The sequence below is a fragment of the Cavia porcellus genome, unplaced genomic scaffold (assembly GCF_034190915.1).
Source record: "Cavia porcellus strain 051 isolate PalLab524CR breed Dunkin Hartley unplaced genomic scaffold, mCavPor4.1 scaffold_2, whole genome shotgun sequence".
NCBI classification, from domain to species: Eukaryota; Metazoa; Chordata; class Mammalia; order Rodentia; family Caviidae; genus Cavia; species Cavia porcellus.
In genome coordinates this window covers 109,860,945-109,918,442 of record NW_026947485.1, presented here as the reverse complement: position 1 = coordinate 109,918,442, position 57,498 = coordinate 109,860,945, and the positions used below count along the sequence as shown (strand labels likewise).

The window sequence follows — 57,498 nt, the reverse complement described above, 5'->3', positions numbered from 1 at the left end:
TATATATATAATATATATATAAACAGCCATGCATGCAGTGTTACACACTTTATACTTTGCATGACATCAGCACCATTCAAGTTACTGCACTGTGAAAACATTTTCCATTGTTATGTAAATTTCCACTACGTGCTTCTAATTGTTTAAATTTCTTTAACCCTGCTGTGTGCCTAATTTCACCCTTGTAAATAAATGTGTGACTAACATATTTGCCCATAAAACTTTTCCATATTTATGATTCTTAGACCGTAGTCACAGGAGTAGAATTGTAGGTCAAGGGATATAGATATTTTCAGGTATAAATATATGAAAAATAAATTAATTTCCAATAATTAGGTAACATATTATTGTGTGAGCAGACATGCATTGCACCTTCACTAGAATTTGAGTGTTGAAAAAAAAACTTTTTGCTAATTTCGTAGATGAAATTATATCTTCTTTCATTTTCCATATTTTTTATTTTAGAGTTTTCTACATGCTTCTTAACTGACTTTACTTTGTTCTTGGTAAATTGAGCATGTTTTACTACAAAAAGAATGGGGTTTTGTGGTTTGGGACACTTTCTTGTTTTTTTTTGTTGTTGTTGTTGTTGTTTTTGGTCTTTTTGAGACAGGATTTCTCTGTGCAGTTCAGGCTGGCCTTGAGCTCACTTTGTAGCCCAGGCTGGTCTCAAACTCAAAAGATCCTCTTACCTCAGCCTCCCAAGTGCTGGGATTACAGGCGTGAGCCACCACGCCCGGCTTCTTGTTTTGTTTTGAGAGTCTCATAATGTAATGTAGTCCAGTCTGGCCTTAAACTTAAGATCCTCCTGCATCAACCTCCTGAGTGCTGGAATTACGAACTTGTGCCACCAACACCTGGTCCCCCCCCCCAGGAAAACTTAACAAATTTTAATGCAATTAAATCTATAAAATTCTTTTGAGGAAGAAAAAAAAGGGGGCTGAGGATGTAGCTCAGCAACTTAAGCACCTGCCAGCAAGTGCAAGGTTATGAGTTTGATCCCTGGTACCAAAAAAAAAAAAAAAAAAAGGGAGACTTCTAAAAAAAGCTAAATTTAGAGTCTCACTGCCTCCAGGAAGTTATTAAATACTCAGTTGTATTTTCTTTAGGTTTTTCTAATGCCTTGATTTTTTTTTTTCAAATCTGTCGGATTAATGTTGTTCCATGGTGCAAGGAGATGAGATGAAATTTTAAAACATTTTGTTCCAGAGAGCATGCTGGCCATCCCTAGGACAGAGGTGTGGGGGTAGTGTACACAGATGTTCTGGCTTATGAGTTCCCAGTTTCTGGTTAAACTAGTGGTTTCGAGGATTGGGTGGGGCTGCGAATATTTCAGTCATCTCAGAGTCACAAGCACCCTGAGCGGGTTGTACAAAGACTAGATTCAAATTTTCTTTCTGCTACATACTGGGTGTGGGACTCCTGGCAAATCACTTTACAAGTGTTTTCACTTGTTAAATGGAGAAAGTAAGCCCAGCCCTGCCTCCCCCGGAGAATTGTTTTCAGGATCAGATGAGATGATGGGAACAGGTTTTGTCAGGCATTACACAAACGTCCTGTGGGATTAGGGCCAATGGTTTACTAACACGGGCTTGGCTGGCTCCTGGGGATGTGCCCTCCCCCAACACTGCTACTAATGAATGATGAAGGCTCCCCCTGTAACCTGCCAGGCCGAAGATACCTTAAAGCCCTTACTTCCTTGCACCACACAGATCTGGGCCCTTGAATTTTGCCTCCTTCGCCCTGACCTGCCACTGTTTAGACTGGCAGAATGTAGACCAGGGGCTCCCAGTGCAGGGTACAGCGCCACAGCTAGTTCTGCAGGTTTGGGTGATGGAACCTCTCCCAGCTGCCGCTCCCTCCTACTTCTCTGTGGAGGGCTCTTTATACACTTTACAGATGAGGATTGGAAGCCATTTGCTCCAGAGAGTGCAGCTCATTTTCATTCCAACGGTACTTACTGGAAAATTTCAAGGGAATGAAAATTAGAGGAAGGTTTATGGATTTCAGTAGAGTTAAAATGGTTTTTTTTTTTTCTTCTCTTTGTAAGACGATGCCTGGCTGTAAGTAGAGAAAAGCAGTTTTATGCTCCATTGATTTTAAACATTAATGGTTCTGGTGAACTATTGTCTCTAACCCAGCATCCCTGGAAGTTATTTTGTCTTCCTGTCAGGGTAATTCCAATAGTGTTCTTACTACTACTGTGCAGGAAATGGAGCTTTGAGATGGAATTCTTTTTTTAAAAAAATCTTCCCTTTGTAATGTTGCTTTTGTGTGCAGATTGCCATGTAAACATGCCTAGATGGAGATATTACACTATTCATTATAGACTAATGCGTAGGAGAGACCTGCTCCATATTTGGGGGTGCTTCTCTAGAGAGCTTTGAGAATGGGAAGTATGCACTATGACAGTGGGAGGCAAAGAAATGCCCTGGATTTGGAAGCAAAATACAATATGCCAGAGAGTCTCAGATGCAATTAAAAGTAATGAAAAGGTATCAAAAGGGAAGCAGTGAGAGCTTGTGTGCCTGGCACACACTGGCTGCCTGCCTGGAAGGAGACACAGAGAGCATTCACAAATACCCAGGGAAGAACACCAGATGCAGCAGTGCAGACTGCATGGGATTCCTGACCAAGGAGTCATCTGCAATATGGCCCTCCTTTTAGGTTATCTGCACTCAGACACATCAGGCAGGAAAACACGGCCTGATACTAGGCTTGGAATTGCACCTGGGTGTGGTCATGTCATCCTCTGTGCCTTTAGTTCTTAATCTGTAAAACAGGCAAACTTCTCAAAAAAAAAAAAAAAAAAAAAAAAAAAAAAAAAAAGATTGGGGCTGGGGATTTAGCTCAGCAGCATAAGCGCCTGCCTTGCAAGCAGGCAGTTTGATCGCTGGTACCGATAAAAAAGAAAAAGACACACACAAAAAAAAACAGGCAAACTTCTGAAAGGCCCACCCTGCGAATGAGGGTGGTAGTGGAGGGAGTTGAATGAGATGCTGGGAAGCAGAAATAACTTAGGGGATATTCAAGTTCAAAAACCACATGTTTTAATCTAGCATTGTTATAGGCAACTGAGTTAGAGGAGATCATTGAGATAACAATGATCAGATGTTAGGCCGATGAGTTGGCCTAACAAATGCTAGGCCAATGGTGAAACACTGAGCTACTAATTATGTTTTTAAATTTTATTTTAAAGAGAAAAAAGATAAAACAAAATTTCAAAACAAGATAATAGAAGAATAACAATGATTAATACACTATATTACTATTTTTAAATTACTCAGAGTACAAGATATTGGCATTTAATTATCCAAACAATATTAGCACAAATCTTGCTTTTCAATGAACTAAGAGAAATTAGTAGTGTAAGTATCTTGACTATCATATATAGATAAATAGACAGATTTTACTTTTCCTTTCCTTCTTTTCTCCATTCCCCAACCCGTTTCTCTTTCCTTTTGAAGCTGCTTCCCATTTCACAGTATCTACTGTACTTTTGGATCTTATTTACTCTTTCAGATTCTCGCACTAGGGAGACAATACAATGTTTACACATATGTGATTGGTTTATTTCACTTATGAGTATGGTTTTAAGTTGCACCCATTTACCTATAAAAAGACTACATGTTTTAGTCATTCCTCAATTGATGAGAATTTAGGTTGTTTCCAAATTATGTTGCTATAAATGTGGATGCACATATATCACTGTGGCACGATGTTTTTAATTTTTCTGGGAAGATAACCTAAAGTGGAATAGCTGGATCAAATGGGACCTGCAATTCTAGTTTTTTGGAGAATCTCTGCACTGATTTCCAGGGTGGTTGTACCAATCTGCACTCCCACAACAGTAGAGGAGGATTTGTTTTTCCCCTTAGTCCCTACAGCATTTGTTATTGGTTGATTTCTAAATTCTAGCCATTCTTTCTGCAGTGAGATGGAATCTCAGTGTTGTTTTTAATTTGCATCTCTCAAATGACTAGTGATACTGAACAACATCCCTAGTCTGAAATGACTAATTTTATGTTACATGAATTTCAGCTCAGGCAAGGCATGGTGGCACATGCCTGTAATCCCAGCACTAGGGAGGCTGAAGCAGGAGGATCACTGTGTTATAAAGGCCAGCCTGAACTATATGGCAAGAACGTGTCTCAAAAAAAAAAAAAAAAAAAAAAAAAAAAAAAAAAAGACTCTCACTCCAATAAAAAAGTTTTATTTGGACTGGGGTATTACTCAGCTCTCCTGTCACTAGGACAGAATACCTGACACCCAGCTGGGTATTTTGCCACACATCTGTGATCCCAGCTCTTGGGAATGTGAGGCAGTATTGTGCAGTTATAGAGAGTAAGTTCAAGACCAACCTGAATGACATAATGACATAGCAACACCCTGTCTCAAAACAACCAGCCAGGTAGATAGATGGCTGCCTTGACACCCAAAATTGAAGGAAGGAGACGTCTATTTTGGCTCATGGTTCCAGTGGGTTCAGTCTGTGACTGGTAGGCGGTAAGGTGGGAACAGCATGGAAGAAGGGTATGGCTAAGAGAAGCTGCTCACTCACAGTGGCCAGAAAGCAGGAAAAGAGGGGAGAGGAGCCAGGACAAGAATACACCCTCGCTGGGGATTTAGCTCAGAGGCATAAGTGCCTGCCTTGCAAGCAGGTGGTCCTGAGTTCGATCCCTTGTACTGATAAAAAAAAAAAAAAAGAATACACCCTTCCAGGTCATGTCCCCAGTGACTCCCCTCTTCCTACCAGGCCCCACTTTCTCAGCACGGACAGCTGTGGACTCGTAAATGGATAATCTGATAAGGACGGTGCCACCACGATTTAGTCACCTTCCAAAAACCCCATCTCTGATCACAGTAAAGCTTTGGGGGAACATTTTAGCCACAAACCATGCCAGGTATGTAGTTCAGAGATAAGAGTACTTGCCTAGCATGTACAAAGCCCTGTGTTAGACCCCCAGCACTGCAACAAACCAACTAAAAAGAGTAGGTAACCTAACCACAGTCTATTTGTCGTCTATTTTACTTTTTTTTTTTGTCTTTTTATTGGTACTGGGGATTAAACTCACGACCACCTGCTTGCAAGTCAGGTGCTTATGCCACTGAGCTAAATCCCCAGCCCCTATTTGTTGTCTATTTGCTGATATTAAATAAACACACCTTCACCTTCACCACTGTCTTCGTTACTTTCTCATTGCTAAGACACAATACCCAACATCCATAGTGTACAGGAGGAAAGGTTTATTTTGGCTCATGGTTTGTAGAGGTTTCAGTCCACAGTCACTGGCTCTAAAGTAGGACGCTACGGTAGAGGGCCACAGAGAAGGGGTGCTTATGGCACGGCAAACAGGATGCAGAAAGCAATCAAGGAAGGAGGGAGGGAGATAAGCTCTGCCAGCCCATGTACCCAGTGACCACCTCCTCCAACCTGTCTTCACCTCCCAGCATCACATCGCACCATAAACCATCAATGGACGAATCCACTTACATGCATCACACACCCATGATCCAATTAGCTCTCCAAACCCCACCTATGAGCACATGAGACTGGAGGCACAGCATGGCTGTTAGATGATAACAACCATGTTTCCAGTGTAGGCCTAGTCCCTAGTGTCTCTCTCTCTCTCTCTCTCTCTCTCTCTCTCTCTCTCTTCTTTCTTTGAGATGAGGTCTCTCTATATAATGCAGACTGGCCTTGAACCTGCTTATGTAGCCCAGGCTGGCCTTAAAATCACATCAATCCTCCTGCCTCAGTCACTCAAGTACTGGGATTACATGCATGTGCCATAGGTCTAACTTTTTTTGACTTTTAGGTCGCATTAAAAATGCTTCATTGGGGACTGGGGGTTTAGCTCAGCAGCATAAACACCTGCCTTGCAAGCAGGTGGTCGTGAGTTCGATCCCCGGTACCGATAAAAAGGAAAAAGACAAAAAAAAAAAAAATGCTTCATTGCCTGACTAGCTCACTCCAGTTATACATTTCTTCTGGCAACTGTGAACTGGATTGTTGTCTTCCCAAAGCACAGAAGATAATGCTGATTCAGAGTCATCTGGGGGACTACATAGTTTGACAAAGACCTTCAGTAATGCTTCCCATCCCAAAGCCCTCTTTGGGTAACCAGACTCTCTCATTTGTTCTAAGGCTGTAGGTTGGGGAGGAAGGTACCATAGGATGGATGGAGAAAGAGATTTCTTTTTCAGTACTGAGACTGAACCCAGAGCCTTGAGAATGCTAAGCAAGTGCTCTATCAGTGGGCTATAACTCTAGCAGAAAGAATTGTTTTTAAGACAAGTACTGTTTTAGTAATTATGATTAAATTTTACCTTGAACTCTAGGGCTCAATCTCCAACACAAGAAAATACAATTTCCTTGAATAAAACTGTAGGTTCAGGGGCTGGGGATTTAGCTCAGCGGCATAAGAACCTGCCTTGCAAGCAGGTGGTCGTGAGTTTGATCCCCGGTACTGATTAAAAACAAAAACAAAAACAAAAAAAAAACTCTAGGTTCAAATAACAGAGCAATGATTGTCAAAGTTAAAGATCAGGGAGGCAGGAACAACACAGAGGAGGATGGGACACTTGGGAAGTTATGAACCACTCAGTATTCATATTGAGGGGATGTATCCTTACCTGGGTGTTGAAATTCAGGGTTTTGGCCAGGAGTGGCGGCATATACCTGTAATCCCAGCACTCCAAAGTCTGGCTCAGGAGGATTGCCCGAAGTTCTAGCTTGGGCTACAGAGTGAGTTCAAATTACTCTGGACTACATAGCGACACTCTGTCTCAAAAAAAACAAAAACAAAAACAAAAAAACCTGGAAAAACTGCATAACCATCAAAACTCAGAATTTAGCCAGGCATGCTGGCACATGCCATAGTAGCAAGCACTCAGAAGGCTGAAGTGAGTCCAGGAGTTTGAGATCATCCTAGGCAACACAGCAAGACCTCATCTCAAAAAGACCCCACCTCAAAAACAAACAGCTTGGGCTGGGGATTTAGCTCAGTGGCATAAGCACCTGCTTGGCAAGTGCAAGATCATGAGTTTGATCCCCAGTACCAAAAAAACCCAACCAACCAAACAAAAAAAAACTTCAGAACATTTCTGAAATGATGAACTATAGACACACGTACCATGTAGTGATTATGCTAGTGACTGCATGGAGCATACCTTTGTCAAGAATACTTAAAATGGGTGAATTCATTATATGTAACTATACCTCAGGAAAGTGGAATCTTAAGAACTGTAATCCTAGCACTTGGGAGGCAGGAAGGAGGATTCCAGTGAGTTTTGGGCCAGCCAGGTTCAAGTTCACGTTCAGGTTCAGCCTGAACTATATAGCAAGTTCAGCCTGAACTATATAGCAAGACCCTCAGGGAGAGGGATAATCCCTAATAAATCACATTATCTGGGGAAGTAAAAGAGATGAACGAGTAGACTAAGTAGAATGCTGGCTGTGTGCTAGACCAGGCCCTATGCTGCAGGGCCACCATGTCCTACAGCTCACTGTGGAAGGCTGTCACCCCACCTGTTCCAGCACTGAAGCACACCTGCACCGTCACAGGCTCTTTGCCAGATTCCTAGGCCACAGCAACAGGCAGGGTCTAACGCTGCAGCCTGTGAGTGTGTGACTACATGATAATAGGGCCTCTTTGAAGGTGATGGAGGGAAGGACCTCTTCAGGGGAGCTGAGCCTGCTGGGCCCAAGTGATCATGAGAGTCCTTATCACAGGGAGGCAGAAGGGTCAGCATTTGAGAAGAATGACAGAAGCAGAGGTCATAGTGGTGCAGTGCTGACTTTAACCATGGAAGGGGCCCTGAGCCAAAGGATGAGGAAGTCTTCAAACCCCAGAAACTGAAGAAACGTTATTCCCCTAAAGACTTTGGGGGAAAACACATGCCTGCCTACACACTGATTAAATTCAGTGACACCCACTTCAGGTTTTGGGCCACCAGAATTTTAGGATAATAATATGTAGGGTTTTGTTTTGTTTTTGTTTTTCTGAGACAGGGTCTCACTATGTAGTCTAGGCTGAATTTGAACTCACTGTGTAGCCCAAGCTGGCCTCAAATTCATGGTGATCCTCCTACCTCGGCCTCTGGAGTGCTGGGATACAGGCATGTGCCACCACACCCGGCCTAATTTGTGGAGTTTTGGTTTTTTTTTTTTATTGTACTGGGAATTGAACTCAGGACCTTGCACTTGTTAGGCGGGTGCTTAAACCACTGAGCTATATTCCTGGCCCCAATTTGTGTTATTTGAAGTCACTAATTTCTGGAAATTTGTTACAGCAGCAATGAAACAAATATACAATCTAACAGGAATATATGTAAACCGTTATTGTAAACTACCTTAATCATAGGTTATAAAATGAGATCAGAACGGAGCTGGGGATTTAGCTCAGTGGCATCAGCACCTGCCTTGCATGCAGGCGGTCGTGAGTTCGATCCCCAGTACCAATAAAAAGGAAAAAGACAAAAAAAAAAAAAAAAATGAGGTCAGAACAACTTGACCCAGCATCATCAGGCAAGAAATTCTTCTGAGAAAGCGACCCAGCTGGCATCTCAAGGATGGTGTGACAAAGTGTCTGTGAAAACTCTCTCTCGTTCTCAGAGGCACAGCTACAACATGCTGCCCAGCCTTCTTTACAGTTAAATGTAGCCGAGCAACAGTCCCAGCCAGGGAAATGTGACCCACAAATGTGCCAACAGAGCATCAATACTCAGGAGCTAAAAAAAAAAAAAAAAAATACTCAGGAGCTTTCTGAAGGTGACAGAGACCCCCCCCACACACACCCACACCCCCGCCATGCAGCCACAAGGAACAACAAGGCATCGTACTTTCCTCCTTTTTTTTTTTTTTTTTGTTTGAGACAGGGTCTTGCTTTGTAGTTCAGGCTGGCTTTGAACTCACTGCAGTCTTGCCTCAGCCTCCCGAGTGCTGCAATCACAGATATGCACCACCTCACCCAGCTTGCTCTTACTTACTTTAAGTCATCCCTAGATCACTAATAATACTAATAATACCTAAAACTATATAAATGCTATGTAAATAGTTGTTGTAGGCTGCTGTTTAGAGAATAATAACAAGAAAAAAGTCTGTGCATGTTTGGCACAGACTTGGCTTTTTCTCTTTCTTTCTTTTCTTTTGGCCATATTGGGCACTGGACCCAGGTCTTCCTGTTAAGTTCAGTCTTACCTTTGAGCGTGTCCCCAGGCTGTGGGAACTGTGGGACCCACGTCTCTGTCAGTCATCCTGACCAACATTAGAAGGGAGACAGGGCTGGGTAGGAGGCAGCAACCCAGGTCCCAGTCCTGATTTCTCTAGCACTCAGGGTGTCTTCATGTGCTGCTTCTTCTGGGTCCCCTGTAAAGATGGGCACATATAGTTCAGGAGATGTTCTAACGGAGGAAAAGAACCTGCTGCCTTCCAGCTCAAGGAAACTATGGCACTCCCTTTTAATGTAGGCCTATGGAAGCTCACTGTTTGTTTGTTTGTTGGTTGGTTTGTTTGTGACAGAGTTTTGCTAAATTTCCCAGGCTTGTCTTGAACTTACGACCCTCTTGCCTCAGCCTCCTGAGTAGTTGAGATTATAGGAGTGGGCCATATCACACCCAGCTTGAACTACAGTACATGAAACTAAGTACATCAAAACTATCATCTCCTAGAAAGAATGAAAACAACTAACAAGGTTAAATTAGATAAGAATTTATATAATAAGGCCTAATGTTTCATTATGTGCCATGTACCAAACTTATATATATGTTTCACTTATTCACATGTATTATTAATTAGACATAATTACCTCTGAGGAAACTGAGAGATTAGTCCATGCTTGCACAACAAGTGAGAAGAGGGATAGATTTAGAGTGACCACCCATCCCAATTTGCCCGCAACTCTCCTGGTTTTAGCATTGAAAGCCCTTTTCTTGGGAAATTTCTGTGTGATACTTGGTCATCCTAACCTAGTGGTTCTCAGTGGGGAGCAATTTTGAGAATGGACTTATTATTATTATAATGGTGGTTATTATTTATATTACTACCATGTAATATTTTTTAACCTCTCACTCTACCTTTTTTGCACCATTAGGATGTCCCTAACTGTCTTAATACATTTTCTGGTGTTGTAACAAAATACCTGAGACCAGGTAATTTATAAAGAATAGAGGTTTATTTCCCCTCACGGTTCTGGAGTCTGGGAAGTTCAAAAGCATGACACTGCCATCTGCGCATCCTCCTGTGAGGGCCTTATTGTTGCCTCCTACCATGGTGGAGGGCATGCCATGGCGATACCAAACAAGTGGGAGCATAACTAATGGGGATGGGCATTCCTTGTGGCATTATTACTCAGGCATTAAAAAAAAAAAAAGAATTACTGATCATGCTTGTGTCAAACTGGATGTATGATGCTAGGTGGAAGAAACCAGACACACAAGACCACACACATGGTTCCATTTTACATGAAAAGTCCATGAGAAAGCCCACAGAAACGCACAGAAAGGAAGCTCACTTTTTCACGGCAAAGCTATTCTCTTGACTACCCATTCATCATTTGTAGATTAACCATTCATGAGAGCAGAGGCCTCTCCTGTTCCAGTCTCAGCCCTCAACACTGCAGTCCTGGAAAGCAAGTTTCCAACGCGGGACTGTGTGGGGACTCATTCAAACCTCAGCGCTGATAAAGTCGTATCTGCCCTGCCAGAGCACTTCCAGGCACAAGGAGGAAAGGTGTCATTTGGCAGTACCCGGGTGAGGAGGGGACCTAAGCTGTCCTTTCCACCAGCACTCACTGGTTTGGCTCTGCCAGTGCCTGAGCCACAGCCCACGCTGCCAATCCCAAAGCCCAGCAGCACAGAAAGAAGGTTAGAGACAGTCAGTGAGTGCTGAGTACCACTGATCAGCTCTGCAGGGGCTTCAGGCTCCCTTAAACCTCCATCTTCTTCAGTGGGGCTTTCTCTTCTTCGAATAATGAAAGTTCATTGCAAATAAGTCTCTTTTTTTTTGAGACAGAATCTCACTTATGTAGCCCAGACTGGCCTCGAACTCACTGAGCACAATCCTGGGGAGCTAGGATTACCAGCATGTACCATCTCACTCAGTGGCAAATAAAATTTAAACTGAACTGGGTATGTTGGCGCAGTCCTGTAATTCCTGGCACTCGGGAAGCCAATGCAAGAGGATCGCAAGGGGATCCTTGAGAGTAGGAGACCAGCCTGGGCTACAAAGTGAGCTCAAGGCCAACCTGTACTGCATAGAGAGACCATGTCTCAAAAAAAGATTAAACAAACAAACAAAAAACTTAAACTACGATTGCTCGGTGGTTTTGCATGAAGGAAAAATCCTGTAAAACAGGAATTTGGAACCAAGTGTCTTTATGTACTGGGAATTGTGACCCTAGAAGTGGCTAGAAGCCCCCCCGCCAAAGTGAAATAGAATTCCCATCTGATACAAGGTGTCTACTGCTGGGTATCTGCCTAGGAGAGCTGGACGCAGGGGGGTAAGCAGGTATCTGCACAGCATTCTTCACAATAGCCACAAAGTAGGAGCAACCCGAAGTCCACCCACAGATGAATGCATAAACAATAGTATTCCATACAGCCAATTATTATTACTTAGCACTAAAAATGAATGAGGCACTGGTCATGCTTATAGCAAACCTGAAACATTATGCTTTGTGGAAGAAACCAGACATCCAAAACCACATCTCTGATTCCTTTTTTGTTTTGTTCCAGAAATTGAACTCAGGGCCTTGTGCTTGCCAGGCAGGAACTGTGCTGCTGAGCCAGATCTCTGGTCCTATGATTCCATTTTTTTGTGGGTATTTGGAATCAAACTCAGGACTTTGTACTTGCCAGGCAGGCGCCACACCACTGAGCTATATCCCTTGCCCCTATGATACCATTTTTACATGAAATGTCCACAATGTTCCACAGAAAGAAAAGTAGACTACTGATTGCCAGGAGCTGCAGGGGAAAGAGAGGATGACTGCTTACTGGTGGGGATCTTTCAGGATGATAGAAATGTTCTAGAATGGTGTAGTGGTAATCATTGCACAATACAGTTAATATATTAGGAATCAGCAAATTGCGCTATGAAAGGATGAGTTTTAAGGTATGTAATTTGTATTTCAATAAATCCAGGATTAAAAATGATACCAAGGGTTGGATATGGTGGCACATGCCTATCATTCCAGCGTTTGGGAGGTTGAGGTAGGAGAATCTCCATGAATTAGAGCCAGCCTAGGCTATATAGTGAGTTCAAGGAAGCCTGGGCTGCATAGTAAGACTCTATCCCAAGACAAAAGCAAAAACCAGTAAGGAAATAAAGTAGGGGATGGGGATGGGGATTTAACTCAGTGGCATAAGCAACCGCTTTGCAAGCACACAGTTGTGAGTTTGATCCGTGGTACCGATTAAAAAACAAAGAAAGAAAGAAAGAAAGCAGGGGAGCCTGGTGTGGTGGCTCATGCCTGTAATCCCAGCACTTGGGAGGCTGAGACAGGAGGCTTATTGTGAGTTTGAGACCAGCCTGGACTACAAAGTAAGTTCAAGTCCAGCCTGAACTGCATAGAGAGACCCTATCTTGAAAAAAAAAAGGCCAAGCAGTGCATGATGGTGTACACCTGTAATCCCAGCACAATGGGAGGCTGAGACAGGGGCATCCGAAGTTCAAGCCCAGCCTAGCAACTTAATGATTGAATGTGTCCCTCTCAAAATTAAAAATAAAAAGGTACCAACTCCCCACAACAAATGTACTCATTATGTACCTATGTATATACTACTAACATGAATTAATAATTTTAAAAAAAAACTTTTTTTAAAGGGCTATGCATGTAGTTCAGTATGGAGGCCCTATACTAAAAAAAAGGGAAAAAAAGACATTGTTATGACTGTATCTCAATGTCCCCGAGAGCCACATGTGGTCATAGATCAGGCTTTTCAGAGATGGCTGGATCTAGGGTGGGTGGTGCTGAGATCAAGAGCGTGTGATTACTGAATTAGTCCACTGATTGGTTTGGCACAATGCTGAGTGTGGAAGTGGGAAGGTTCACTCTGGGTATGAGTGCTACCCCTGAGGGTGGGCAGCCTGGATAGAACAGAAGGGACAGAAGGATGTGTCGCTTGCTGCTGCTTCCCTACCTCACTGCTTGGGGCCTTCTGCCTGCTGTGAACTGTTTCCCTTCTGTGGTGCCTGTCTGCCTTGCAGCCAGCTGTGAACCGAAATCTCCACACACTGTGAGCCAAATAAACTTTTCTTCCTTTAACTTTTTCTTGTTTCAGCAACATGAAAAATAAGACAGGAAAGGATAAGAAGAAATGGGAGCTGGGTGTGGTGGCTCACGCCTGTAATCCCAGCACCCGGGAGGCTGAGGCAGGAGGATTGTTGCGAGTTCAAGACCAGCCCAGGCTACAAAGTGAGCTCAAGGCCAGCCTGAACTGCACAGTGCGACCCTGTCTCAAAAAGACAAAAAAAAAAAAAAAAAAAAAAAGAAATGGAAAAGGGCCAGGGATTTAGCTCAGCAGCATAAGCACCTGTCTTGCAAGCACATGGTCACATGGTCATGAATTTGATCCCTGGTACCAAAAAAAAAAAAAAAAGAAAAAGAAAGAAAGAAAAAAATAACCCTAAACAAGAAGAAATGGGAGCCCTTAAACAATGCTGGCAGAAGTATAAATGGTGCAGTACTTTTTTTGAGACAGGGTCTTAATATGTTGAATTTGCCGCAATCCTACTGTCTCAGTCTTCAGAGTACTGAGATTACAGGCTTGTGCCACAACACCCAGCTTGTGTGTGTGTGTGTGTGTGTGTGTGTGTGTGTGTGTGTGTGTACTGGGTAACTATTTCATTTATTTATTTTTAATCTTCCTAGGGGTAGTAATTCATGCATGTAATCCTGGCACCCTGGAAAGCAGGGGTAGGACTAAAAATTCCCTGATTTGTAAAGATCAAGCGTGTGTGTGTGTGTGTGTGTGTGTGTGTGTGTGTGTGTGTGTATGACATTAGGATCTGAACCCAGGGCCTTCACACTGAACTGCATCCTCAGCCCTTTCTATTTTTACTTTTTGGAGTCGGGCTTTCACTACATTTCCCAAGCAGGAATGAAACTTGCAATCTTTCTGCCTTAGCCTCCTGTGGTGCTGCCATTATAGGCATGTGCCACCATGCCTGGCTTCTTACTTTTGGAATATCCCAACACCCCAAGCTTTTGGGGTGTTCTCTGTGTATGTCACTCATCTGTTATTATTCCAGACTATTTGTCCCCCCACCACCACACACACACAGAGAAGCCTGGAGCTATCCCTGGGGTCATGTCCTGAGATCTAGTACAGCCTGTCCTGGTACAGCCAGCAGCTCTGTCTCTACTTGGTCACCTCCAGTGCAAACTGCCTAACACTCAGCTCCTGAAACTCCTGCCCACAAGTGCTCCGCTGCAGTCTCCCTGTCTGGGGTTCCCTTCATGATTCTTGGTGTCATCTTATATTCCTCTTCCTCTCACATCCTGCATACAATCCACCTTTAAGACTCTTACTGGTGCTTTTTACCAGAATAGCACCAAAGGCCAAGAAGGAAGGTCCTGCCCTTCCCAAAGCCAAAGCCAAAGCCAAAGCTCTGAAGGCTGAGGAAGCCATGCTGAAAGGCATCCACAGCCACAAAAAGAAGATCCACGTTCACCCACCTTCCACGGTCCTAAGGCCTGAGACACCACGGCTCCAGAAGCAGCCCAGACATCCTCAGAAGAGCACTCCCAGGAGGAACAAGCTTGACCATCATCAGAGCCCCCAACCACAGAGACGGCATGAAGAAGACACAGAACCACAGCACACTTGGGTTCACTGTGGACGCCAAGGCCAACTAACACCTGCTCACACAGGCTGTGAAGAAGCTCTGTGACACTGACGTGCCCAGGTCCACAGCCTCCTCAGGCCTGCTGCAGAGAAGGGTTCAGCTGGCTCCCGATTCTGATGCTTTGGATATGCCAGCAAAACTGGGATCATCAAAAATGAGTCCAGCTGGCTAATTCTAAAGACATGTTTTTTTCACCATTAAAAACAAACAAAAAAGAATCTGTTACCATAAGTTCAAGGACCAGCTCTGCCCTCCCCTGCATGTCAATAAAGCCAACCCTGACAGTACTCTGCCCTCCCTTCACCCAGTCAGAGACCTGTTCCTTGCTGGCTTTCACCTGAGATTCAGAGCTTTGGGAGCAGAGCCTGCGAGGCGTCCCAACCTCACTGGATATTTGGGAATTCAGTCAGCCCCACTCACAACCTCTGTCGGCAAGTTGGCCACGAAGCTCCAAGACTGAGACGCTGCCCCATGTTACCTGCATAGCTCTCCCCAAGCTATGCATCCTCTCTGCCTCTGGGTTCTCAGTTACGAAGTGGGGATCATGATGATAACTACAATGATCCAGAGAGATGGGGTACAAATGGCACTGTAAATCAAAAGCTGTCCAAGCTCAGATTATACTTCCCACTGTACCTGCACAGGAGATCTGGATCATGTGCTGTGGTTCAGGTATAACCAGGCATGTAGCAGATGCCAGGACCCCAAGGAAAGGGATGCATCATTTTCTTTAGAATACTGGATGTCAGCTTTGCTACTTAAATATGAGTAGTTGCTTTGGAGATGCATCATACCGCTTCATGAGAAGGTGGACTTGCTGCTGAAATGATTAAGAAGGCAGATTGACTGATTGATTAATTGATTTGGTACTGGGGATGGAACTTGGAACCTTGCACTTGCCAGGCAGGTGCTTATGCTGCTGAGCTAAATCTCCGGCCCAAGAAGGCATTTTTAGACAAGAATTATCTGACAATGATCCAATCAGCATATATGGCTGTGTAAAATCTGCTCGGGGTAATGTGCCAATGCCATTTTTATGAGCCTATTTACAACCAGGGTTGTTTTTGGGTAATGTTACTCAGGCTCTGTGGACTCACATCCAGATCTATGTTGTAGCAACACTTTTTTTTTTTTTTTTATCTTTTTCGTTTTTATTGGTACCAGGGATCAAACTCATGACTGCCTGCTTCCAAGGCAGGCGCTTATTCCGCTGAGCTAAATCCCCAGCCCCTAGCAACATTTCTTTAAAACCCATAGTGCTGTTGTTGCTGTGCCGTACTGGGGATTTAACCCATAACCTTTCCACTGAGCTATATCCCCAGGGCTTTTCTTTCTTTCTTCTTCTTCTTTTTTTTAATCTTAAAACAGGGTCTCACCAATTTGCTAAACTCAGCTCAAATTTGGAATCCTCCTGCTTCAGCTTCCCACAGTGCTAGGAAGAGGCATGAGCCACTACAGCTAGCTAAACTCAAGCTTTCCTTTTGTTTAGTGACCTTGACCTTGCTATCAAGAATGGCTTGGCTCATTCTTGAGCTTGTTATCCTCCTACCTCAGTCTGCCAACTGCTGGATTACAGGCCAGCTGTATCTGGCCCCAGCAGCAAGAATCTGGTTTGCAGGGCTTGTTGAATAGATATAAGGACTGCACAGCCTATTCCTGGCATTGCTCACAAGTCCATCTGCCAGCCAGCCAGAATCTGGAAGTCAGGCTGCCCCATGGAAGTGAAAACCTTCCAATCCACACATGCTGGGCGGGTTTAGCTATTTGTACAAGGACGCAGAGGTAGACACCCCATCTACCCCTTGAGAGCAGAAGAGCAAGACTTGGAAATTCAATCCAGGTGTGCTGCGTGTGAAGCAAGCAGGAGCCTAATTAATCTCAGCAAAATTTAGCAATGGAAAGGAACGCTGGAGAAGGCTCTGTCCCGGCTTTGGAGTGCTCATCATACAGGAGAGTGGTCCTCACCCTCCTGCAGGCGAATCTCCCACCACCGAGATAAGGTTGTCCCTCAGTCAGGTTACTAAGGTGTCCTACCCTGAGTTCCCTCAGTTGCTTTATGCTATCAGTCTTGATGTCAGATCAAAGCAGTGTCTGTCCTCGGAGGTCATGAATCTCTTAGGCAGTGATATTTCTCATTATAACTTAATAAATTCTAATTTCAACCAGACCCCTTCTGAGGCTCTCTCTCCAAATCCAATTGCTCCTAACCTCACACTTGCAGAGCTCCAGAACCTGCTTCTACAATGATCATGCAGCACCCCAGCCACTTTATACTTCTGGCTGGAAGGCTGACCACGGCCTCAAAGGCCTGTTTTGTGCATTTCCATGACTTGCCATGGCACTTGGAACGGAAGCAGGAACCTGGAGCGGCAGCCCTGGCCTGGGATGACTCAGCAGCCATCTAACAGCTTGGTGTTTCTAATGGTGGGAGCTGCATTAAGCATAATTTCAGGAAGTGGCAAAGCAGCTTTCATTGTCCCAAATCAGGGTTATTTTCTGGAATAGTCATCATCTGTTCGTAATAATGTACATCAAAAATAGAACAAGGGGTATTCATCACATCATTTTCTAAATACTGCTTCGCACACAGCCTAGCATCCACTGATGGTCTTAAATTCCTGATAAGCAAGAAGCAACAGACTCAGGGACTCACAGGTTCATTAGAAATAAATGGAGTTGAGCCGGGTGCGGTGGCTCACGCCTGTAATCCCAGCACTCAGGAGGCTGAGACAGGAGGATGTTGCGAGTTCGAGACCAGCCTGGGCTACAAAGTGAGCTTGAGGCCAGCCTGAACTGCATGTGAGACCCTGTCTCAAAAGGACAATAAATAAATAAATAAATAAATAAATAAACGGAGTTGCATTCACTGGGCAGATGACTTAGATTGGGCCCCTGAAAGTTTTCCTGATGTGTTTATATAGTTATGGTAAAAATTGTTACAGTGAAGTGCAAATTTAGAATGAAGTTGTTTTGGGGGCTGGGGATTTAGCTCAGTGGCATAAGCACCTGCCTAGCAAGCAGGCAGGTCATGAGTTCGATTTCCGGTACTGATTTAAAAAAAAAAAGAAAAAGTTGGTTTTTAAAAAACTATTTTTATATTAAAAAAAAACAGGTTGTGTAAGGGAAAAAAAAAGTGGGAATATCCTATGGTTGAGAGTTTGGTGGAGAGTCTAGCTCCTGCTTTTACTTTTCTGTTTTCCAAAGTCTGTGAATCTTTACTATTTTTAAGTGAAATACAGGATATATTTTAATTTTTTGGATTACTCTTTGAAGAAATATAAACAACCTTAAAAAAAAATCTGAGGAAAGGACCCCCTAAGACTGAAAACAGGTTAACAGAACATCATAAGTAACTTTTTCCGATGTTGTAAACACAGAAAAAAACTCTTTCTTTCTAGTCATGGTGGTTCCTGTCTAATCCTAACACTCTAAGAGGCTAAGGCAGGAGGATAACAAGTTTGAGTCTAATCCTGGCAATTTATTTTTTTTCTTTTTTGTATTTTTGTATTTTTACCGGTACCAGGGATCGAACTCACAACCACACGCTTGCAAGGCAGGTGCTTACTTATGCCACTGAGCTAAATCCCCAGCCCCTAATCCTGGCAATTTAATGACTTACTGAGGCCCAGTCTCAAAAAAAAAGAGGTGGGAAATAGCTCAGTGTGAAGTCGCTGGGTACTGACAAAGTACTGACAAAAGAAAATAGACACAGAAATAAGAAGACAAGAAATAAGACAAAACAGACAAGAAATAAGAAGGAAGGAGAAGAAAAGAAGCCCTTCCTGGGGTGGATGTGGCCTCGAGAGGCTGCAGGCCTAGTGAGATGGCCACTGCCAGTCATCAGAAGGTGAACAGGGGAGGGCAGGGCTGGCCTAACCTGGCTCATCCGTGTCCCTAAGCATCACGACACTGGACTCTGGGCAGATTCCAGCACCTGACCACCTTGGCAGCAAAAGAGCTGCTATTTTAGTATCAAAAGGGATGTGATTTCCATTTCTGAGGGTGAATGAGCACAGGATAAACCCAGAAAAGTCTGCAAAGTTTCAAACTCCACCATTACCAAAAGTAATGGTCTTGGTAACTTCTTGATTTTTATATTTGTCCCGAAACTGAATGAATCTGTGTGGATGAACTCTCTTAAGACTTCTCTACCTTCTCTGTTGACACAAAAGCAGCACTGACTTTCACGTCTTAAATATCTGAAATTTCTGGAGCATAAAATTAGTTCTTGTCTCTGCACCAAGATAATTTGCATTTGAAGTCCACCTCCCAAAGAATATGGGCATATCACTAATGCCAACCTTTCTGGGTCATCTGCCTCTCCCTCCTTTGAAAAAAGTGGAGGATAGTGGCATACACCTGTAATCACAGCACCCAGGAGGCTGAGGCAGGAGAATTGTCCTTGAGTTGAAGGCCAGCCTTGAACTACATACCAAGACCCTGTTTAAAAAAAAACCAACACCAAAACAAAACAAAAAATAATGAAAACAAAGCTTCACGGGGAACACACTTAACAAACAGGCTCACTTCAAACGTCTTTTAAGACATAAATCCTGGGCAATTGGCTCAAACTTCTCCCCACTTTCTATGAGGCTTCCAGGTGCACGTGGTTATACTGCCTGAGAAAGCAGAAAGGGAAGGATTGGAACTCACTTTAACACATCTTCTCTCTGCAGGGTAACAATCAGGTCGTGGGTACATTACCTTTATGAATCTTAAAAGCCACTTCTGAGGGGGTGGGGATTTAGCTCAGTGGTATAAGCACCTGCCTTGCAAGCAGGCGGTCTTGAGTTCGATCCCCGGTACCGAGAAAAAAAAAAAGCCACTTCTGGCCAACTTTCTTGCTTGTTTTCCCACTGCATTTATCTGTGAAAAGGGCTAGGGTTCACAAATGGTGCCACCCTGGATGAAGTTATGATTCCTCAGAGACTTAGCCAAAAATCATTAGGAGGAAATGACCAAATTTTGGCAGCACTGAATCCGGTGGACTTGGGTCCTCTTCAAAGAATAGAATAGCATGAGGGACAGGGCCTCCTGGGAACATTACTAGAGAACGAAACCAGGATGGAAAGCCTTGGTGTGCATGTGTGTGCCAACCAGGGTGGACCAGTGGGAATCATGTACATTCCACTGGGTCTGGAAAGAATGGGTAGTGACAGGGACATGGATAAATCAGGGTGTGGCGGGGCTCAGCATACCATCACTGGACAAAGACACTGGGAAAGCCTTGCGCTGAGCTTTGCCAGCTCTGGGCCAGCCGCCTCCACTTTCTCTTCCAAATTCCAAGTGCTCAGACCCAGCTATGGAGAGGAGCACTGGAGCACTGAGCTCCATTCCTGCCTCCTAAGAGTCCCTTTCCAACTGAGATCACAAAGTGAAGCCAGGGCACCCTGCTGACCCTTTGAGCACAGCGAAAGGCTTGACTTTAGGCAAAACGTGCTATGCCCTTAACTGGGTGCTGAGAGTCAGACAGGAAGGACTCAGGCCACTGGGGCCAACAAGAGAGGACAGGTGATGAAACAGTGTTTCTAGGGCTAACACACAGTGATACGCATTTATTATACACCTGGTCACAGCAAATCCCACACCCACCAGACTGCAGCCTGAGGGCGGCACATGGCCATGCTCGCTGCTCACGGCCTCTAGGCAGAAAGCACATTCACTTCACAGGGCCTACTCAGAGGAAACGAGGCCAGTCTCATCCTCAGGAAGGTCTCAAATGGGATGTCCCAATCAGAGCACCCCAAATCCTGGGCGTCTCTCAGAGTCCAGTTCCAGTTTCAACAAGTCACTGAGTGCAGGCTCTGCCAATCTTGAGCACTTGGTGCTAGCTGAGCAGCCCCGGGGCCCTCAGCTTCAGGAACGGCGACCCTTCCTGAGGAGTTTGTGGCCCACCTGGGAACCCCGCTGGGCAGCTTTCACCAGTCCTTTGAACTGTCCCTGCAGTTTTACCTTCTTCCTGCAAGGTAAGAACCAGAGAGGTCATATCACACTGAGAAGAGTGTTCCCTCTTTAATGTCACATGGCAGCCCTTAGCCACAGGGACAGGGAGAATTGAACTACAGGAGGTAGCCTGGATGGGGCAGACCACAGGCAGCTCTGGCTGCCACACTGGATGAGTCCAGCCTTAGCTTCTCCATTCTGACACACTCTCCAACCCCAAAGGCAGCCTTCCTGCCACTCCTCCCCAATGCACATGCAGAGGTCACAGCTTACTCTAGCTGCCTGTCCTTCCTTCTAAGGGTAACTTCGACCCCACAGAAACCTTTATGCAACTAAAGTTTAAAACACTACTTCCCTAGTGATAATCAGTTGCAAACCACTCCCAGCACAACCCTGCATGTAGCTCTGACCTAGGCCTAAGAACCCTATGTAACATTCAACATGGAAACAAGTCAGAGTTCTCATTAACAAGATGATTAGAAAAATCAAATTATACAAAGCTAATAAAAATGATGAGTGTTTTATTCATATAAAAATACATGAATACCTCTACATGACACTGAGGCAGGAAGCCTGTGGGTTTGAACCCAGTTTGGGCATCTTACTGACTTAGCAAAACCCTGTCCCGTGAGCACCATACCTTCGATTAAGCTTGGTCCTGTTGAGAGGGATGTAGGCATAGGGATCAAGGCGGCCCTTCTTCTTCATATCACCTTTTGCTTTCTGTTCATCCAGAGAAAGAGAGTCAGTGAGGAGTGTGAGGTTCCCTCTGCCCCTTCCCCTGAAACTGTGGCCCTCTGTCCTCCTTCATTCTCTGATTAGGATGATACCAAAGAGATTCTGTGATCCTGGGAGGTCATTTGCTAAGGACCCCAACCTCAGAGGCCAGTGAGAGCTGAGTCTGTGCCTTCTTCTTCCCTGACTGCGTGGCTCCTTTAAGTGCCTCTTGAGTACAGTGACTGGTGTAGCTCCTAATTCCCTGGCAGGAATTCAAGGACCAGGCGAGCCTATGCCCCCACCCTCAGTTCTTACCTTGGCCTTGTATTCGGCCCCAGGTGTGGCCTTCTTGGCCAATGGACGATGGATGCCAGAGCCTCCAGCTATGGGGAGAATAGAGAGATCGTGCATGAGCAGAGCCAGGGAAGCCTATTCCAGGAAGACAAGAGCATTTTCCTGCAGCGGGCCGCTCCCCAGCATATGAATAGTGGTCAGAAAACCTGGCTCTGGGGCTGCGGATTTAGCTCAGCAGCATAAGCACCTGCCTTGCAAGCAGGCAGTTGTGAGTTTGATCCCCAGTACCGATAAAAAAAGAAAAAGACAAAATAAATAAATAAATAAGGACCAAGATGTATAATAAATATTGAGTTGGGGGGGGGTTTTGTTACCTGGCTCTGTCCTGTACTGAGCAAGGACAAACTCAACCCTCTGCCCCCCCCCCCCCACTGACAGAGGAAAAACTATAGCTCAGAGAAATCAGCATCCTTGCCCAAGGCAACTGTCACCTCCAGCCTCGAATTCCACACTTATGGGTGGAATCCTCCAGTACTGACACAGGAGGATTCAGAGAGAGACCAATATGAATCTCTCTTACAGATGAGAAATTAGAAGCTCAAGAAAGGCAGTTTGGAGGCAGACTGAGGTCACACAGCTAAGCAGCAGCTGAACCAGTTGTCCAGCATTGATATCTCCTGTTGCATGGACTGGCACTGTGGCCTCTGCCCAACACATCACCTGGGAGCACAACAGGTGAGCAGGGCTCCATTCTGGAGGCTGCAAGAACCAATGGGGTCCAGATACCACAGGGGCTTAGGACCTCCAGAAGTATAGCAAGCATTCTGCTGCAAGGGCTTAGGGACAGGTTGGGAGGAAGGAAGCAGGGCAGCCACTAGCCAGGAAAGGAACCCTCTGGCCTAGGTCAGTATAAAGCCTTTTGATCCTATTATTAATGAATCATCAACATATCAGCAATACAGGCCAGTGGGCTGCTCCTCCCTGACTCAAAGCTGGAGCTGCTAGAAGGAAAGGGATGCATTCCCAGCACAGGGACAGGGACAGGCACAGGCCTCACCAAAGGCCTGGATGGGCAGGGAGGCTCAAAATCTCCCTGTAAGAGCAGGGGGTTCTGTGCACAGAAACCCCAGCTCTCAGACTCTGATTACCCCCACATCCCTTGGCCCCAGGCTGATCTTCAGTGTCAGACCAGCCAAGCTATGTGGGTGCCAACTGAGAGCAACCAGGCTGTGCAGCCTCAGGCCCCTGCTGCCCAGCCCTGCAACTCTGCCTGATGCAGGTGACAGGATCAGTGCAACTCAAGAGAGCAAAATGGAAGCTTCACCTTGGTACTGAGGGGGTATTTCCAGCTCTTCTTCCTCAGCCTCCTTTTGTGGCTTATGCTTCTTCCTCTATAGAGAAAAAGCAGGTAATAAGCAGGGTGGTAGTGAACAAGGGGACATGAGCGTGCTCACGAAAGATGCAATGACAGCAGTAACCTGCAGTAAGCACAAAAGGTCCTTTGTCCTTGATCCCCACCTTACAGATAAGCAAACAAAGGCCCAGCGCAGGTAGGTAACTGTCCCCAGATCACACAGCTAGCCAGTCGGGAAATGAAGCTTTGGCCCACACCCTGACCACACATCCTGTTTCTCCACCACAGGGTTACAAACGCCCATCTGGCTCCTGATATGGGCACAGCCTGAGCCTTGCTAACTGAGAAAATGAGGTGCTGGCCTCTCAGACTTTACCCACTCTTCACTCACACAAATGCCACTCCAACTTTCCCATTAATCAGCAATCCATGGGCCCTCACCCAGTGCCAGGCCCTGGGGACAGAGAACAGGATCCACTCCCAGTGTTCCTAGGGCTGTCATACTGGTGAAAGACTGCTGCCTAACTCAGTCACTGAAGTCCCTGAACATCGCTAGAGTTGTGGCAGGTAGGAGTCTTGTGGAAGTTTTAAGCCAACAGCCATGTGGACCCAGCGGATTGTACACACAAGTGCTCAGCACCTGCTGCATGCCTGGCACTTTAATGCTCCACAGCAAGGAAAGGGGCCAGTGGCAGCCCCACTTACTGAGAGGCTTCAGCCAAGGCTCTACCAAGCAGGCCTGGCAGAAGCATGCTGTGCAAGGATCTGTCAGGCAGCTCAAGTGGGCTCTAAGCTGCAGTCTTCTGAACGACGAGTGCCAGATTGAGAGACAACCCTGAGCGGAGAGGGAGAGCAGTCTGGGGCACACAGGGATGCTCAGGAGCAAGGGTGCCAGCTGCGCTGGTTACGGCACCTTGAGGACACAGAAACTGCGGTTCCCTGAGGCTCCTACAACTGCAGGCAGAAGATGCCTCAGCAGCTCCACATGAGAGCCTCTGGCAACAGCTGACTTGCTATTTGCTGGCAGGACCACAGTCATCCTGGACCCTCTCAGTGCCTCAAGACAAAGCACTTAGGCCTGGGCTCCTGTGAGCTGAATGCCACCCCAAGAGGTTCCAGTTAGTTCTTCCCAATCAGGCAGAAGAGTAGGCTGCCAAGGGATCACTAAGCCATGGAAGAGGACACGCTGAAGGAGAGAGAAAAGATTTCCATGGAATATGAAAATAAAGAGCAGTCACCCAGACACAAAAGTGCATGCCATAATCCCGGCACTGGGGCAGGAGGATTCCAAGGTAAACCTAACAACTGATGAAGACTCTGCCTCAAAATAAAACATAAAAAGAACTGGGGATACAGCACAGTGTGAAGGCCCCAGGCTCAATCTTGAGTAAGCCTCCCTTCTCTTCTCCCCTCAAAAGTCCCAACTTACTCAGCATCCCTAAAGAGCCAAGCAGCTCAAACTGTGTGGGCTGGGGACACAGTTGTTCACTGACTGCTGCTACTGCTGGGAAAGCAAGAAGACTGAGCTGATGATGGAGGGCCTACAGAGGGGCGGATCTTGGACCGGGGAGAGGAAGAGCTCCCCCCAAGTGGAACTGCACCTCACTAAAATGGGTTTCAGGGAGACAGTGGGCTGCCAGGTTTTCGAGCATTGGCAATGCAGCTCCCTGCCTTGGGGGGCCTCCAAGATCCTCCACCACTCTCTGACTCCATGACTCTCTGGTGCTCAGTAGCCCAAACAATATTCTACATTGTTATCTCACTAAGAATAAATCAGTTCCTCAGGCTGAGGTTGACGAAAGCTGAAGTTTGTATGTCAAACTCTATGCCGACATACCCTACATGTCCAATCTCATTACAGCACCCCAATAATTCTACAAGATGGTCTACTTACAACCCCAGGAGCCAGGAACTGAGGCTCTGAAAGGTTAAGTTGTGACCATGATGTGACCCCTTTTCACAAGTTACTGTATCCCTTGCCTAAGGGTGATGCCAAGGAAGTCTGGGGGCCTGAGCAGAGTCTGAGGACAGGAGGAACAAACTCCCTCGGAATGCCCTAGAAACACCTTAGGCTTGTAGCTGATCACAGCTGATTGCTGCATGCCATCCTAGGAGGTCACAGGGCCAGGTCAAGGAAGAAAGGCACCAAAAGGGATGAAGTTTCTGGGCTCAGGAGACTGGAATATCAGGGTTCTGGCCCCTGGCTGCCATCTAATGAGTCCCGTGCTCTCAGAAAAGTGACTTACTTCTGCCTACCCCTTTCAAAATGGATGACAGAGTCCCTGTGTTTGGTGAGGACCAGGTAAGGAGCACAATGCCTGGCAGTGTGCATCCCTCTGGAAGGTCCCCACCCACGTGGGAGTCCTGGATCCTGGAACACAACACACAGGGCAACCACTACTCTTATAGCCTGCTACCCTTGCAGCCTGCACAGCGCATGCCCTTGGGGGAGACATGGGAGACAAGGTCCTTCACTGTCTTCCACCGGCCAACAATGAAGGACACAATGTTTCAGAGGCACTCAAGACCCTTCCCTACACCCCAGAGCAGTGAGCCACCCCGCCCCTGCCACACACAAACCCACACCAACTCCCTGTCACACACATCCTCAGAAATCTGCTGAGCTCTTCGGGAGCAGGGCAGGTACAGAGTCTGCGAGGGAATGGGAAGGTGAGGACTTGGGCTGGTGTCTACGGCCTTTATCCCTCCAACAGCAGGAACTACTCACATTTCTGAAGACTGCATCTTCCATCAGGTCAGCCATCTCTTCATCCTCACCTGGAATCAGATGGAAGACAGGCCTGTGAGGAGGCCCCCACACCCAGTCTTCCCTCCTGCTGGCTCACCAGAAGAAACAGGACACTAACTTCAACCCCAGAAAACTGCCCAAACGGCTTTCCCTGGCCTGGGTCCTCCTGCAGGAAATGAAAATTGAACACTGCCTTCTGCTTCCCATTCTAGGCCACAGGGACAGTGGCCCCTGAAGGAAGTGGTGACCCCACTTCTGCGTGAGTATGAGGTGAAACTCAAACAGTTTGCCAGGAGGTAGCATGCCTGTTGGAATGGCTGATGCACTGTGCCAACTTAAGAAGGTTAAGTGCCTCAGCAGGGGCCAAGGTCCTCACTTATAAACACTGCATCTGGGCAAGATGAGAGCCCAGAAATGTTGTGAGTGCTACACCCACTATAGGGGAGCCTGCCTGTTTACAGTATCAGGGAGGAAAAAGGTTTGTTTCCCACCCCTTCCTGCTCTTGTTGCTTTTGCTATCTTCTGCCACCTTGAACTGTTGCCCCTATGCTATGCCATTCTGCCTTGGAGCCAGCTGATTAGACTGAAACCTCCACAAACTGTAAGCTAAATAAACCTTTCCTTCCTTGATTTTGTTGGGTACTTTGTCTCAGCAACTAAAAGAAAAATGACTAAGACACCTGTAACCCCAGCACTTGGGAGGCTGAGCCAGAACTGCTACAAGTTTGAGGCTAGTCTGGGCTACAAAGTGAGTTCAAGGTCAGGCTGAAACTGTGTGTATAAAGATTAAAAATAAGAAAATAAAGAAAAGAGCCAGATGTATGGCGCATCTCTGTAATTTGGTGGCTAGGACTACTGCGAGTTGTAAATTCAAGGCCAGCCTGAATACAGTGAGACCCTATTTAAGAAAAAAAAAAATCTCTGAGGAGTCAACACTTTTTTTTTTTTTTTTTGCGGTACAGGGGATCAAACTCATGACCTCGCACTTGCCATGCTTATGCCACTCAGCTAAATCCCCGGGCCCCCTCCTCCATTTTTTCAGAAGAAATGTTTCATTCTCTTCCTTGAAAATTTCCACATGCCAGGCACTGTGTGGGGTATGAAGAAATGTGAAATGAATGACAAGTTGGAGGGAAGACATTCAGGCAAAGCCAAACAAGGACCAAAAGACCATTAAGACAGCACATAAAGGGATGGAGCTCAGTGATACAGCACTTGCCTAGCAGGCTCAAGGCCTGGGTTCAAATTCTAGCACCACAAAATAAATGTGTAAATGAATAACTTCTTTAAAAAGCAAAAAAAAAAAAGAGCTCATAACAAGCACTGACGGTAGATAATCTCCAGGAGTTCTGTGGGAAAGGGGTAGCTGAGGCATCCTAGAAAAGATCCTAAAGAGTAAAGAGTAAAGAAGCTGCGGAAAGGCAGGCAGAAGGGGACAAGCATCCTCAGCATCAGGAAATTTTTGGGCACCAAGATGACAGAAAACTAGACAGTGTAAAGGCTGAATGGCAAGCAGAAAAGACAGCAGCTGGAGAGTTATGGCCACATTTATACCAAGCACAGGGGAAATTCATTTCATTTGCAAGAGCATGTGGTAAGTAAGTGTTGGCTTCATTTCCATTTGCAAATGAGACAAGAGGCATAAAAAGGTCAGATAAGGTCTACAGATCCACTGCTGTGGGTGAGATGCAGGGAGAGCTGTGGAAGCACTGGGTGAGGGCTGGGAAGCCAAGACAAAAACAACTAGAAGGCAGACTTTTTCTGGCATGGGTGTTTGGTGGGTGGGTAAGATATTTGGTTTGGAAACCAGGGCCCCATATATTCAAAGTAAGCAGACTACCACTGTGCAACAGTCCCAGTCTGAAAAGGCTGGCAGGCATTTTTTAGAAGGTCTGGGCATTTCTGGGGTGAGACTAAGTGTAAATCCTAGGGGAGAGACAACAGCACATCATACAGTGAGGGAAGACACTATTCCAAACACTCCTACTTGAATTATTTGCATATTAAACAAATAGATAAGTGGAAAATACAGATGTAATGTACAATATTAATGCTGCCAACAAGCTGAAAAACTCAAGAAGGTCTGAGAGTTGTCATCTTGCATCTGTTTCTCTCCCCTTCCCTGTGAACAGTCACTGCACGCACAGGCAAGTGGACACATGGGTGGACCCAAGGGAAGTAACCGAGTGCAGCCCCAGCCCAGCCAGAAGCATCTGTGATCCCAGAATGCACCGAAGGCCCACCTTTAGTGCCATCTTCTTCTACCTTGTCACTGCCTTCCTCTTCCTGTATGATCAGTCGGCCATCGGCGCTCACCTTGAAGCCGTGATCCTTCTTCTTGCCCCGGCCTGGCCCTGGCTGTGTGGCTGTGTGATAGAATTTAGCATAAGGAGGTGGAAGGGCAGTCCTTACCTATTCACATCTTCCCCAGAGCCAATACCCTCACTTCCTGCCCATGGCCTGCCCTGGAGCCATCCCAACCATTGCTCAAGAACCCAGCATCAAGGTAGGTCTGCTGTCTGAGATCCCAGGCCAGCGACTTCTTGCTCACCGAGGACTCTCTGGGCCACCTTGGGATCCAGGAAGTTGAGGGGCTCATCCCCACCACCTTCCTTGAGCCACGCCCGGCTCCTTTCTCGTGCCAGCTTCCGCTGCTCCCTTCCATGGCCACGGTTCTCCTCTTCATTGTCTTCTTCCTCCTCTGAATCAGCCAAAATCTCCTCAATGCTAAGGACAGAGATGCTCCAAATCAGAGCACTCTCAGGAGAGGTCAAGGTCAATAGCACACTGCCTGGAAGGGCTCTGTTTATGGGGAGGTGAGGTCCCTAGAACTCACCTGTCTCCTTTGCCCTGGAAGGGCTCCTCTTCCTCCTCCTCCTCTGCAGCAGCCTGGTTCAGGGCATGACGCTTCTTGGCCCTGGTCTCAGCCTTCCGGATGTTGACCAGGACTTTATGGTACTCCTCAGGCAGCAGCCCCTTCACCAACTCAAACCTGAGGGAGACAAAAAAAGGGCAGGTGAGAAGCACTAGCTAGAAAGTAAGCTCTACAGGTGGGAAGTGTACAGGGACCCTTCCCTACAGCCCCTAAGGGAACTCCATGACCTTTCCCCATCCCCACTCAGCACACGGACCCAAACTTGCGGATGAACTTGGTGAACAGGTTCCGAAGCTTCATGCGGAAATGCCGCCGCATGTCGTCTGACAGTTTCCCAATGGCTTCCAGCTGCCGCAAAGTAGAGCGCAGGGTGTTAAGAGGAGGTAGCATGCCTTCTACCTGCCCATCTTTCCCTGCTATGCAGACAAGGGACAGGAGACAACGGGGCCCAACTAAGAGGGTAGGGTTCTGGTTGCACTGTTCCCGGCCCATCCCTTGGTTAGCTCATGCTTCCAGAATGAGGGCAGTCTCAGCTTCCCCTGTAACCCTCTTTACCAAAATCCCTGGCCATACTTTCAAGATACCCATTTTGGTTGCTGAACAGTGTTTGTGCTCTACCTATGCTCTCACTTAATCCTCAGAACTCAATTTATGTATGAGTTTTCCCTACGGCCCTGTAATCCAGTGGGTTCTACACTTTGCCCCTACCAATACCAGAATGCTCTTGGTCCATGCAGCCATCCTGTCATGCCCTGGCCTGGCGCTGGCTGTGTGTTCATTTGCCTTGTTTGGGTTACACACGCAGGCAGCAGATACTATTCATACATCTTCTCATCTGTACAATGAGGGGTGTCTCTGCCACTGTTCTTTGCTCTGCAGGGCCCCAGCTCCAGGGCAGTGGACACAGAGGACACAATAAAAGGCAGCCTGGGCATTGCACCCCTTCCTTGCCTCTGCTGGGCTGGCATTCCCCAGCAAGTCCTTGCCTGAGCTCCTGAATAACCAGACACTACATAAAGTAGCAAGAGCTAAAGGACAAATTTGAAACTTGAGGCTCAGAGGCTCCACACTGGCATCTCAGAGGCCATCTTGACCCTCCCCACCAAGGGAAAGGGGACCCTCACCACAAGCTGCACATGCTTGGACAGGTGTACTACATCCATGACCACCACGGCCACCTTGATGAAACCCAGCGCAGATCTGACCACGTCCCGAGTACGGGAGGCCAACAGCAGGCACACGTTCTTCAACAGCTGCTCCACTGTACTGGTCCCCAGTAGCCCTAGGGTGAAGGGACACTGTCAGAGCACCATGACTCCCCTGACCAAAGACCACCACCCAGGGAAGAAGAGCTGCCACCTGCCCTGCCAGGTCAAATGATAAATAATAAAAGCAACGTCTAGAGCCTGTGTGCTGCCACAGCTGTAATCACCCTCCATGGAGTGGCCTGTGTCCTTTAGCAACCCTGAGGCCAACAGTATTTCCCCCTCTCATTTCACAGATAAGAAATGGAGGTTCTACAAGGTTAATAAAACTTCTAGCCTGGCAAGTACAAAGTCCTGAGTTTGATCCCTGGTTTAAAAAAAAAAAAAAGAAAAGAAAGAAAACTGCTTGACCACATGAAATTCTTGAGCAACTTTACTAACCTCTTCCTGCTTTTTGGTACCTTCCCTGTTGATAGACACCCTGTCCTGATGTTTGATACATTTTCCTATATTAAGGGCTTTCTAGGCCTTCAAGGATACAAATTCTTACCTTTAAACTCAAAAAGGAGGTGGGTCAGGGCCAGGATGCTGCAACTGACTGTGGTTACTGGGCCCACAAGGCCGGGGTAGATCAGGACAAGGTATCGCTGCAGTGCTTCTAGGAGCAGAAACAAGGAAGTATCATGAGGAAAGGGTCCTCAGGGATAAGGGACCAGGGCCAGAGAGACAGTACTCTCCACCTTTCCTTTTTTTTTTTTTTTTTTTTTTGGTCTTTTACCTTTTTATCAGTACCAGGGATCGAATTCACGACTGCCTGCTTGTAAGGCAGGTGCTTATGCCTCTGAGCTAAATCCCCAGCCCCCACCTTTCCTCTTTGACCAGTGGCTCAAGGAGCACTTCCTAGCAGCCTACAAGGAATGTCTGTCCCAGCTTGCATCCCCAGCCTTACCTTCTTGGTTGGAGCCAAAACGCAGAAAAGCACGGCCCATCTCCACCAACAGCACAAAAGCGTTCTTCCGTGCACCCACTGACACCTCCTTGGTGCACAGGATTACCTAGGCCAGAGAGTACCATTGACAGTCACTCCCCAGGGTGAGCTGCTTGAAGCACAAGAGAGTAGGCAAAGGTACCCTGTGCCAGGTGGCCAGTCAATGCCCTCCCCAGATTCTGACAGGCTCTTCAAAGCCATTCTCCAGCAACTCCCCAAAATATACATACATCTCCCACACACTTCACCTCTGGGATTAGGGCAGCAATGAACTCCTCGTGCTCAGCTGAGAGGCTCTTCACAATATGTATGAGGCACTTCAAACGGGGCTATGTGCAAGAAGACAACAGTTGGGACCCCTCAAAGCTCCCCTCCTTTGCTGTCACCCTTCCTCCCTCAACCAAGTGGGGAACCCTTACCCTTTTGGCAGGAGAGGATGTGCTCCGGAGTGAATCCAGCAGGGTCTTCTTCAGGTCATCCAGGTGACTCTCCATGAAGCGGGCTGCAGGGCCCTGAGAGCTGGCACACACCTCCTCTAGAATTCGATAGGCCTTCTTCTGTACCCCATGGACCTTGCTCTGTGAGGGGCACATGGAAAATAGAAAGATGAGAAAGGGGCCTGGGACCTACCCTCTATCCAGTGACATCCCCAGAACACTTTCTGTGGCCAGCACTGGAGAGAGGTGGAGTTGGAGTACATGAGGTTTGATGAGAGGGTGGACACAGTATGGACAGCGGCAGGCCCATTACTACACCAGGCACAGGGGATGCTATGAGACCTTCCAGCCAACACCTCTACTATACCACATTCCGGTGGCATGGGCCAAGGCTATCTCCAGCTGTAACAGCACCATCCTCCACACAAATCACTCCCTCAGGTTCCAAAGCAGCCTCCAGTCACTCTCCTTGTACTGGACTTTGGTGTTCACCTACATGTACTATAGTGAAAGATGCCTCCCCCTTCCCACCAGTGTAATTCAGTTTGTTAGTTCTGGTTACAGTTCCTTAGTTTTGCCTCTTAGAAAAGGTCACAGAGATGCACATTGTATAAACCAATGCCCAACTGACAAGCCCTTCTGCCTCTGTACTTCTTATTTATCCCACACAAGCCCCAGACCACCAGACATCAGGGCCTAACATTCTGGGACTGATCTTGATCACAGCATGTTGATGTAAATAAATCTGCCTCCACATCCTGGGTGTTATTTCAGTGTTTCTGCTTGCTGCTGCAGTGCCATCCTAGAATGCTTCCCACCCTAACTGCTATTAACTTGTGGCAGTAAGGACAGTTTTCAGGAGGCCACTGCTGATTTGGGCTCTGTGTGAGCCACAGGGCTAAGTTCTATTTCAAATAGAACTCAGCAGTGTACAGGCTGGTACTGCTCTATTTAGGACCCTTAAGACAGACTAATGAGGCCTCACTGAGGTTAAATGAGGGCAGAGGGTGACTTTGGAGGGACAAAGGTCCCACCAGGAATGGGCCTAGTGAGTACACAGGCAAAGGAGTTTAGCCTTATTAGAGACACCTCAGCTATGCATCTCAGTCACCTTGGCACCCACGTGACAGATGAGTAGGACAGGGTACAAGGGGAAGCCACTACAGGAGAAAGAATGGGACCTGACCTGGGTGCGCAGCAAAGAATGAGGATGAGACAGGCCCCACTTTCCCGGAGCCTTGTCTCCAAGGGGCTCACCTCCAGGTAGGGCTGGATGGTGGAGTACAGTTTGCTGATGGCGGCTTCATCTGCATGAGGAGCCAAGGCCACAACCAGGTCCAGAACAGACAATCTGCTTACGGCAGGAAACAGAAGTCTTAAGAGAGCTGGCGAAGGACAGAGGCTAACAGTGCTTGTATCTAGTGGCTACAGGAAGTGGGAGAAGTCAAGGTGAGGACGAGGACCTCAAAGGAGCTTGTGAGTGATCACAGGTGCCATCTCATCAAGCACTCATAATACAACAGGCACTGTTTCTTGTGCTTTACACACACCACCCACTTCAATCTTCAAAGAGCCTTGTTGTAGGGACTATTATGCCTGTTTTACAGATCAGAACCCACAGGCACAAGGTGGCTTAGTAACTTGTCCAAGGCCACACAGCTCACAGCCTATACAGTTTTTGCTAGACAATCTCTCAGCTCAAGTACGGGAGCCCTGAACACATTACCTGGTGAAGTCTGAACTGGTAGGGTCAAGCACCTTCTCACTGGCTTTTTCCAGGAAACCATTCACCAACTGGCATCCCCCAAGAGAGAAAAATAAGAGCACCCATAACTAGAATGTACCACAGAGGTCTCCCCACTGTTTCAGAACCTCCAGCACAGCCCAAGCCACTGCTGGGTAGCAGACCCACTGGGGCCTGGCAGACAGGGCATCTTCCGATAGGCCCACCCAAACTGCTGACCTGAGAGTTCCAACCCTTCTGCCAGCTCACCTGAGTCTCAGTTATGGTGAGGTAAGTTTTGATAGTCTCTAGCACAGCTCGGCGAGGGGCTGGCGTGTCCCCAGTTGCAATAGGCTGCCCATACAAGTTGAAAAGGATTGGCAGAAAGTTCTTGGCAAAACGTCTCACTTCAGCCCGGTCAGCCTCTGGCAGAAGGACCAAAGTTTCCATTGATGGGACAGAGCTGCCTCTGCTTCCATGGCCACCAGGGATGCAGCTAGATCATTCTTTTAGGGGGACGCTGAGGCCAGGGCAGAGAACAAGGTGCCACAGATTCTAATGGCACAAATCCATAGCAGCCAGCATCCTGGGAGTGGCAGTGGAGTGAGATCCTCAACTCCAGCTCAACTTTTAGATGGCAGAGCCTTGTGCCTGCACCTCTGCCAGGCAGTTAAGCTGCAAGCGGCAAGGGAACACGGCCATGGACTATGTCTCCCTCTCAGCAGCCCCACGTACCTGCCTCGCAGCCCTTGGTGATGAGGGTGCGCAGGGCCTGGCACACAGTGACTCTCAGGTCCGGGCGCTCACTAATGGCTGTGCCCAGTGTCCGTGCCAGACCTTTGAAGGAGGCAGCCACATCTGTGGGCCTTGTACAGAACCCTGGCAAGAGGGTCCAGATCTAGAAAGGAGATGACAAAGAAGAGTGACACTGGCAGCCCATGAGAACGCCCGCTCAGCTATCTCCTCCCCGCAGCGGACCCTTACCTGCCACTGCAGGGTGTCGTAGATCTTTGACTCCACAGTGCTGCCTGCCTGGGCCAGCTCCACGGCTAGAGTATGCAATAAAGACATGGGTGACTCTGGGTATCTGCCTAGCCTTGTATTACCAAAACCGAAAAGCCAAACGGTAAGGACAGAAACATGGGTGATTTGCTCTCTGTATGGATTGAATCATTTATAATTCAAAAACTGACATGGGCTAGGGATTTAGCTCAGTGTGCAGTGCCTGACTGGTAGGCACAAGTTTGATTCCTGATACCAAAAAACAAAAAAACACTGAAATAGATTTATGGAAAAGAGAAGGTAGATATCTCTCCATAATCTCACTCCCTCAAGCATGGCTTCTATTCCTTGAGATTTGTTCAATTTCTTTCAAAACACACTTTTAGAACATAAATAGGACTGTGTTACATATATATTATTCTGGAATCTTGTTTGTAGTAAACACTTTATGTGGTTATTTCATTTCATCCTCATAGTATAACTAACCTGCCCATTTTACAGACGACACACAGACCCTAGCATATTAGAAAAATGTCTCTGTTCACCAAACTGTGCTTTGGCTGCGTTGAAATTTAGTCAACTCACAATCAATGGTATTATCTGTTTCTATCTATTGATCTTTCATATTCTTTTTTTTTTTTTTTACCAGTACCAGGAAACCAAACTCACAACCACGCGCTTGCAAGGCAGGCGCTTATGCCACTGAGCTAAATCCCCAGCCCCTATCTCTCACTTTCTTTACTTGCCAGGCAGGTGCTTTTACCACTGAGCTAAATCCCTGGCTCTCACTTTCTTTTTAATGACTATAGTGAATCACAAAGTGGTATTCACCAAAAGCTAACCGAACTGGAATCTGCTGAAGGATGTGGAGGCAGTGTCAGGCTCTTGCGAGTAGAAACCACACTGCTATGAACAGCTTTCCATATAAATATGCATGGACTTGTCTATTTCCTGAAGACAGACGCCTATGTAGATTACCATGCAGAGTGCATAATCTTAACCTTAAGACCATTGCTGAGGCTGGGGGGCATATCTCAGTGGTAGAGTACCTGGACAGCATACTTAAGGCCCTGGGTTTAATCCCGAGCATTGCTCTTTCTCTGTCTCTCTGTCTTTGTCTAAGTGTTACATTGTACAGTTTAGGGAATAAGGACAAGGAAAAAATGTTTAAACCAGATATGGTGGTACACTCCTATAATTCCAACACTTAGGAGGCTGAATCAGGAGAACAGAAAATTTGAGATCAGACTGAGCTACACAGTAAGTTTGAGGCCAGCCTGGACTACATAATGAAAGCATCTTAAAACAAAACAAAACAAAGATAGAAAAGTTAAGAATGGTGACACTAACCTACAATGTCAGGACTTGGGAGGTTGAGACAAGAAGATTGCTGAGTTCAACACCAGCCTAATGAGTTCAAGGCCAGCCTAAACTATAAAGTGAGATTATATCTCAAAAACAAACCAAAAAAAGCACAGTTTGTCTATGCTCAGTAAGGATACAATATTTTCTCAAATATTGTTGTTCTGTGTTTGACTGTGCAGATGCAGAACCAAAAGTATGGAAGGCCAACTATATACATATGAACAAAAGGTCCTAAGATTTCACGTCTCCAGGGCTCTCACAAGGAAAAAGGAGAACTGTTTCTTTTTTCTTTTCTTTTTTTTTTTTTTTTGTCTTTTTCATTCTTATCGGTACCAGGGATCAAACTCACGACTGCCTGCTTGCAAGGCAGGTGCTTATGCTGCTGTGCTAAATGCCTAGCCCGGAGAACTGTTTCTTGTGGCCCAAAGAGGAACAAGACCCAAGGCATGGAAGCTCCATGGGAAGGGAAAGACGGGCACAGTTGCTCACCCCTCACTCCCACACATGAGCAGGGCAGTCCCAGGAGGGAGGCCTGGTCATGCTTGGGGCCCAAGGGATATATCTGCTCAGTGTACTGAGACAAGGTATATTGGACTCAGCCCACTCTGTGCAGGCTGAGGTGCTCAGAGGTAGGGCCTCTGGCTCCACACAGACAAGGGCTCTGTACCTTTGCTCTTCAGGGTGGTAGCCAGGGGTAAGAAGTAGGTAGTGAAGAAACTAAGTCGAGTTTCCCGGACATGGTCCCTGATGACAGGCAGCAGCCAGCTCCGTGGGAAATCCAGAGTCTCCCTGGGAGGAGGAAGGGAAGGAGCCAGTGAAGCAAGGTGACAGTCCTAAGATCACTCTGCACAGAGACTGGCAGACACCCTTCACCAGGGAGAACTGGGGGACAGAGCTGTCTGGCCAGCTGGGGGCCTGGACAATGCCAGCCACAGCCACACTTACTCAGAGCCATTAATTTCCAAAGGTACAGCTTGTAACACCACCTCAGGTCCCATGCTGGTCACCGCAGCCCCCACTGCCTGATCTAGGGCTGCTGTGTGGGGGAAGTGAGGCGAGAGGCGCAAGTCGCACAGGGACTGGAGGCACTGGAGAAAAGGGATGAGCAGTTACACAAGGGACAGACTGGAAAAAAAAAAAAAAAAAAAAAAAAAAAAAACAAGGGACAGACTGAAGGGCTGGGGCTGGAACTCGGGGCACAGTGCTGGCCTGAGACCCTTGGTTCAACCTCCAGTACCTTTTCCAGTCATCTTCAGGGAACACAGAACCTGAGCGGTGGGTGGGCAGGGTAGACACACAGCCACTTTAGGAGCCCACAGTCCCAAGCTGGCCCAGGCAGCTCCCGGCTTACCTTCTTCATCACAGGATGGGCCTGTCTTCCACACACCTCGAAGAAGACACACAGCAGCTGCAGCACAGAGCTCCAAGCTGCATGGAACCTGTAGGTCAGGCCTTCCTCCACTGCCCTGCCAGGGAGAGGTACCATTGGACACAGTCAATCCACCCAGTGCCCAGCCAGAAACCATCAATGGCTGGCTGGTACCACTGCGCTACAAAGTCAGAGCTGGCCCATACGGAAGTGCCCCAAGAGATGAAAAGAGGACAAGTCACTCTTAGAAAGTGTCCATGAAGCTCCCTCTGCTGAGTTCAATTCACATACTCCCAATATTTAAAGCAAAACCTGCTGTAGGAGGGCTGGGGATTTAGCTCAGCAGCATAAGCACCTGCCTTGAAGCAGGCGGTCGTGAGTTCAATCTCTGGTACTGATAAAAATGAAAAAGACCAAAAAAAAAAAAAAAAAAAAAAAAAAAAAAAAAAACCTGCTGTAGGCAGTCAGTCACCTGCTCCCGTCCATGCTGCAGCATATGTCCTAACAAAGTCCCCTTTGGCCCGCAAAAATAATTGAAAAAATAAAAACCTGTGCAGTGGTAATGTTTCCCTATTTTACATGGGAGGAACAGAGCTGAAAGATTTAAATAATCTGCTAAGGTCACTCTACCAGCACCCACACTGAGTGTCCCCAGTCCAGTCTGTCACAGTCATGTGGGAGGACGGGGTAGGAACAGGCAGCCCAAGCAGGAGGGAATACCTTTAGCCTTCTGTCCCTTGTACACCTTGCCTGGCTTGATCTCCCGCTACCCTCCGTATCCAGCCCTTTGGAGACTTTACGAAGCCAGGGCTCACAGGAGTCAGTGTGGACAGTAGGCATGGCTGGAAGGGATGTTCTGTTCTCTGAGATTTCCTGAAACTTCATCCCAGATGTACAGGCCATGTACACACAAGGAATAATCCCCCGTGTTCCATATCCATGGACCTGGACAAATCCAGAGTCTCCAAGATCCAAGCCACTTTGCTGAGATTACTCGGGTGCTGGCCATGTGTGTGAATGGCAGCACAGTGAGTAAAAGTGGATTTTTACTGGGTAGTCAGCCTGTCACTGGCCAGATGCAGATTTTGTCCACAAAATGGGGTGAACACTGCTCTCCTAGAACCTTAAGGATCACTAGCGGCTTCTATTTAGTGAACATTTACTATTACTGTGAGTACAGGTCAGAAAGCAGTCCATGTGCTCCCTGCATGTCCTTCAATTGACGCAGACCCTGAGCTTTGGGCCAGGAACTAGGATCCACACTTAAACATCCCACACTATGGCACCTCTCCTGCTAATGTGGCAGTGCTCCAGTTGGCAGGAGCTACTCTGGCAGAAGCTCAGTATGCAGCCTGACACCTCACACCCCACCTGGTGCTAGGTGATGTGCTGTTCACCATTAGTGTTAAACAGAGCTCTGGTCACTATACAGAACTTTAACAAGGTACCCTTCATACCTTCTTAATGTGATATCATGTCCTTACCTGAACATCTTGGCAATGTACTGGGCAGGACCTGAAGCCGAAGAGGTCACTGAGCCAATGTCAGCCATGTGCAGAGTCACACACTCCTTCAGGATCTCCTACAAAAAGGGGCCATGGGTTTCCTGGATCAAGGCAGCCCCCCAGAGCCACTCATCCCTCCCAGGTAACTGCTTGCTTAAGCTTCTGGGGAGTCCAAGTCCCACAGGAGGCTAAGCTGGGGTCCTGGGGTGAACCATGCAGCGAGCAGAACCCCAGTGCTTCCTGCTTTCTCAGTAAAGGCAGGGACTGGGGAAGGTATGGTACCTTCAGGCTTTGCGTAGCAGCTATCACCACCTGAGAGTGAGGGGAAAGGAGACAAGACATCGCAGTTCTGAAAAAGCGAGCAAGGTGGCCCAGGCCCAGGTCCCGCTGCAACCTGTCAAGACAAAAGGTTTCTGCATGGCCAGGCTCTGTGCCTCAGACACCCCAGCAGCCAGGGCTAAACCCTCACAAGCCCAGCCCAAACACAACCACTGGCTTGCAGGGCTTCGGGATCATTTAATAAAATTGCTGTCATTAAAGTAATAAATACATGTGGTAAAAAAATTCATATAGACCAGGCATGGTGGTGCATACATGTAAGCCTGACACTTGGGAGGCTAAGCAGGAAGTATCATTACAAGTTCAAGGGCAGCCTATGTTACATAGTGAGCACCAGTCAGTCCTGAACTACAAATGAGACTCTTTCTCAAAAAGCAAACAAAACAATAAAAATTCAAACAGGTGTTCAAACATTGGTGTAGGCAAAGACTTTATGAATAAAATTCTGATTGTACAGGAATTATCACAAAGAATCAACTGCGATCTTTTTTTTTTTTATTTTATTTAAGGAGAAAAAAAAAAAACAGAAAAAGGGTACAAATTATACAGAATTTCAGAAAAAGTAAACAGTAGGAAATCACTAGTTAATTACATATTGTCATCTTAGAAATAGTTGTTGAAGTTACAAAATTAAAGCATATAAAGGGAACTTTCAAACAGTGGGACTTCAAACAGTTTTGTTCAATGATCCAACAAAACTCAGTAATATGTCAACTGCGATCTTATTAAAAAGCTTTCGTGCTGCAAGAGAAACCACCAACAGGGTGAAGAGACAACTCAGTGTGGGCAAAATGTTTACCAGCTGTTCCTCAGACAAAGGATTACTATTACAAACATACAAAGAACAAAAAAAAAAAAAAAAAAAAATCAGACCTCTCAAATTTAAAGACCCAACCAAAGAACAAGTATCTGAGATAAATACACATTTCTCACATGAAGAAATATAAACAGCAAAGAAATACATGAAAAAATATTCAACATCGTTGGTCATTAGAGACATGTAAATTAAAACAACACTGAGATTCCATCTCACCCTGGAAAGAATGGCTACTATGAAGAAATCAACTAATAACAAATGCTGGAAGGACTATGGGGAAAAAAGAACCCTTTTCCACTGCTGGTGGGAGTGTAGACCAGCATAACCACTCTGAAAATCAGTGTGGCGATTCCTCAAAAAACTAGGTTTAGGGTTGGGGATATAGCTCAGCAGCATAAGCATATCCCTAGCAAATGCAAAGTTGTAGGCTGGGGATTTAGCTCAGTGGCATAAGCGCCTGCCTTGCAAGCAGGCAGTCGTGAGTTCGATCCGTGGTACCGATAAAAAGGAAAAAGACAAAAAAAAAAAACTAGGATGAGAGGTTCAACTTCACCTAGCTATTTCCTCTTCTGGGTATCTTCTCGAATTAAAAACATCATACCACAGTGATAAACATGCACTCATTTTATAGCAGCACAATTTGTAATAGCCAGATCTTGGAAACAACCTGAATGTCCATCAAGTGAGGAATGGATAAAAATGATACAGTATTTTTATACAATGGAGTACTACTTGGCCATAAAGAAGGACAAGCTTGAGATGTTTATAGTAAATGAATGCAACCTGAGACCATACTCATAAGTAAACTGAATCAGACTGGCATGTATAAACATTGTATTGTCCCCCTAGTGTGAAAAGCTAAAAGAAAAAATACATGTGTATATGCAAGATGCTAAGATGATTATACTAATTTCTCCTAATTCATTGAAAAGAAAGGTTTGTGCCAATATTGTTAGGATAATTAAATGTAGATATCTTGTACTGTGAATAACTAAAGATAACTACGTAATGTATTAAACATTGTTACCCTGTAATTATTATGTTTTGAAATTTTGGTGCTTTGTTTGTTTTTTCTCTTTAAAATAAAAGTCTGGGGCCGGGGATTTAGCTCAGTGGCATAAGCACCTGCCTGGCAAGTGCAAGGTCAGGAGTTTGTTTCCCAGTACCAAAAACATAAAATAAATAAATAAATATTTAAAAACAAAATAAAATAAAATAAGTCTTCAAGGTACAGAATGAGAGTGAGGATCATGCCTGCCTTAACACCTCCATGTGGCCTGACCTCTAGATGTACCTACCACGGGAAAATCCAAGTAAAGTTCTTACATACGCTCCCAAAGCTTTTACACATCTATAAACACACAAAATAATCACTACTTAATATGTGTTTAATGCCACATACCACTAATACAACATGTATTCTGTTCATTTCAACCTTGCAAAAACTAATGAGAAGGGGCTGGGGATTTAGCTCAGTGGCATAAGCACCTGCCTTGCAAGCAGGCGGTCGTGAGTTCAATCCCCAGCACTGATAAAAATGAAAAAGACAAAAAAAAAAAAAAAAAAAAAAAAAAACTAATGAGAAGCCAGGTATGGTGGTGCACAACTATAATCCCAGCATGAAGGAGGATTATTGCAAGACCAGCCAGGGTTACAGAGTGAGCCCAAGACAGCCTGAATTGAATATCGAGACTCTGTCTCAAAACACAAAACAAATAAACAAAAAAAACTAATGAAAGAAGTCCTACTATCATTCTCATTTTACAGAAAGAAGTATGGAGCACAGTGAAACCCAGATTTTCTTCCTGGGAATCTGGTTTAAAATACCTTGGAGTTCTTTCCATTGAAGCATATTGTTGTACTCTAAGAAAATAGCTTCGTTGTATGTGTATTATAACAAAACCTGAAACACGGCTTATGTATGTGTTTTCCTTTTCCCTTTCGATGACCTAATTGATATGTCAAGCAATGCTCTCCTCTGTAAAGAATTGTAAAACATTACCTAATTGACATGTTAACCATTGTTGCCCTCTACATAACAGAAGTAGTGCTAAAACAAGCTAACAAGGGTTGTTAATCACTGTTAGGCGCCTCTATTCTCCACTAAAGAGCTAAAGAAAACTAGGATGGCCCTCTAATTTACACTTGTTTGAAGTAACTTGCTTGTGTGCAGGGAGATTTGCTTATTAGCATAACCCTTTACCTGACCTTGATCCCCCTCCCCAGAAAGAAAGAAAAACATAACCGCCATTTTCTGTTCTGTATTGCGCCTTATTGCCTCCCCTCTCCCCTTACCTATCTATCTACGCTAGGCCATAAAGATTTTGGGTTTCTGGTGGCCTCTTCCTGACCCTGTGGTGGTCTGTCATAAAATGTGCCTTCGCTTCAGAGAAATTACAGTAAAATGTTGTGGCTTAACCCTAATGCACTAAAAGGGTTAAGTTCCAAATCTTTGTGAAGGCTTAAGTTTCAGCTTCTTGTAACTTTCGACCCCTTCCCACCTGTTAGTGTTGAGCTATCCTGAGATAATTAGCTTTCTACTTTCTTCTCCAAATGTTATTGCAGATAATTCTTATCTGCAGGATGGGAGTAACTCAAAAGGCACCAAAGGCTCCCGAGGTTGTCAGAACTAAGTGGACAGCTATAGTTTCCAGATTCAGGTCAACAAGTTTGATGGCTCTGCAAGTTTCTTTGTTTTTCCTCCCCTTTTCCTCCAGCCTCTTTTTAAAGTCCTCCCTTCAGTCTCTGGCGCACAGTCTCCAAATTGGCTCCCGGAGATTTGTCACCAGGCCTGGTCTAATAGAGGCTTTGCTACCTAAATTTAGGTCTCTTTCTTCCTTGGATTTTATACCGGGGTCCGAGTTATTACACATATATATATATATATATACACCTACTTCACTATTCCTAATGGCTGTACAGCATTTCACTATCTGTGTTTAACCTCTCTCTATACCCCACGAGACATTTGCATTGTCTAGCTGTTTGTTTCCCAATCTTACTTCAGAAGTGGAATTACTATTCAGTGGCCAGGACCCAACCTTGAATGAATATGTTAACAGAAAGCAGAAACTGGGAGCTGGGTATGGTGGTACACACCTTTAATTCTAACATTCAGGAGGCTGAGGCAGGAGGATCATTCTGAGTTCAGGGACAGTCTAGGCTACGTAAATGAGCTCAATGCCATCAGGCACTACATAGTGAAACCCTGTCTCAAAAAAAAAAAAAGAAAAGAAAAGAAAGAAAGAAAAGAAAAAGAAAGCAGAAACTGGGTTTACAAGGCCACAAAATCCAGAAGAAACCACTACCCCTGGGGTTGGGAGAAGTGCTAATACAGAAAAGAAATGAAACCCCTAGATGAAGAAAATAAGAGCAAGGATATCACAACCAGGAAGTGACAAAAATCAAGATCAAACTCCATCCCAACACGCAGCTCAGTGTGCTCAGCTGCCCTGCCTCTCAAAAGCAAGAAGAGTTGGGCAAGGAGGTGGAAACACCTTCCTCACGGGAGGCCCCAGCCACCAACTCACAGCTCTCCCATCTGCACTGCCCAGCAGGCAGCCCGAGGGAGGTCTTGGGTTCCAACCCCCTCATTCCTACCGGACCAAGTTGATGTGGGCTTTCTCCATAACCTTAAGCCAAGCCAGCAGGGGCTGCAAGTCATTCTCGCTGGGAAGGTAGTCGTATAAGGCCTGGGGGTTAGGCAGGGAATAAGCAGGCAGTCAATAGCATCTCAATGATGATACCTCCCTAGCCTCAGGCACCAGCAGTGTTCTGTGGACAGGCAGGAGGGCCCAGATCCTATGCTCCTGCAATCCAGGAAGCCCTCAATTCTGACACTCTGTAAGCCCAACCAACAGGAGAAGGGAGTATGGTAGATTACACACCCCTCTGGGAGAAAATGCATGTGTGTGCACGTGCGCGTCATACACTTTGTAGTTCTTAGGACTTATGTCTAAGGCTGAGAGCTCTGCTCAACAAGATCCTAAGGAAATCATTTAGGAGATAAGCTAGGTCAAGAAACCCCTGGGCCCTAACTCCCAGGGAGCCCTAGTGGCTTCTTCCACCGGGACTGCTCATCTAAAGACAAGCAGCAGGCCTGGTCACCAGCACCCTCCCAAGGGACCTGTCCAGCAATGCCCCTCTTTCCACACCGGGCCTCACCGTGATGATCTGGGCGTTAAGCTCTGCCGACAGGGTGCATGGGCTGGGCTTGGCATGGAAGAGGCTGTGGAAGGCCTGCATGGCACAGGCTGTCACCAGCTAGAAAAGATATAATGGATTACCAACTATGGAATCTATGGTCAGCCCAGATCCCTCAAACTCCCACTCTACCAAGTAGGTTAAGGGAGTCACAGGGCTTGTGAACCTTGAACGTATCTCTAAGGCCCAGAAACTCTGAGGACTGCCACTTTAGAAGCCACTATTTAGGGGCCAGGAGCCCCTTGGTGGTACAGAATATGCCTAGCATGTATAATAAGATGATAATAAGGTTCTGAGTTCAGTTTTCAACACCAGACAAGAATAAAACCTTTAGGGCTGGGCGTGGTGGCTCATGCCCATAACCTCAGCACTCAGGAGGCTGAGGGTAAAGAATTCTTGTAAATTGGAGACCAGCAAGGGCTACAAAGTGAGCTCAAGGATAGCCTGGACTGCATAGAGAGACCCTATCTAAAAAAAAAAAAAAAAAAACCTTTAAATAATGACAATGAAGAAGCATGTACAACATGTCTATAACATCGTCGTGATTAAAGAAGCGGATTGTAAAACTGTGCATGATGGTGGTGGCACACACCTGTAATCCCAGCTCGAGTGGCTGAGGCAGGAACACTGTTTAGAGTTCAAAGCCAACCTAAGGCTATACAGTGATTTCAAGAACACCCTGAACTACATAGTAAGATCTTGTCTTTCAAAAAAAAGCAGATTATAGATTAGCAGTGGTGGCACAAAGCTGTGATTCCAAGTACTCAGTAGGCAGAGGCAGGAGGATGGTTTGTGCAAATTAGTGGGATCCTGTCTCAAAATCAAATGTAAAAAGGACTGGGGATGTAGCTTAGCACTCAATGGATTCAATCCCTCGTGTCACACAAAAAGAAAACAAAACAGGATACAAAAAGTTGTCCATACCACATATGTAGACAGTAAGATTTATATTCTTCTCAGTGACTTTTCTCTTTATGACAGTAGTCATGTTATTTAATAATAAAAAATTTAGGGGCCAGGGATTTAGCTCAGCAGTGTAAGCACCTTGCCTTGCAATTGCAAGGTTGTGAGTTCAATCCCCCATACCAAAAAAAAAAAAAAAAAATTTACATATATATATGGACAAACACTGTAAGAAACCACACATTACAAGACTATACAAAGCCAGGCATAGTGGCTTATACTTGTAACCCTAGCACTCTGGAGACTGAGGCAGGAGGATTACCATGAATTAAAAATCAGCCTGGGCTACAGAGTTAAGCGTAAGGTCAGCCTAAACTACACAGTGAGATCCTGTCTCAAAAAACAACAAACAAGGGGGCTGGGGATTTAGCTCAGCAGCATAAGCGCCTGCCTTGCAAGCAAGCAGTCGTGGTTTCAATCCCCGGGTACCGATAAAAAGGAAAAATACAAAACAAACAAACAAACAAAAACAAAATGTAGAAAGATTAGTGAAACCATGCTAGGATGGTGGAAAATACAGAAGGTACTTTTATCTCCCCTGGGTGGTGGTGGTGGTGGTGTGTGTGCTGCTAGGAACTGAACTCAAAACCTCGCACATTTTAGGCACTCTACCATTGCTCTTCAGTTCCCATGGGGTAACTGTTAAGCTACCCTTCAAGCTGCTATACTGACAAGTGAGCAAGTAAGCCAGTACAGCAGAGATAACTGTACTTCTGGCTGGAGTGCAGCTTGCGGACAGGGAAGGCGACCCTTCTGTAGCCACCAGTCCTTACTATGACCTCTCTGAGGTCAGCATCCAACTGTACCAGGACCCTGAGGTGGCCTGGCCTATCTTGACACTGTGGATGTCATGCTATCCTCTGCAGAGAGACTGCAGATCCTACTTTTCCACTTGATTTTTATTTTTTGGTTTTTCGAGACAAGATCTCACTACATAGTTTAGGCTGGCCTTGATCTCTCAGTGATCCTCTTGCCTCAGCCTCCTAGTGCTGGGATTACAGGTGTGTACCACTATGCTTGGCTTGTTTTTGGAGTGTGTCCCAGGATGCTCTCAAACTCTTAGGGCCAACTAATCTCCTGAGTAGCTGGCACAATCGGTATGTACCATTGCCCCAGAGCTAAGTCAGTCCTGCTTTTTCCTGACCAGTGAGTTCCCTAAATACCACGACTGTAGGCTCCCCTTTCCTCCTGCAGCTTGAGCTCACCACATGGCTCAAGGTCATGACCCGGAGAAGTGTCTCACTGCAGCTCTTCACTAGGCCTTCTGGGAAGCAGGGCAGCATGTCTTTCAGTAGTGTCAGCATGTGTAGTGTGGTGGTGGCCTCCTTGGCACCTGGCACATAGAAGGGGAGATTTACTACCAATTCTGCTCTGAGGGCCACCACTTCCCACCCATCTGCCCTCGGCTTGACCTCCAGACTTCTCAATCTCCTGAATGCAGAACTTGGCAGTGGAAACAGCGGCAGGGTGATAGGCAGGGGCCTTCTCACCAAACATGAATTCACTGCCCTTAAGCACTGCACACACTCCGTGCTGGGCAGCCTTCCGGATCTGAGGGGCAAGAAAAGAGAAATGAGGCCAGATCAATACTCTGCCATCCACCAAGTTTTGACTGAACTCCTACTATATACCCAGCACTGTGCCAGTCTTCTCACATGTAGAACCCTGAGCACTCTAACTCACCAAATGGCCTAGTGCAAGTCCAACTACTTAATCTGAGTTCAAGTAGTTTCATCTTTCAGACAGGAATTCAGTCATTAACCATGCTATAAATACCGACTGTCACAAGCCAGGTGCTGCTCTACATGTTAGAAACTGCCAACATCCCACTTGAGTGGCGGAAAATACATATGAAGCTGAAGGTAAAAACTACAGCAGTACCCCAGTTCACGAATTTGTTCTACGATTCTGGAAAAGATGGCTACATTTGTGTCTGTGTGAGAAAGATGCCCATAGTTATTTGTCACCTGATGCAGTTTGCAAACACAAACAAAACTTTGCCAAGTGCTTCTCTTTGCGAACCAAATGGTTTGCAAACAAAAGCACAAAGGACATAAAGTACTACTGTACTTTGCAGACAGGCCTCATGGCACATACCTGTCATCTCAGCACTCTGGGAGGTTGAGGCAGGAGGATCACAAGTGGGTTCAACCTAGATAACTCAGTGACTAGTGAGACCCTACCTCAAAGTAAGTAATTTAAAAAGGGCCGGGGATAAAGCTCAGCTTGAAAATCCTAGGTTCAACCCCAGTACTAAAAAACTGCAGACAATAAAACAGGGTTGCAGGGTACAGTCGCACACAACTATAATCCCAGCACTTGAGAGGACTACTACAAGTTCGAGGCCAGCCTGGACTATATAGTAAGCTCAAGGCCAGCCTGAATTATATTGTGAAACCCTGTCTCAAAAGAAAAAAAAAAATCAATAAAACAAAACAACAACACAGGATTATCACTTTATGGGGCAGGGGGCAGTACTAGGGATTGAACCTAGTGTCTCATGCATGCTAGACAAGTACACCACCACTAAGCACTTTCAGAAAAGATCTCACTAAACTGGCCCTGTAATCTTGTAATCTTTGTAATCTTGTCTCAGCCTCCTGAGAATCTGGGATTATAGTCCTGCAGCTCCTCAGCTAGCAGGTTACTACTTTTTATAGACTGGTTAGTAATGTAACATTTCAGCAGTAACATGAAGGGGCTAGCTGTGATGGCACACTCTCATAATTTCAGTACAATAATGAGTTCAAGGGTAGCCTGAACGGCATAGCGAGACCCTGTCTCAATAAATAAAGTAAGAGAGAGAGGGAGGAAGGGAAAGGGTGAGAGATAGTGAACACACAGGGAAGAAGGTGTGAGACTCCCTAGGCTAACAGTGTCTGTAACGACAAGGGATGGCATGATGGTAATTGTCATAGGCTCCCTCCCTGAAGTTTCTGGACGAGACAGGGTAGGGAACTACCACTTACTGAATGCCTGCTATATGACCATAACTGTACCCGACCTGAGAACAACGGGAGAGACTCTCAACCCCACAACAAGGTTAGAATTGTAATCCCTCACTTTATAGTTGGTGACAGAGCTGTGGCTTAGAGAAAATTAAGTATCCTGGCCAAAGCAGCATGACAGTAGTGAATTCAGGATCCATCTCAGGTCTACAGGACTCTTCCCACGATGTTATCCTCCTTGCCAGGAAAAGGCACAGTAGGAGATTCGCACGTCAATGACTAAGGAGGGACCAGAGAACCAGGAGGGGATGACACTGGTACTCTTGCCTAAGCAGATCAGAAATAGAACCCTGGCTAAAGCCCACGACAGGGCCCCTCCCCAGCCTCCTTACACAGTCCGGCCCCCATCTCTTGTGGACGCATGGTCTCACCTTGGGCTTGGCATGTACCGTGAAGCTCAGCAACCCATGGTACACCTGAAGGGTCAGAGGGTAGCCCCAGGCCTCCAGGTCTTGCTTCCGCAAAAGGGTGGCCATGCAGGACAGGACCTTGAAAATGAGAGTCAGAGTTCCTCAGTTCCACCAGCCAGAGCCATGAGGAAAGGGTCCAGCTTCTAACCAACTCTAAAGATATCCCCAAAAGACCTGTCTGAGATTGGCGGAGTGCCTCCTCCACTTTCATGTGATGCACAAAGCAGTGCACCCTGCTTTCATCAATCCAAGGGGCTGTAGAACACAAATACTAACCCATCGGAGAGCAGAGGTGGAGCCGCTGCTGGCCTGGGTGGACATGATGTCCATGAAGGCTTTGGAGGTATCAGAGAACTTCTTAATGAGCACAGGACTGGGCACACTGTGTGGGGAACAGAGAAGGTTATCCCAGAGGGACCTCTGAAGAGCAGCTGGGACAGGCTCTGGTGGTACAAAGGAAGCGGGAACAAGAAAGCTACTGGGCAGCGGCTCGGTGATACCTGAACTCTCATTTCTCTCCCTTCCCTACTTACTACCCATTCTCTGTGATACCCATGCTCCAATCCTCTCTCCCCTCCTCTAGCTCTAGGTCTACATACAGCCTGGTACCAAGGTTCTAGCCCATTCTTCCACCCAGGCACTAGCACTTACTCCACAGTGGCACAGCTCAAGCTACAATGAGTCTAATGTAGAATGTTGCCAACACTCAAAGACCTTAACGTTTTTATTTTTCTAACTGCAGCAAAATATACATACATAAAATTGGTCATTTGAACCATTTTGCAGAACTAGGGACTAAATCCAGGGCCTTGTGCTTTTTAGGCAAGCACTCTACCTCTGAGCTATATCCACAGCCCTTCTGTATTTTACTTTGAGAGGTCTTACATTGCCCATGCTGGCTTGCTATCCCCATCCAGCTACCACTTCAAAGTGTACAGTTTGGCTGAGTTACACATAATCACATTGTTGTGTGAGGATCTCCAAAAGGCTTTCACCATTAAAAAAAATCTTGTTCCTCCTGTGCACATTCCCCCCCTGCACAGAGATCTGGGGTTCAAATGGGGTGGAACTCACCGCTTCAAGACAAGGTTTAGTAGGTAAGCAACAGCAGCCAGGGATTCCGGGGACTCCACGGCCTCCATGGTTGTCATCTGAAGGCCAGATCAAAGGGGTGTTGAGCTACCTGTGCCAGGCAAGCACTTGTGCTGCTGAGCTGTGGTCCCAGAACTATTTTTTTGTTTTTGGCTTTTGAGACAGGACCTCAATACATAGTTTAGGCAGGACTTGAACTCACTGTGTAAACCAGACTGGCCTCAAACTTGCAGTGATGTCCTGCCTCAGCCTTCCAAGTGCTGGGATTACAGGTGTGTGCAATATGCCTGGCTTTAACTTATTTTTAAAAAACAAAAAAAGGAGACTGAGACAGGAGGATAGCTATGAGCTCAAGGCCAGTCTGAATTACATAGCAGTTTCAAAAAACAAAAAAAGAAAAGAAAAACAAATAAACAGTATGAATTGCAGTCATGTACTGATTGATAAACATAGAATCATTTGTAAAAGCAAAAAGTAATTTAAAATTAAAATAAAACTGAACAACCTTTGCTGCTGCTGCTTTTTTTTTTATCGGTACCAGGGATTGAACTCATGACTGCATGCTTACAAGGCAAGCTTATGCCACTGAGCTAAATTCCCAGCCCAAAACTGAACAATCTTAAAACATAAGAATACAGAAACAGGCTGGGCACTATGGTACCTGCCTATAATCCCACCACTCAGGAAGCTGAGGCAGGAATCTCCATGAGTTCAAAGCCAGACTACACTACATAGTGAGAACTTGCCTGAAAACAAAAGCAAAAACAAAAAAACAATACAGAAGCATAATTCCATTAACTGTTAAACAATGTCTTCAGATGTTATATAACTACTGGAAAATTCCTTGATAAATTCGTGAAAGTGAAAATTATTATTAAAGGAGATAATTTGATCTAGTATAGTCCCTAAAAGGGTCCTGTGGACCCTCCACACCATGCTTTGAAATTTTCCAAGTGGAAAACCAGGTACGATGGTCTGAGGACATAGCTCAGCCACACGAGCACCTGCCTAGCAAGTGCAAGGTTCTGAGTTTGATTGCCAGGACCAAAAAAAACCAAACCAAACCAAAACAAAACTCACTTTAAGTCTGGGGATTTAGCTCAGTGGCACAAGTGCCTGCCTGCCAAGCACAAGGTTGTGAGTTTCAAACCAGGTGCCAAAACCAAAAAACAAAAATGGGCTGAGGATGTGATTCAGTGTTGGACTTCTTGCCTTGCATGCACAAGGTCCTGGGTTCAATCCTCAGCGCCACACACACACACAAAAGATAAAAGCAGTGGCACACACCTGTATAGTTAGAGTAGTATTTAGTATGAGCAGGCAGGCAGAGTTGCCTAACTAAACAATAAAAGAAAAAGGCCACAGGTTGAAAGCTAATTCAAGCAGCTAATCAAGCTTAGAAATGTTAAAGAAAATACAAGAACAACCCAGGTGTGGTGGCACACTCCTGTATTCCCAGCACTTGGGAGGCTGAGGCAGAAGAATTGCTTGCAAGTTCAAGACCAGCCTAGGATACAAAGTGAGCCCAAGGCCAGCCTGAACGGCATAGTGAGACCTTGTCTCAAAAAGACAAAAAAGAAAAAGAAAATACAAGAACGAATGATAAAGGTTAGAATGGTGGGAAAATAAGGACCTTACGAAAAAAGTACCCTAAGTTAGCCAAGCTACCTTCTCTCTAACCTCAGGGATGGACTCAGATAAACATAGAAACATAGAGTAACCAGTTTCCTGTGGACCAGCTAAATAACTAATTTTCTTTAGATTCTAAACCTACAAGTTTAAAATAAGTCCCTTTAAAAAAAAATAAGCCCATTATCTACATAAGTCTAAAACAAAGACAGCACATCGGACTTCTGTGCAGAATCCCTTCTTTGGTATCCACCAGGAACTTTTTTCTTATTCTTTCCAATAAACACTCTTTTTTTTTTTTTTTTCCAATGAACACTCTTCCAACTTCCTCCTTTTGCCTGCAATTTTATTCTTCAACTTTGTGAGACAATGAATTCAGATTTTTATAAAATTAACTGTTTCCACTCAAGAGGCAGAAGTAGGAAGATTTCAAGTTCAAGGCCAGACTGGTCTTCCCAGTCTAAAGAAAGTGAAGGGGAAGCAAAGCAAAAAGATGGAACAAAGGAAGGGGACGGGGTGAGGAGGGGAGAGGGAGAGGGAAGAGGAAAGAGGAGGAAAGGGAAAGGGGAAGGGGGAGGGGAGCATAGTAAATACTTCCATGTCACCAAGCCATCTGAGTGTGACAGAAACACTTTCCCGGGGCTGGGGATTTAGCTCAGCGGCGTAAGCACCTGCCTTGTAAGCAGGCGGTCGTGAGTTCGATCCCCGGTACCGATAAAAATGAAAAAGACAAAAAAAAAAAAAAGAAACACTTTCCCTTTGCAAGTCGATCCTTCTTTGTCCCCACATGCTGGGGACACCTGTTTTTTCTATATAGGCTGAAGAATGTACTCTCTTAACTTCCACCCCCACGTTGGACCACTCACCAGAGCAGCAAAGTATTCTGTCTCTGTCTCCTTCCCTCCTTGGGAGCGAATCACCTCAGTGACAGCAGCCAGGACAGCACAAATCTGCACATGAGAGAGAGAGCACCTGTGACATATCTTAAACCCAATCCCACCCCAGGCAGCCTTTTCTCCCTCCTTCAAAAACTGACTCCTGAGGGGCAGGGATTTAGCTCAATGGCATAATTGCCTGTCGGGCAAGCTTGCGTTCAATCCACGATACAAAAAAAACGTGACTCTTCATATAGGTGCGAGACAGACAAGAGTCAGACACGAGCTGCAGTACACACCACAGGGCCTGGCGTGGTAGCCATGCCTACAATTCCAGCCATTTAGGAACTAACACAGGAGAACTGCTTGAGTTCAAGGCCAGCTTGACAACCTAATAAGACACTGTCTATATAGCTGGGCACATACAGTGCCCAGTGGCACATACCCGTAATCCTAGCACTTGGGAGGCTAAAGCTGGAGGATTACCATGAGTTTGAGGCCAGCCTTGGATACACAGAGAGTTTAAGGCCAGTCAGAACCAAGTAGTGAGACTTTGTCTAAAGAAACAAACAAAAAACTCTTTCTCTAAAACAGTATGTCAAGCTGGGCATGGTGATGCATGTCTATAATCCCAGCACTGGGGAGGTTTAGGCAGGGGGATCACTGCGAGTTCCAGAACAGCCTGGGCTACAAAGTGAGTTCAAGGCCAGCTGAACTGCACATTGAGACCTTGTGTCAAAAAAGACAAAAAATATGGGGCTGGGGATTTAGCTCAGCGGCATAAGCACCTGCCTTGCAAGCAGGCAGTCGTGAGTTCGATCCCTGGTACCGGTAAAAATGAAAAAGACAAAAAAAAAAAAAGGGCGCGGGGGGGGGGGGGGAGAATAAATAAATAAATAAATATCTCAATGGCCGGATATGGTGGTGCACGTCTGTAATCCTAGCCCTCAGGAGGCTGAGGGAGGAGTACAATTGCGAGTTCAAGGCTAGCCTGCATTACAAAGTGAGTTCACAGCCAGTCTAAACCTCATAGTGAAACTTTATCTCAAAAAAAAAAAAACCACAAAAAAAAAAAAAAAAAAAAACACTAAAAGTTTAAAAAAATATTACATAAGTTGAAATAATACTTCAGCTATAACAAAATATATTAAGACTACCTGTTTCTAAAAAACTTACCTGTTGAGCTGGGGATTTAGCTCAGCGGCATAAGCACTTGCCTTGCAAGCAGGCGGTGGTGAGTTTGATTCCCCATATCGATTAAAAAAAAAAAAAGCTGGGGCTGGAGATTTAGCTCAGCCGCATAAGCGCCTGCCTTGCAAGCAGGCAGTTATGAGTTCGATCCCTGGTACCGATAAAAACAAAAAAGACAAAAAAAAAAAACTTAATCTGTTTATTTTTACTTTTTTTTTTGGAGACAAGATTTCACTATGTAGTTTAGGTTGGCCTTGGGTCCTCTAGAATTGTGACATTTTTCATTTAAACAAGAAAAATATAAATCTATACCTTTAAGATATACGTAAAAATTTTAAATCTTGCTTAATAAAACTGTTATTGAGCATTATTTTATTCAATAAGTGTTCTTGGAGATATTCTATGTAATAAATCCTATGAGCTGGGAATGGTGGTACACACAGGAAATCCCAACACTTTAGGAGGCTGAGGCAAGAGGATTGCAAATTCAAGCCCAATCTGGGCAAAAAGAGACCCTGTTTCAAAAAAATACAAAATAAAAAAAGTTGGAGATAGAGTTCAATGTGAAAGCCCTGGGTTCAACTCTCTAGTATTGAAAGAAAGAAAGAAAGAAAGAAAGAAAGAAAGAGTGAGCCAGCCCTATTTTAGGAAGAGTAGAGGAGATAAATGTCTAGAAAACACTTCTAACCTTAGGTAGGGCTGTAACACTTCAGCCGAACATATGAGTTCCCGGGGTTTAGTTCAGGCAGCATACAAGCCTGCCTTAAAAGCGCACAACAGCGAGTTCAATCCCCCGTGCCAAAAAAAAAAAAAGTGTACAAAGAACATATGTTCTTATGGAAAGTGAGGGCTGGGCACGAGGGCTATGCCAGTAATTTCAGCACTCCTGAACGCTGAAGCAGTAGGATCTTGAGTTCAAAGCCAGAATGGACTACATGGCTGGTGAGGTTATCTCAAAGAGTAAGGACCACAAACATAGTAGAAAGTGGAGCCCGCTCTTAGGAGAGTAGAGTGGGAGAGATGACACAACACCCAGAAATACCCGCAGCTGTCACCCGAGCTGGAAGAAAATAAAATGCACGAGGCTGGCCCTCCTCATCACCCACCCCCTCCTAAGCCTCCGGGTACCTCCTTGTGGGCAGCCGAGTTGGACTCCCAGAAGCGCTGCACTTTGCTGAAGGTGACATTCGTGCAGTCGGAGAGGCCGCTCAGGAAGGTCCCCGAGGACTTCTCAGTGAAAGCCAGCTCCTCGCCGTCTTCCATAGCAGTCTCAGGGCCTTCGCTTTTGCCCAGGTGCAGGGATCCCGACTGCAGCTCATTGTGCAGCCTCACAGCATCAACAGTCAGGTCGCTCTTTCCTGAGAACCAGACACATAAGGTAAGGCCCCCACTTTCGACCCAAACCTCTTTCTGGCGGAAAAGAACAAACATCGTGGTCAAACGAATCAGCCCAGTCCCGACCCCTAACTTGAGACAAAATTCTGTGTGGGGGTGGGGTGTGTCTTCTTTTTTCGGACCAGAAACTGAACTCAGAACCTCGAGCTTGCCAAGCCCGCTGTGCCAAGGAGCTTGATCCATCCCTGGCCCCGAGGCTGAATTCTCAACCCAGCCTGTCTCGACAGGCCCCACCCCCGCCACAAACCTACAGCTTAGCAAGGAGAAAAGCGAGCCTCCAAGCAGGCCCGCTCCCCTGCACCAACGGCGAGCGGGCCAGGGGGAGTCAGCTGCGACTACACTCAGAGGGCCCGGGGAACACCGACACCGCGGTGCTCGGGACAGTCATCCCCACTGAGGACGGTTTCCGCCTGTTAGACTGGAGAGCGGGCCTTTGCAGTAAGCTCCGGATCCGCAGAAAGGCCCAGGCCCGGGCGCACCCTGTCACTACCTGACGGCCGGCTGAAGAAGCGGCTGCGGGCGGCCTGGCGGTGACGGCAAATGGCGGGGTTGCTGTCGCTGCTGTGGCCTTTCTTCCAGCGCTTTAACTTAGCCGAGGCTCCGGAGGGCAACTTCCCCGAGCGACCCATGTTTCCTAAGCAGTGCCCCGGAGATAACTTAAAGGACCGGCTTTTAGAGCTCAGCGTTGTGTGGCATCCACGTGGGTCGCTGGTCCGCTTCACTTCCTCTTCCTCTGAGGTTACTTCCGGAATTCCGAGCGTTACTATGACAAAATAGTCAACATCCGGCTTTAGGTTTCTTCTTTACATCAGATAACCGAGAGGCTCGGAGATCTGTTGTTAGTGATGTTCTGGGCTCCTCCTGGGCCACGGTTCTTGGCCAGAGGAATAAATCTTATAAAACTGCAATTCCTTTGCAGGTTAAAAAAAATGTACATTGGGGGGCTGGGGATTTAGCTCAGCAGCATAAGCGCCTGCCTTGAAAGCAGGCAGTCGTGAGTTCGATCCCTGGTACCGATAAAAAAAAGGAAAAAGACAAAAAAAAAAAAAATATGTACATTTACTAATCCAAATCAATCTGTTTTCAAAAACTGAGCATAGAATTAAATATGACAGACCTGAATAAATAAAAACCAGTTTAGCTGCAGAGAGCAAAAAGCAGCTAATGATGTTCTAGTATTGCTTTGCAAATTAAAACCACTATGAGACTCCACCACACAACTAAGAAAGAATAACAATGTTAACATTGATAAGGATATGGAACACCTGGCTTCCATATGCTGCTAGTGAGATTATAAAATTGGTAGCGAGCACTTTGGAAAACTGTACAGTAGATGTATCTACTAAAACAAATACTTATTTTATAATCTCAACAGAGATGTCTACTTATATGCAAAAAACATATAGGAGAATATTCTAAGAGTCAAGTATCAGAAATGAACCAATGTCCAACAGCACTAGAATGGTGGCACATTCCTATAATCCCAGCCTTAGGGATTGAGGCAAGAGGGTCTCAAAGTTCAAGGCCAGCCCAGGGAATTTGGCAAGACAATCTCAAGATAAAATACAAAAGAGGCTGAAGGTGTAGCTCAGTGGGTTTGATTCCCAACATCTCAAAGCAAAAAACACTGGGAAGAGTAGGTGTGAGGTGCATGCCTGTCATCTCAGCACTCAGGAGGCTGAGACAGGAAGATTGCAGCTAGTTCAAGGCCAGACTGGGCTGCATAGCAAGATCCCTGTCTCAAAAAACAAAACAAAACAAGCTCACTGGGAGTTGGTAATGCTGACCCTGTGTGATAGCTGCTTTTATATTTTAGTTCTTTTAGGGTTTACATAAATGTGTTCACTTAGTAATAGCTAATTGGCCTTGAGTTGTATACTTGTCTGTATGCATCCTTTTTCTTTTCTTTTCTTTTGTACTGGGACTCAAACTCAGGACCTCACACTTGTGAGCCAGGCACTGTGTCACTGAGCTACATCCCCCAGTCCCTGTCTGCCTATATCTTGTTCTTGCTGGATAGGCTAAAAATAAAAAGGGGGGCTGGGGATTTAGCTCAGTGGCATAAGCGCCTGCCTTGCAAGCAGGCAGTCGTGAGTTCAATCCCCGGTACCCATAAAAAAGAAAAAGACAAAAAAATAAAATAAAATAAAAAGGGATCTGTGTATGCAGAGCAGAGAGAAAGTTAATGTAGCCGGGTATGGACACACATGCATGTAATTACAGCTATTTGGAAGATTGAGGCAGGAGAATTTCAAATTTGAGGCTAGCCTGGGCCAGTTAACAAGACCTGTATCAAGAAAAAATACGTTTTTAAATCAGACTCACATGTGTAAACATCATATTGTCTCCCTAGTGTGAGAAGCTGAAAGAGTAAATAAGATCCAAATTGTCCAATAGATATTGTAAAATATGAAGAAACTTCTCAAAAGGAAAGAAAAACTGGGATGAGTAAAGAGAGAAAATAAGGAAGGAAAAAGCAAATATATGTATATTATATATATGATAGTTATACTATGGATTTCTTAATTCAATTTGTTGAAAATAAAGATTTGTCCTAAAATTATCCAGACAATTCAATACCTATATCTTGTACTCTGAGTAACTGTTTTAAAGATAACAATTTGCAACATATTAATCATTGTTACTGTCTTGTTTTGAAATTTTTGAAAACTGAATTGTTTTCAAAGTAAAGAAATCCACATAATTTTCAAAGGCTAGGGGCATATATCAGTGGAAAATCACTTGCCTAGAATACAAGAGGGTAGAGGAGAGACTGCTAATGTGAAAAAGCATCACTGTGGAGGGGAAAAAAAAGCCAGCCAAACTGTGGGCCTAGTCCCTCCAGCCTGAGGAGAGAATTCCACCACTTCCTGCGGGCCCCTTTCCTGAGAAGCAGGTTGAGACTGGGCTGTAGGGATTGCGCAAAAGGAAACAGTGGTCTGGGGCAGAAGAGGAACCCGAGTGCAGGAACTATTACAAGTAAGATGGTGCTAACAGCCAGACTTTGACGGCTGATATATGGGCAGAAAAAAAGACAGACTCCAAAAGATTAAAAAAGCGCTTTATTAGCTGAGCTCAATGGCAACACTGTCCCAGAAAAGCAGTCAGGGAAGTGTGTGCCTGAGCCAGGGGCTTCAGGGAGCAAGCTGCAAGGGAAAGGGTCAGGGTCTTTTTTCATGGGTACTGGGGATCAAACCCA

The 57,498-nt window shown here is 45.8% G+C and overlaps 1 protein-coding gene across 1 annotated transcript; it reads right to left on the bottom strand.

The window, feature by feature from the left end:
- Positions 1 to 20,376: 20,376 nt before the first annotated feature.
- Rrp12 (ribosomal RNA processing 12 homolog) lies at positions 20,377 to 55,029 on the bottom strand. The gene is made up of 34 exons (XM_003479563.5): positions 54,790 to 55,029; positions 54,033 to 54,262; positions 51,705 to 51,788; positions 49,192 to 49,268; positions 48,394 to 48,499; positions 48,079 to 48,195; positions 46,112 to 46,250; positions 45,905 to 46,032; positions 43,698 to 43,796; positions 43,134 to 43,225; positions 38,660 to 38,771; positions 38,357 to 38,454; positions 36,855 to 36,969; positions 36,449 to 36,591; positions 36,171 to 36,292; positions 34,121 to 34,185; positions 33,872 to 34,034; positions 33,407 to 33,561; positions 33,140 to 33,207; positions 32,671 to 32,764; positions 31,396 to 31,554; positions 31,225 to 31,305; positions 30,938 to 31,043; positions 30,539 to 30,646; positions 29,908 to 30,065; positions 29,040 to 29,131; positions 28,745 to 28,900; positions 28,460 to 28,635; positions 28,152 to 28,274; positions 25,888 to 25,937; positions 23,130 to 23,196; positions 21,827 to 21,894; positions 21,435 to 21,517; positions 20,377 to 20,810 (listed from the first exon to the last, which is right to left on the bottom strand). The coding sequence occupies exons 1-34, from the start codon at positions 54,926 to 54,928 to the stop codon at positions 20,708 to 20,710; spliced, it is 3,876 nt and encodes a 1,291-aa protein (XP_003479611.1). The 5' UTR covers positions 54,929 to 55,029; the 3' UTR covers positions 20,377 to 20,707.
- Between the last annotated feature and the right edge of the window lie 2,469 nt (positions 55,030 to 57,498).

Excerpts from the sequence above, each read along its gene's own strand:
- Rrp12 (XM_003479563.5), bottom strand. The coding sequence starts at position 54,928 with ATGGGTCGCTCGGGGAAGTTGCCCTCCGGAGCCTCGGCTAAGTTAAAG. Across the intron at positions 43,226-43,697 it reads TTAACGCCCAGATCATCACG|GCCTTATACGACTACCTTCC; the intron begins GTGAGGCCCGGT and ends CCTAACCCCCAG. Across the intron at positions 21,895-23,129 it reads AATACCCCCTCAGTACCAAG|CTGGAGGCTCTGGCATCCAT; the intron begins GTGAAGCTTCCA and ends TTCTCCCCATAG.